This window comes from Coenobita brevimanus, chromosome 21 (genome assembly GCF_032717465.1).
Source record: "Coenobita brevimanus isolate Jiangsu-jjx chromosome 21, ASM3271746v2, whole genome shotgun sequence".
Taxonomy (NCBI): Eukaryota; Metazoa; Arthropoda; class Malacostraca; order Decapoda; family Coenobitidae; genus Coenobita; species Coenobita brevimanus.
The window spans coordinates 5,464,221-5,536,309 of NC_136974.1; positions in this window are offsets into that span (position 1 = coordinate 5,464,221).

The following is a 72,089-nucleotide window of genomic DNA, read 5'->3' on the forward strand; positions in this document are numbered from 1 at the left end:
TCTGGGTTGACTGCTGAAATGTTGAAAGCCTCTGGAGCTATAGATAGGAGTGGGGTTAGTCGGTGACTTGATAAATACAGTTTCATATGAGTGTGTTGTCCCAGATGATTGGCTGATGAGCGTAATTGTAAATGTGTACAAGGGGAAGGGTAATGCTCTGAAAAGAGGAAATTATAGAGGCATAAAGCTTTTGGACTAAATAAGTAAGGTAATGGAGAGAGTCTAGAAGGTTTGATTAGAGAGATGCAGTTTGGGTTTATGCCAGGCAGGGGGACCAGTGATGCCATATTCATTATTTGACAGCTTCAGGAAAAATATCTGGGAATGAAAAGGGAACTGTACTTTGTTTTTGTTGATTTGGAGAAGACAGAGCCCCTAGATAGGTGGGGGAGTGGGGAATGAGAAAGCTTGGGATCGAGAAGTGACTGGTTAGGGTGGTTAGGGCCATGTATGTCTGTGCTCACACCCAGGTAAAGGTGAATAAAGATTTGAGTGCTGAGTTTTGTGAGAATGTTGGTGCACATCAAGGGTCAGTCTTGAGCCCCTTGTTGTTTATCATGGTACTTGAAGCTCTCTCAAGTGACTTCAGAAATGGACTCCCATGGGAAATGTTGTATGCTGATGATTTTGCTTTGATTGCAGAGAATGATGGTAGGGGGAACAAAGGCTTAAGATAAAATGCAGATAGAAGTGAAGGTACCTAGGGCTGGTGACGGCAGTATTATCAAAGAAGAGGAAGAGTGGCCATGTGTGATTTGCCACATGGGCATGTTAAGTAATTCCATCTTGTGCAGTGTTTGTGATAAGAGGGTGCATAGGAGATGTAGTGGTATTAGAGGTAGACTGTGAGATAATGCTGATTTCATGTGTGCAGTATGTCAGGGTGAGCTTGTGGAGATTAACAAGCATGAAAGGATTGAACTGATGAGTCTCTTGAGTGTGAGGAAGAGTTTTGTTATTTGGGAGATGTGTTATGTGCTGGAGATGGGGCTGGAGCTAGCTCTGTGGCAAGATTGAGGAGTGGTTGGAAGAAGTTCAGGGAGCTGTTGCCTCTCCTGACATTGAGAGAGCTCTCCTTCTGTGCTAAGGGATCTTTGTATGCAGTTTTGTTAGGAGTGTAATGCTGTATGGTAGTGAGTCCTGGGCAGTAAAGGAAGAGAATATTCGCAGGCCCAAACATACAGAAATGGCAGTGTTTTGGTGGGTGTGCAGTGCGTCCCTGAGTATGAGGGCCTGTGAGGGCTAGGTTTATGATGGAAGAGTTGAGAGGTAGGGAGGGACTGGAGTGTATTGGTGTGATGAGGAGAGGTAGATGGTTTGGACATGTGGAAAGGATGGGGGATGGTAATCGGGTGCAGAGAGTGAGAAGTATTAACATTAGGGGTAGGGTTGCGAGAGTTAGACCTAAAAAGACCTGGGATGAGATCATTGAGTGTGTCCTCAGGGATAAGGGACTGAATAGGGAAGCTGCCAGAAATAGAGCAGCATGGAGATATGCCATTAGGTGATGAAGACCAATGCATGCAGATGTGTTGGAGCCTTCCAAAATGAAACAAAATGATTGACTTATTGCTTTAGATTCTGTTACTGTTATGATACTCCTACAGTGCAGTAATAAATTTCTTGTCTGTTACCATTACAGAGTATGTAAAACTGTAATATTCTATGCCATACTTCTGTTAGTATATATTTCTTCATCTCTCATTCTTGGACATGATACAGGGATATTTGGCAGATGTGTCCTATGAGAGTGTGAAGGATTTTGTTTTCTGGTTGATGTGATCTGTGCTTGGGAGGTGGGAGTCTGAAGCTAGCTTCATTGTTAGGGTTATGAGTGATTGGAAGAAGGTTTGGGAACTATTTCTTGTCTTGATATTGAGGGAACTATCTCTTCCATTATCCTTCATATTTATGAGAGGAAGATTTTATATTGCTTGTGTGAGAAATATAACCCTTTAAGATAGTGAAACACTAGCAGCACAGGAAGAGGACATGCCGACTTGAGTAAACAGAGCTGAGGATGGCCGAATGGATGTGTAGTGCTTCCCAGAATGACAGAACTGCTAATAGTAGAATTGTGAATGAGCAGCTGAGAGACCTGCTGGAAACTTAATGCATTGGTGATGTGAAGTGTAGTGGGAGATTGAGGAGGTTTACCCATGTGTGAAGAATGGAGGATGAATATTGGGTGAGAAGATATGGGATTTAGGATGTGGAGGTTATAGCACCAAGAGATAGAGCCTTGCCCAGCTGACTTTGTTGTAACCACATCACTGTTTTCATTTTGACGCTGTGCACCTTGGGTGAAGCAGCTGTGACATCTACTGAGGAACTAAACCTCTTCATATTTCCATGTACCTTGCCACTTGGAAGGACTCTGGTCCAACTCTGGTGATGTGCTGTCTACAACAGAGAGGCACTGGATTCCTACACAGTATAAAAACAGCACTGTACATGTAGGATAGTCCCACTGAAGCGGTTGCTCGCTAGTGGTCAATGGGTCTGCTCAGCCAGAAAGTCTGAGGTTATGCAGCAACAACAATGACAACTTAAAATATTTAAATTATGTAGTACAGTACGGTATACATATGGTTATACATTCTCCTGATTTATGTTCCACTTAATTGCAGAGTTTAAGCTGAGGTGTCCAGTGATTCAAATGTATGGAAGAGTATATTTGTGAACCACTGGTATTTGACAGAGTATATTGTACTAAAAGAGAGTACTTGTTACTTAATTATTCATAGTATGCTTTCCAACAGCACAGAATTTTATTACTATCCACAGACCTTATGTGAGAAGATTATAGATGATGAGATGGCTCTGAAGGCTCGCATCATCAATAGGATTGAGCGGAATACACGGGACATCTTACACATGTGTGAGGTATGTTCATATTTGTGCACAGTATACTTGTTAGAAACAAAGTAATAAGGCCATCTCACATGAGAAGTTATATGAGCCATGCAGCCTCATGCATGCACTACATGTCTTTGAATTACAGTTGATTTTATTCAGTGAGGTAACTCACACTAGAAATAGAGTAAAACCTAAATTCATTCATATAAACTTAAGTTTATTCATGCTGGTGACAAGATGTTTATACTACATATTCTTAACCCCTTCAGTACCATGATGTTTCAGGAGCATCATGACAGCCCCGTGCAGCCAGGCCTTGATGAATGGTGATTATTAGATATGTTCTCAAATGAGAGAGGAGGCTGGGAGGGTAGCACTGGCTACCTGATGCTCTGAGCTAATCCAAGATTGCTCATCTAACCATGTTTTAGCTTCTCCCATTCTCGGTCTTCAACCACTTATTGTCTAGACTGACTGTGAGCTGTCAGCTTCCCATCTACCAAGATACTCTGCTTTGTATGGGAGTATGCACATATGACTGTACAGTAGTGGCACAGTTGGGTAACACTTAGGGAAGGTATTTGGTATTGTGGATGGGGCAGTGTCCTTGTATCGCAGGATAGCGGGTAATATTTTTTTTTTCTACTGCAAGGAAGAAGGAACCAAAGGCCAGGAGCCCAGAAACCATTCCTTCCAAGAAAAAAAAAAAAAAAAAAAAATACAGCAGAGAGCCACATTCAAGATCCATTCATTTTGAAATGCCTGGACACACTGCATTTGAAAGGCTGGAGATCATAGGAAGTAGGAAATACAGACAGCGGGAGACAGTTCCAGGGTTGAGCTGTTGCATAAGTGAAGGACTGGGAGTAATGGTTAACTTTTGCATTAAAGACATGGACAGAAAAGGGATGAGAGTTTGTTGCTAGACGGGTGCTACGTGCCCATTGTAGAGCTGGAGGGATGCAAGCAGACGGTTCAGAGGAGCAATGACCATTGAAGCAGCGACAGAAAAGAGGTAAAGATGCAACAGTGCGGCGAAGAGACAGAAGTTGAAGGGAGCCAGTAAGAGTAGAGAAATTAATGAGACAAAAAGCCTTTGGCTGCACCTTGTTGTGAAGAACTGTGTGTCAGGAGCCTTCCCGCACATGAGAGTTGTACTCTACACAGAGGCGAATAAAACCCATTCATAAAGAAAGAGGTGAAAAGATTAGTAAGAGAGAGTAAGAAGAGATTGGATGAGGAATTTGAAACGAATTTGAGTGTAAAGTGGAGGGACTGTAGGAAAATGTTTTGGAAAGAGGTGAAGAGAGTAAGACAGGGTGGAAGTGAGGTTAGCAGGGGAGTGAAAGATAAAAATGGTAGATTACTAGTGGAGAAGGGAGAAAAATTTGTGAATTGTTTTGGCACACAGTATTTCATTCGGTAGTGCATTCCATTGATCAATTGCTCTGTTTGGGAAACTGAATTTCCTTACGTCTTTATCACCTGTCTTCTTATGCAGTTTTATGCAGTGTCCTCTTGCTGATGCTTCTCCATATTTTAAGTAATCACAGATGGAGAGAACACTTTAAGAAATTGTTGAACATAGAGGATGGAAGTAATGCAAGTATAAGTGGCTGGGGAATGGTTGGGAGAAGGAGGGAGGTGAGAAGACAGGAAGAAATCAGTAGGATAGAAGTTGTGGAAGCAATGAAGAAAGTTAAATTGGGAAAAGCCCCAGGAATTGATGGAGTGTGTGGTGAAATGCTGAAGCATGGGGGAGAGATAGTAGTAGAATGGATGTGGAAGATGTGCAGATTGGCCTGGGAGGAAGGTAGAGTCGCGGAGGATTGGAAGTCAGGTATAATTATTCCCTTGTACAAAGGAAAAGAGGAAAAAGAAGTGTGTAGTAATCATAGGGGTATTTGTCTTCTTAGTATAATAGGAAAAGTGTATGGTAGGATACTTACTGACAGAGTTAGAGAAAGAACAGAGGAATTAGTTGGAGAAGAACAGGGAGGCTTTAGGAAGGGAAGAGGTTGTGTAGATCAGATATTCATTCTTAGATCTTTAGTGGAAAAATTTCTAGAGAAGGGAAAGAAGTTGTATGCAGCGTTCATGGATTTGGAGAAAGCATATGACAGGGTGGATAGACATGGATTGTGGAAAGTATTAAGAATATATGGAGTAGATGGAAAGTTGTTGAATGCTGTGAAGAGTGTGTATGATGGTGCTAAGGCTGCAGTGTGTGTGGATGGTGAACTAAGTGAATTTTTCTCTTTGAAGGTTGGGTTGAAACAGGGGTGTGTCATGTTTCCATGGTTGTTCAATTTGTACATGGATGGGGTAATAAAGGAGGTACAAGGTAGGGTAGTGGATGTTGGAATGGCCCTGGTGAGAGAGGGTAGTGTTTGGAAACTCCCTGTACTGTTGTTTGCAGATGATACTGTGTTGTTGAGTGAAGACGAAGGAGAGCTGCAAGGCTTGGTGGATGAGTTTGGGAGAGTGTGTAAGAAACGAAATCTAAAGGTGAATGTAGGGAAGAGTAAAGTGATGGTCTTTGAGAGAGGTGAAGTCAGTGAATGTACAGCGAGGTTGGATGGTGAGGAATTGGAAAATGTGAGTACATTGAAGTACTTGGGTAGTGTGATGAGTAAGGATGGAGGTTTGGAGGGTGAAGTGCTTGAAAGGGTGCAGCAGGGAAGAAAGGTTGCTGGTTCTTTGAAAGCAGTGATAAGAAGCAGGGAAGTGAGCATGGAAGTGAAAAAGTTGCTGCATGACATTATTGTGATACCAACTCTAACGTATGGAAGTGAAGCTTGGACGTTGTTGGAAGGACACAAGTCAAGAGTGAGAGCAGTGGAAATGAGTTATTTAAGAGGAGCCTGTGGAGTCACATGGAGAGACAGGCTGACGAATGAGGATATAAAGGAGCGTTGTGGTGTGGATGTGGATGTGATAGGAAGCATTATGAGGAACACACTGAGGTGGTTTGGCCATGTGGAGAGGATGGAGGGTGAAAGACTGACGAAGAGAGTGTATGTGAGTGAGGTGGAGGGGGGAAGAGGGAGGGGGAGGCCGAGGATGAGATGGAGGGATGGGGTGGAGAGGTATATGAGAGATGGGGGTGTGAATTGGGAGCAGGGCAGTGAAATGGCGGGGGACAGGGCGACGTGGAGGCAATTTGTTTGTGGCCACTCCAAACGGGATTGAGGCGTCTGGCAATAGATAGATAGATAAAGTCAACAACTGTGCAGGAGTAAAGAAGGTATGGTACGAAGTCAGTTTAATACGCCTAACCTCTGGGAAGCAGATTTTACAAGAGATGTAATATGATCTTTCCAAGATAAATCCCGAGAGAATGAAACCCCAGATATGTTTAAGAATGATGCAGGATTGACCTGGATATTATAAAACATTAGTGGGTACTCCTGTGGAAGATTTTGTCAGGTTGATAAGTGTTAGAACAGAGTCTTTGATGCATTAAAAACAACAAGATTTTACCCCAGTCAGAGACATGAGCCAAGTCAGACATTAAAGTGTGCCATAGCATCATTCCTTGTTTGTTGGAGTAACTGCTGAGATGGACATTGCTGGAGCTGAATGGAAAGGTGAAGGGTGGAATCATCAGCATATGAGTGGATAGGGTTGGGTGTACAGCTTAGAGAGTCATTGATGAATAAAAGGAAGACAGTTGGTGATAGGACAGAGCCCTGAGGAACACCACTGTTGGTAGATCTAGGAGTAGAACAGTGGCCGTGTACAACAGCTGCTATAGAATGACCAGAAAGGAAAGTATAGATGAAGGCACAGACAGAAGGATCGAAACTGTAAGAGGGCAGTTTTAAAATTAAGGATTTATGCCAGACTTAACTGAAAGCCTTAGAGATGTGAAGTGCAGTGGCAAAGCTTTCGCCAAAGTCCCGAAAGGAGGATGACCAGGAGTCTGAAAGATAGGTGAGACGGTCACCAGTGGAGCATCCCTGATGGAACCCATACTGATGATCAGAAAGACGGTTGTGATAGGAAGGGTGCTGTAAAATTTTTCTGTTAAGAATACTCTCGAAAACTTTTGAGACACAGGATGTAAAAGCAATTGGACGATAGTTGGAGGGTTGGGAAAGGCCACTCCTCTTTGGTACAGGTTGAATGAGAGCAAACTACCAGCTAGAAGGAAGTACAAGCCTATAGACAAAAGGCAAAAGAGTTTACCTAGGCAGGGTGTAAGCATAAGGCTTGAAGACCAAAGATATGGATATGAGCACCGCATCTAAATGCTTCATGGCTTCTACCCCAAACTCCACCTTATTCAGCTGCAGTAAGAATAAAAAATACAATTATTTTGTGTTGTGTGGCCTGAGGAGAAAATGGTGCACAGCATGCAAATAAGTACCAAAGAGGGTAATAACCAGTAAAGTGCACTTTGTGACCGTGCTATGAACAAGCGAGCACCATGCCATCACAAATTCCCCCTGATGTAAAACCATAGGTGGAATCCCCGATATTTAATTGCTAGAGTTGATGCCAAAAAATGGTGTTACAATGGAAAATCTTTTAAAATTTGATTTCGTAATTGAGACATTCACTGATTATAGATGAACACTTCCTTGGAAAACTCAAGATTTCAGGGGGTTCCTACACCTTTAAGGATGAGTTTTTATTGAATGAAAATATCACATGCAGAAAGAATTTTAGCTCTACTTCACATAGGAGTAAAGGTATTAGCTTCTGCTTAGTGTGATGGTCGGGCCTGGCCGCTCATTTCCAAACTTAACTAAGAGTAAACATCACTTGCTTGTAATAATTTTTAAATGTACAGTACAGCATTATGACATCACTGATGAAGTAGTGAGTTTCTTATAAACTTATGAGGTGTCAGCTGTATGTTGCCATTTCTTATTGATTGCATGGTAGTTTATGTATGCTGTACATAGTTTATTTAAGTATGTACATTTGTTGTGTATGAGCACTCATGTATGACCATAGGTATCATACAGTGCTATTCATTGTATGGATTTCACAAGCTTTCAGGATACATCTGTAATTATATCTTATCTATTTTTTTATTTACATGTCTGACTATAGGCATAGACTTGAAAATCAGTCCATAATCTAAGGTCCAGCAATCCTCATATCTGCCAAACACCTTATGTCACCACTTCAGCACCAACCCAGCATTCATTTTTCGTACATGCAATAGCTGACCCATTTAGAACTGCTGTGATGTTACCACTGGGGGTGTTTTTATAACATGGTGGGTTGTGAGGAAGGCCAAAAAAGTCTGTTTTAACAAAATTAAATTTTTCAGACTGTTCCCAACTTCCCTACCTCAGTCAGGGTCCAAATTTACATAATTTCAGAAAGTAGATCATTTTCTTAACCACTTGACTATACTTCCCCCTTCAGGAGTTACACATAGATCCTGAGGACTCTGTGGAAGGACTGACCTTGCTGGAGCTGGATGAAGTGCTGCAAGAGAGGGTGGAAAAGTTGGAGTGTACCAGAGATGAACGGAGGGAAGCACTCAAGGCCCTACGGGAGAAAGATGAGGTATGGTGTTGATCAGAGAAGATGGGATAGACAGGCAGACTGAGATGAGAATGGGAGAGGGAAGGATTCACACACTGTAGGCAGAGAAGGAGGAGAATACTTAAGAGACAGCAAGTGAGGGCAGTCTAGGAAAGACTGATGAAGAGAAAGAAGGGCTTGGAGGAAAAATGGCAGAAGAGAGACAGAGTGTATCGTACCAGAGATGAACATTTTGAAGCACTAGAGGTAGGGTGTTGAGAGAAAGTGGAAAACAAGACTTAGCAATAAATTACATGTTAAGTTATCTATATAATTGTTCCTTTATACAAAGGAAAAGGGGAGAGAGAAGTATGTGGTAACCATAGGGGTATTTGCCTTCTTAGTGTGACTGGTAAAATATATGGTAGAATACTCATTGATAGGGTTAGGCATATGACAGAGGAGCTAGTTGGAGAAGAACAAGGGGGATTTAGGAAGGGAAAAGGGTGTGTAGATCAGATATTTGTTCTAAGATGTTTCGTGGAGAAGTAGCTAGAGAAGGAAAGGAAAGTGTATGCTGCCTTCATGAACTTGGAGAAAGCTTATGACAGAATAGATAGGCAAGGTATGTGGAAGGTATTAAGAATATATGGAGTGGAGGGGAAATTGTTGAGTGCTGTGAAGAGTATGTACGAGGGAGCTAGGGCTACGGTGCAGGTGGATGGTGAGGTGAGTGAGTTCTTTGATCTCAATGTGGGACTGAAACAGGGTTGTGTGATGTCTCCATGGCTGTTTAATATATACATGGATGGGGTTGTAAAAGAGGTGCAAGGTAGGGCAGTGGATGTGGGGCTGGCCCTAATGAATGAGGGTGAGATCTGGAAGCTTCCGGTGTTGCTGTTTCCTGATGATGCAGTATTGTTGAGTGAAGATGAATGGGAGTTGCAAGGTTTGGTGAATGAATTTGGGACAGTGTGTAGGAGGAGGAATCTGAAAGTTAATATAAACAAGAGTAAAGTTATGTTGTTTGAGAGGAATGAAGTCACAGGGTGTGCAGTGAGGTTGGATGGTGAGGATGTGGATGTGAGTGCATTCAGGTACTTGGGTAGTGTGATGAGTAAGGATGGAACTTTGGGGGATGAAGTGTGTGAAAGGGTACAGCAGTGATGAGAAATAGGGAGGTGAGTATGGAAGTTAAGAAGTCACTGCATGATAGTATTGTGATCCCTACCCTGACGTATGGAAGTGAGGCGTGGACCTTGCAAGAGGGGAACAAGTCAAGAGTGAGAGCAGTGGAAATGAGTTACTTGAGAGGAGCATGTGGAGTGACGTGGAGGGACAGGTTGACGAATGAAGAAGTGATGGAACGTTGTGGGGTAGATGTGGATGTGGTTGAGAAGATTAGGAGAAATACACTGAGGTGGTTTGGACTTGTGGAGAGAATGGAGAATGAAAGACTGACTAGGAGGGTGTATGTAGGTGAGGTGGAGGGAGGGAGAGGGAGGGGTAGACTGAGGATGAGGTGGAGGGATGGAGTTGAGAGGTATATGAGGGAGGGGGGGGGTGAGTTGGGGGGAGGGTAGTCAAATGGTGGGTGACAGAGTGACTTGGAGGCATTTTGTTTGCGGCCACCCTTTGCGGGATTAGGGCATCGGGCTATAGATAGATAGATAGATAGTTATCTGTATAGATATTATTTCCCGCCTCTGTTTCTTTTGTCAGCGTATGCTGATCATACCTTCTCATAAACTGGTTTGCTGAATCTGCATCCACAACATATTGGGGTAGATTGTTCCAGGAGTCAACAGTTTTGTTTGTGAAGGATTATCTGGGGAGATTTAACCATGGTCTTAATTTAGCCAGGCAGAAACTGTGTCCTCTGGTTACATAATGTTTGGATCATATCATTTATAAAGGCTCCAACATGCATGCATGCATGCATCAGCCGTGGTCACCTAATGGTGGCTTTCCATGCTGCTCGATCTCTGGCAGCCACCCTATGTAGTCCCTTATCCCTGAGGCTGTGGCCACACTGAACGCGACGAGTGGGGCGACACGATAAAACAGTCATCATTCAGTCGTGCTGTAATTGCATGTTGGGGAAGTTGGGTTCTGGTAATTATGTCTACTGAACACCTTACACCTTATTGGAGCCGTGTACCACAGGAGAGCTGTGTGGGATCCAATGATCCACTCCAGAAAAATAATGGAGTGTTGAAGAAACAATGGGACGATATCTGTGAATAACTGCATACAGATGGTAAATTATCGAGCATTATTTTGTCACATGATTACGTAAGTAACGTCCATTCCACCGTTGTTATAAAACCTATCAAAGACCATTAATGAATAAAATCCATACTAGTCAGTGCTCTATACCCTTTGTTACACCAGAGGCTTAAAACTAATAAACATATGTGTATACACAATATGTATGTGAATATGTATATATGTAATGAATATCAACAATTTTATTATTTATTAAACATAAAGTGAAAGATAAAAGTAGGGTGAAAGATAAAAATGGTAAATTACTAGTTGAGAAGGGGGAAAAAGTGAGCAGATGGAGAGAACACTTTAATGAATTGCTGAATATAGAGAATGAAAGTAATGTGAGTATAAGTGGCTGGGGAATGGCTGGGAGAAGGAGGGAGGTGAGAAGACAGGAAGAAATCAGTAAGATGGAAGTTGTGGAAGCAATGAAGAAAGTCAAAATGGGGAAAGCCCCAGGAATTGATGGAGTGTGTGGTGAAATGCTGAAGCATGGGGGAGAGATAGCAGTAGAATCGATACGGAAGTTGTGCAGATTGGCCTGGGAGAAAGGTAGAGTCCCGGAGGATTGGAAGTCAGGTATAATTATTCCCTTGTACAAAGGGAAAGGGGAAAAAGAAGTGTGTGATAATCATAGGGGCATCTGTCTTCTTAGTGTAATGGGAAAAGTATTGGGTAGGAAACTTATTGACAGAATCAGAGAAAGAACAGAGGAATTAGTTGGAGAAGAACAGGGAGGCTTTAGGAAGAGAAGAGGTTGTGTAGATCAGATATTCATTCTTAGATCTTTAGTGGAAAAGTGTCTGGAGAAGGGAAAGAAGTTGTATGCAGCCTTCATGGATTTGGAGAAAGCATATGACAGGGTGAATAGACAAGGATTGTGGAAAGTATTAAAAATATATGGAGTAAATGGGAAGTTGTTGAATGCTGTGAGGAGTATGAATGAGGGTGCAAAGGTTGCAGTGCATGTGGATAATGAACTGAGTGAGTTTTTCTCTTTGAAGGTTGGGTTGAAACAGGGATGTGTCATGTCTCCATGGTTGTTCATTGAAGGTTGGGTTGAAACAGGGATGTGTCATGTCTCTATGGTTGTTCATTGAAGGTTGGGTTGAAACAGGGATGTGTCATGTCTCCATGGTTGTTCAGTCTGTATATGGATGGGGTTATAAAAGAGATACAAGGTAGGGCAGTGGATGTTGGAGTGGCCCTGGTGAGAGAGGGTAGTGTTTGGAAACACCCTGTACTGTTGTTTGCAGATGATACTGTGTTGTTAAGTGAAGACAAAGGGGAGCTGCAAGGCTTGGTGGATGAGTTTGGAAGAGTGTGTAAGAAACGGAATTTAAAGGTGAATGTAGGGAAGAGTAAAGTTATGGTCTTCGAGAGAGGTGAAGCCAGTGAATCTACAGTGAGATTGGATGATGATGAAATGGAAAATGTGAGTACGTTTAAGTACTTGGGTAATGTGATGAGCAAGGATGGAAGTTTAGAGTGTGAAGTGCTTGAAAGGGTACAACAAGGAAGAAAGGTTGCTGGTTCCTTGAAGGCAGTGATAAGAAATAGGGAAGTGAGCATGGAAGTGAAAAAGTTATTACATGACAGTACAGTACACCCTCATTATTGACGGGGGTTAGGTACCTAAGATACCCGTCGATGCCTAAAACCGTCGATACCGATTTTCGTCTGGTCAGGTACCCTTTGTTTATATATTTTAGTATCCCTTCAATCACTCGTATGTAATATTCAGTTTAGTTTTAGTGTTTCTTAGAAATAAATTAGTTAGGCAACTGAAAAACTGAATATCATAATAAAACTACTTATATTAAGTAAAGAATCATGGAAAAAATAGCATAATCTCTGATGTTGATGCATAGTGGTGGTACACTGGACCTCAACTTGTAATGGCTGCTGTATCATCACTTCTCTCTCCACTTACACCTCACTCCATCTAAAAATAAAAGGCGAAACCAGCAGTTGTAGCCATCCATACGTTTACATAACCGTGTAAAAAAAAAAAAAAAAAAAAAAAAAAAGAAAGCAGCAGTGGTGGTCATTCATTCATTCTAATAACTGAGAGTGTGAGGCAAGTGTTACGTTAGATCAGCTGTTCGCACCGATCTTCACAACACATGCCGGGGCTGCTAGCTCATACCAGAGAGACCACGCTCTCCTATTTACTTTCATTCTCAAGAGCTTCCTTTCATTCTTGATACTCCATTTCTCCCTGACCTAAATTTTCACGACTGTATGGCAGTTTATGCTATCAAAGATGAATCTTAGCCTAGCTTTCGCTAGGATCTTCTTTTAGGAAAATTCAACTCTCCTTATGATCGTATATTTCATATTTAATCTCTGCTTAACTTTTGCAAGAAATATCCTTTATTGACAAAAAATCCAACTCGTCTTTAACATTATAACAAATGATACAGGATTAAGGGTTTTATCATATGTCCTCCTGCATTACCACACAACAGCACAGACACACGATCTTTTGCTGCTTTAAAGCCTGGCGCACTTTTCTCCTCCTTCGAAATGTACGTTCTTTTAGGCATTTTCTTCCACCACAGGCCTGTTTCGTCCGCATTAAACACTTATTCAGGCCTGTACCCTTTCTCCCTTATAAGTACAGCAAAGTCACATGGGTAGCCTACGATTCTCCTGCTATCTGATCTGCTGAAGCTGCTTCACCAGTCATCCTAATGTTATGTAGGCCATACCTTTTCTTAAAATTCTCGAACCAGCCCTTGCTGGCTGCAAATTTCTTTTGCCTAGAAGCACCAACATTACTAGGCCTACCACCATTGTCATTACTTTCATCACCCTCATCACTATTTTCACCTGCCTCACTTTCATCACCATTATCTTCACCAACACCACTGCTTTCACCAGCAAATCGAGCATAGAGTTGCTTTGCTTTGTTTCTGATGAACTGGGAGTCTAGCGGCACGTGTCGACGGTTTAAGTCCTCAATCCAAATATTCAGTGCCTTTTCCATTTTCACCAAGGCATCATCTCTCACATGCATCGTTACTTTAGCCGATCCTGGTGTGCACGAAGCCACAGCATCTTTAATGTCTTTTTCTCTCCGTTTTATGCCACGAACACTGGACTCATTCATGCCATACTCGCGACCAACCGCTGCATAGCTCATTCCACTTCTAAGTTTTTGTAATATTTCGTTCTTTACTTCCAAGGTAAGTACTTTCCTTGCTCTCTTAGCTGCCTTATTTCCAGTTGGAGTGTTACAAGGGCGCTTCGGAGCCATGATGATCGCGAAAGCACGATAGATGTGGCCGAACACGATATGAGAACAACAGACAAACGTGTACTGATGCTGTTGTTTGTTGGGTCGGCGGGAACATGCCGCGAGCAGCCAGAGACACCTGGCGGGATGGCGCGCAAACTTGCTAGGAGGTGCCAATACAATTCTTTATTTTTTTATTTTTTTAATAATAATAATTTAACTCCCAGGAGAAAATAAAACCGTCGATAATCAAATCCGTCAATAAAAAAAACGTCGATAATGAGGGTGTACTGTATTGTGATACCAACTTTAACGTATGGAAGTGAAGCTTGGACGTTGTTGGAAGGACACAAGTGAAGGGTGAGAGCTGTGGAAATGAGTTATTTGAGGGGAGCCTGTGGAGTATGGAGTCACATGGAGAGACAGACTGGCAAATGAGGATGTGAAGGAGCGTTGTGGTGTGGATGTGGATGTGATAGGAAGTGTTAGGAAAAACACACTGAGGTGGTTTGGCCATGTTGAGAGGATGGAGAGTGAGAGACTGATGAGGAGAATGTATGTGAGTGAGGTGGAGGGGGAGAGAGGGAAGGGGAGGCCAAGGATGAAATGGAGGGATGGAGTGGAGAGGTATATGAGAGAGGGGGATGTGAATTGGGTGCAGGGCAGTGAAATGGCAGAGGACAGGGTGACGTGGAGGTGATTTGTTTGTGGCCACCCCGTAGAAGGGAGCAAGGCATCTGGCAATAGATAGATAGATACTGTAGTTTCCCCCCAATCCGAGCCCAAAACCCAGATGAGCCCAAAATAAAGTTTAAAGCCAATCTAAATGGCCTAACAGCTGTCAGGGAAGCTACTCTTAGCCTAACACTTGTAAATAACTCACCAAAACCAACAAATAAAATCTGATAATCGTCAAATATAAGTTAAAAGAAAAAAAAAAATCAGGAAAAGTAAACTGTACCCCATAATGACAATGTTCACCCCACCTGTGGCTAAAATACATAAATTTAAGTCTAAAAACAGTTTATGAATCAACCTAAACACATAGTTTTAGACTAAAATATCCTCAAAATCGGTTAAAAAAAATCAAAACCCATTGTTAAACCGGGGTTTGGCCATTGTTAGGCAGAGTATGGTGGTATTTCTACCCCCATCGTTAAGCCAGGGTATCACATTTAGGGGTATTGTACAGTATATTGAGGTACTACTGTACCATGGTCAGGCAGACAAGCAATCACGACTGCAGGGCCATACCTTGCAGTGACATGAAAACATGAAAAAAACGGCTACACTGGAAAAATGCAGTGGGCACACAGAACATAATGGTACAGTGGAGTCTTAATTATACGACAATCTTTCACCCAGAAAATGCGATTAACTGAAAGTTTTGCTAATTAATTCTCAATTGTTTACCAAAGAAATCAGGGATTAAGGTGAAGGTTGGGTGGCATTTGGTTTGCTGGTGGTGATTAAGTGCCTGGATTATGTCGCTGGGTCATCACTAGATTATACCAAGGATTATGATTGGTGAGTACGGTACAGTACTGTTCTCTTGTACGTTATGTTATATTATATTGTATGTATGTTACATGATATTACACGTACATCTTCGATGATGATAGGGGTGTATTGTCGTAAGTACTGTACTCTATATTATTGCAGTATATTCATTTATACGTAAGAATCAATTAATCGAAGTTTTGAAAGTCCTGTGAATTTCATATAATCAAGACTTTACTGTAAAATGGAAAAAATCATGGCAAAGTAGAATAAAATCATGATACAGTACAGTAAGACAGAATAAAATCAACAGCAGCACTCATGATTCAACCACTCCACATCAGTCTTACCCAGGATCTCCTGCTTCTAAAGAGTGAGCACCACCCTCTTTCCTTTCCCTGGTGGAGGGTCCATCATCACACACCTTAGGAAGAGGCATGCCCACGAAAACCACTTGGACTAATGTACAGAGTCTGTAACTTCTTCACTGATGAGCAGTTAGCTGTAATTTATGAGTCATGTGCGCTTTCAGCTTGAATATTGCTCACCCTTGTGGAATGGATGTGGAGAGGTTGCATTAACCCCTTAACCGCAGGGTGTCACTTTCGTGACGCTTGGGAGCAAGGGATCATACCGTGGGGCATTACTTTTGCGATTCTGTTATTTTGAATTCCCCCGGGCTTTCAAGTGGTAGCTTGTATCATCTATCAGTACTGCCAATGTCCAACACTAGTCAGCACTCCTAATCTCATCTGTACTCCCATCCATTGTTGACAATTTAGCCATTTCTCCCCGTTCTTGACTCCCCTCCCTACCTTCCCTCCATTACCCTCTCCTCTCGGCTGCCCAGCCTTTCTATGCTAAGTAAATCTTCCCTGGAATTTTCCACTGATTTCATCCATTGAAATAAGCTCTATGCCCTATTCTTATACCAAATAATATACACCAAAAAGAAATAAGGTAAGTGAGAGTGCCATACACCTGGAATTGGCTAATTATCACCTGACAACACCTCACGTGCACCCGTTCGCTAATTTTCGCTGTTTATTTCCCCTTGAAATATGCCGTATAATCTATTCTCGTACTAAAAATATATACTGTATAAGGAGGGAAGGGAGAAGCCTAAGTGATATTTACATTCACCTGGAACTACCTAATTTATAATGTATTGTCTGGATTTCCTGCCAATCATTTCACTGCTATATATTAGAAGCTGTCAAGAGGCTGACGTTTGCAGTAATGCATTTCCCTAGGTAGGCCACCCCGGCCCACCTCTATCAGTTCACTGTCATCTTCCAAGGTGAAGGTACGTCTGTTTGCTCTTGCTAACTTCAGCCACTTTTTAGCCCCATGCAAAGGGCCCTGTGACCTTTACCCCCTACTAAACCTCGTGTGGAAAGAGGTAAAGGGCTGACAATTGAAAGAGAGTGACTATGATCTTTCTGTTGAGTAAAACAGTGCAAGTGGAATTGTAAATAATGTGTAAACAGCAAGTAAAGCAATGAATGGAAATATAAGTGAACAATGGAAAATAGTTTTATAAGTTACTTCAAGTGACAGTGCATAACACAGTGTAAATAAAATAGAAATGTAAATAATGTAAATAAAATAGAGAACGTAAATGTAAATGTAAATGAGTAGTATTATAAGAATACGAGTATATATACTAGGAGTAATGAAAGTGAAAGTTTCACTCTAGCATGTATGAATACTTTGAGTTATGAGAGTGAAGGTGAAAGTGACATTCACTCTCAATGCCAGTATACAGGACGAGAAAGTGGATGCTACGTATTTTACTGAAAGAAATTGAATGCCTACAGTGACAATAAACTACTGTTACTGAGGGAAACTTATGGATAAAGACTGTAGATATATATAAGTGTTATATAGTAATAGAAATATAAACTGTGAGTGTTTTTATGAATAATAAATGACAACACCTGCGAACTAGCGCAAGTGGGAAGGTCATACGCCCTTGTAATTTTCATTGCTTTCACAGAGTTTTTTTTTTTGGAATATGGATTCCAAACTATTTGAGAATCATAGAATAGTGTTTTTAGTGATAATATCAGGCTGTGGTAATCATATTACGGGTTGTCGGGAAGTGTAAAGTGGAGACTTCGTTACCCAACTTCAGAGGTCTCCACAAGTCCTGCGGTACTCGACGAAGGCTCAACAAACACCCCAGGAGAAAGCTGAAGGTATGTGCCATAAGCATGTGTGATTTTAATATTCTAGGACTAATAACTGATTTTTGGCAAATATTTTTAGAGAGTCTGTCGGAGCGTGTATATGCCCGTGGGTGCCGCAAGAAAAAGCAAATCAAGCCCGCAGTTAAAGGGTTAAAACAATTAGACAAAATTCAGAACAAGGCTTTTAGAATTATTAACAACCCTGCCATTACTAATAAACTACCTCTCCTACAAGTAAGAAGGAATGTTGCCTCCCTTGCATTATTTTACAGATACTGTATTTTTATGGCAAATGCTCAGACGAAGTTGCATCCATGGTGCCACCTCTCCATGCCTTCCCTCATGCTGCACGGGCATCTGGTAGCGCTCATGACTGGAATGTCACTCAGCCATATTGCAGAACTTCTGCCTATCAGAATTCTTTCATTCCCCATACTGCATCTCTTTGGAACTCGCCTCCCCGGAGTTGTTTCCCTCCAAACTTCAACCTACAGCTATTCAAGTGTAACTGTTACAGATATTTTGTGAACAGAGGACACCAGTAATCTGGTGTATGGATTATTTTTTTTTTATATACAGTATTACATTATTTTTTATTTTCATTGTAGGAGGAGCCCGTAGCACAGGCTGAACAGGGTAGTACTCCCGAGGGGAATGGGAATGCTGGTGATAGGGAGAGCTGGAGCTCCTGTTTCACTAGATATCTAACCATCCCCCTTTGCTGACCTTTTCAGCGTGACGGTAACATGGAGAGTAGACCAGCATACTCTCCCAAACATTTCCTCTAGCTATCTATACACTACACCACATGCACTTTATATTTCACACAACGTATCCCACTATGTTACAGGGGTTGGCGCCAGCAAGGGCATGCGCCAGAAAACTTTGCCCCCACTACCTAGTGGCGGACTTCTGGGGGGAGGCTTGGTGGGGGTTCCGCTGGCATACATCCTGGATCCAGGGCGAGATGGGGCTCGGATCTGTGCTAGAGGGTACAGGGCATTACGGTTCCCAGGCTGCCGCTTCCGCCCAAAAGAGAGGGGCCTGAACCTAGGAGTAGCGCCCCAGGAGGCTGCCCTATCAGTGGGTGTATAATGGCGGGATAGTTGCAGTGCCAAGGCGCGCTTGGAGGGTGTCCCTGCAGCTGTCTTGGCAGGGTGCCCCGAGGCCACTACCACAGCCACTGGTAAGCTGGTGGGCTAGGGGTCCCAGATCCATTGCCTGGACCTGGAACTGTGCAGTGAGTGGGGCCTGTGCAATGTCTATCCCTCTTTATGAATATTTAATACTGAAGATGACAAAACAAAATAAGTTTCAAGGCAAGCCTGAGGACAGTAAATCACCCAAGGGGATGAGGGTGGGTTCATGGAATGTGGGAAGTTTGAGGGGAAGAGCGGGGGAAGTCGTTGAGGCATTCAGTAGGTGGGTGGATGTGGCCTGTTTGCAGGAAGTCCGGTACAGGGGTGGATCAGCCAGAAAGATTGTTGGGAAGGACTGTTGCTATAAGTTGTTTTGGCAGGGGGGGACAGACGGATATGGAAGTGTTGGTGTGATGGTTGTGGAGAAATGGGTGGAATATGTTATGAATGGTATGAGAGTAAGCGATAGGATTTTGGTAGTGAATATTCTGTTGGGTAGAAAGATAGCTGCGATTATATCGGCATATGCCCCACAGGCAGGATTGGATGAAGCAGAGAAAGATAGATTTTGGGATAATTTAATACATGTAGTGGGTGGTATGCGGGATGATGAGATAGTGATTTTGGGATAGGACTTAAATGGTCATGTAGGTGAAGCAGCACAAGGTTATGAAGGAGTGCTTGGGGGATGTGCGTATGGTATAAGGAATGCAGAAGGGGAAAGGATACTCGAGTTTGGGGAGGCAACGGACATGATTGTGTGCAACACATATTTTGAGAAAAAAGACAGTAGGTTAATTACGTATGAGTCTGGGGGAAATAGCAGTCAGATAGATTATTTTCTGGTTAGGAGGGCCGATAGGAGGTTAGTGAGGGATGTTAAAGTTATAGGAAGTGAGGAGTGTGTGCAGCAGCACAAACTATTGATTTGTGATATGGTGCTTAACCCGAGACGTCCCGACGACATATGGGTACGTTGCAACATTTTGCATTTGCCAGTCCCGATGACGTACTGATACGTCGTGCAATTGCAAGGTCTCTAATTTGCACAATTTTCAATTTTCGCGCGTGATTTTTTGTACGTATACACGGGACACCTTCCTCTATTCCTCTACAAGATGCCAAGCAGGGACAATGCCTTACGCCACATAACCTCCCCCCCTCCTGCTGCATGCCATTGTTTCGGCAATTCAACTGTTACCAGTGACCTGGCCAATAAAGACATTCAGGGCCAGAGTGATTCCCCAATGAATGACAATGTGGAGGACAGTTTACATAGCATTAGAGGAAGAAACAGTCAGAAATGATGATCAGGTAATGTGGCAAAAGAAGGTCAGGTATGGTGATGAGTTAGTGAGTGAAACAGTGCATATAATGCCTATAATACTGTTTGAAAACCAATATACTCTCGTACTGCATATAAATTCGTACCAAGTAAATAAATAAATACCGTTTATGAGTGGTGTGAAATAGTTACCCTCCCATAGAACTCGTTTTCTTTGGTGCCAGCCTGTTAGAAAACCCAGTAAGGTAAGGAGGTACTGCTACCTGGATCGAGTATTTTAAACCTCAGGTGAGCGATTTCTCTATGAAATTTCAATGTTTCTCACCAAAAGCTAAGGTTTTAGCAAAAAAAAAAAAAAAAAAAAAATAAAAAAAAAAAATCGAAAATACCTCGGGATTGGGGGGTCACGGAGGTGCAAAATAGCTCGGGACGTGACGGGTTAAAGAACAAGTGATGAAAAAGAGGACTTATGTACCTAGGAGGAAAATATGGAAGCTGAAAAACCAAGTAGTAAGGGATGCCTTCCATAGCGAGTTGAGGAGAGTGGTGGCTGAACAGGGAGCAGTAGACAGAGGCGTTAATGAACAGTACAGAGCCCTCAAGAACAAGTTCTCGAGAGTTACTGATGTAACATGCGGTTGGACAAGAGGACCACCAAGACATAAAGTAACTTGGTGGTGGGATGAGAGTGTAGAAGCTGCAGTTAAGGAGAAAAGAAGGCTTTTCCGGGAATGGAAGAAGGGTGGTAGCAAAGAGGAATATTTGGCTGCCAAGCTGAGGGCTAGAAGAGAGGTATTCAGGGCAAAGTCTGAGTCACAGAAACTATTACTTGATAACCTAAATCATGGGGAAAGGAAAAATATGATATTTAGGGCGGCAGGTCAGGTGAAGAGGGATAATCGGAATATTATAAGTGAGCAGTGTGTGAAGAATGATGAAGGAAGGGTAGTGATGAACAGTGAGGATATTAAAGATCCATGGAGAGAGCATTATAACCGGTTGTTGAATGAGGAGTTTGACTGGGACAGGGAAGGTTTGGAGCCAGCAGATCCAGTGTCTGGCCAATGGCCTTTGATTGATGCTGCTACTGTGAGTGAGGCAATAGGCAGGATGAGGGTGGGGAAGGCAGCAGGTGTGTCTGGGTTGACTGCCGAAATGTGAAAGCCTCAGGCGATATAGGGGTGAGGTTAGTCACTGACCTGATAAATAGGATTATTTTTGAGTGTGTTGTCCCAGATGATTGGCTGAAGAGTGTAATTGTAAATGTGTATAAAGGGAAGGGCGATGCCTTGGAGAGAGGAAATTATAGAGGTATAAAGCTTTTAGATCAGATAATGAAGGTAATGGAGAGAGTTTTAGAAGGTATGATTAGAGAAAGAGTGAATATTGATGAGATGCAGTTTGGGTTTATGCCAGGTAGGGGGACCATTGATGCTATATTCATTGTTCAACAGCTTCAGGAAAAATATATTGGTAGGAGAAGGGATCTTTATTTTGTTTTTGTTGATTTGGAAAAGACTGACAGAGTCCTTAGAGAGGTGGTGAAGTGGGCAATGAGAAAGCTTGGCTTGGAGGAGTGGCTGGTTAGGGTGGCTATGGCCATGTATGTGGGTGCTCACACCCAGGTAAGAGTGAATGGAGATTTGAGTGATGAGTTTTCCGTGAACATTGGTGTGCATCAGGGGTCAGTCTTGAGTCCCATGTTGTTTATCATGGTACTTGAAGCCCTTTCACGTGACTTTAAAAACGGACTCCCATGGGAGTTGTTGTATGCTGATGATTTGGTGTTGATTGCAGAGAACGAAAGGGAGGCGGAGGAAGGGTTTAGGAAGTGGAGAGATGGTATGGGGCACAAGGGCTTAAGGGTAAATGCAGATAAAACAAAAGTGATGATATCTATAGTCGGTGGTGGTACTGTCAAAGACGAGGGAGAGTGGCCATGTGCAGTTTGCCACAAGGGCGTGGGAAGTAATTCCATCTTGTGCAGTGTTTGTGATAAATGGGTGCATAAGAGATGTAGTGGTATCAGAGGTAGACTGCGAGATAATGCTGATTTTATATGTACGGCATGCTGGTGTGAGCAGGTGGAGATTGTCAGACGTGAAAGGATTGAACTTACTGGTGAATCTCTTGAGTGTGTGGAAGAGTTTTGTTATTTGGGAGACATGTTGTGTGCTGGAAGTGGGCCTGGAGCTAGCTCTGTGGCTAGGGTGAGAAGTGGTTGGAAGAAGTTCAGGGAGCTCTTGCCTCTCCTGACATTGAGAGGACTCTCCCTACGTGCTAAGGGGTCTTTGTATGCAGCATGTGTTAGGAGTGTAATGCTGTATGGTAGTGAGACCTGGGCAGTGAAGGAGGAAGATATTTGCCGGCTCAGACGTACAGAAATGACAATGATTAGGTGGATGTGCAGTGTGTCCCTTCATCCAAGGCCTGGAGGGGCTGGGTTTATGATGGAAGAGTTGAGAGGTAGGATGGGACTGGAGTGTATTGGTGTTGTGATGAGGAGAGGTAGATTGAGGTGGTTTGGACATGTGGAGAGGATGGGAGATGATTATTGGGTGAGGAGGATAAGTGTTAATATTGGGAGTGGGGTTGTGAGGGGTAGACCAAGATAGACATGGGATGAGATCATTAAGTGTGACCTCAGAGTTAAGGGACTGAACAGGGAGGCTGCTATCGATCGTGCAGCATGGAGAGCCGCCATTAGGTGACCAAGGCCGACACATGCAAGCATGTTTGAGCCTTTAAAAACGAAAACGATAAAAACGAAAATTTGTTTTTCCTTCCTGTGTTCTGTTAATTAAAAAAAAAAAAAAGAAAAAAATGTGCACAGCAATAACAACTGTCTGAGAGTAGCTGTTTACTGCACTGTCCTTGGATGTGAACTGGGAATGACCAAGGGGGTCTCTAGTGGAAACCGGGTGAACTACTCAACTAGACAGGACGATGCCACCAGGCTATTCCCACCTGGATGGGCACGAAAATGTTCATGCGGCCATAATTTCCATCAGGACGCATACATTTTGTCCAGATATTGTGAAAAAAATGTACGAATAATGGTTTTGAACAGCCAGATCACAGCGGCCATGTAATGGTTTGTCCAGGCAACTGCTGTCTGGATAATCGAGAGAATACTGTATGATGTATAATTACACACCTAAGATGTGTGTTAATTTACTATATCATAATATGATATCAAAATATATGAAATAAGGTATTTAGCATATATGAAATGAGATATATATGATAAAAAATTGAGCTATGAAAAAAACAAAACAAAATGAAGAGCTGCCTCCCCCAAAATGCTGTGTGCATTTACACATAAAAAAAAAGAAGATATTCAATATTTGATGATACAGTGACAAAACACAACTAATTTCATTCTTCTCATAAAATTTTCTGGTCCCAGTAGTGATACAGTATTTGACCCCCCAAAAGAGAAAAAAAAGTATGTGTAAAAAATATACGGTAATCCCTTGATTATCCAGTGTAATAGAGCCAAAGGCATGTCGAGGTAATGGCTCTGTCCTGATAATGGACTCCTCCCCTGGCCTCCATTCGTACATAAGCTAACTTTGAAAGCCAGTGTAAAAGGCCACTACAGTACATCACATAACACTTGTTCCTGTTGTTTAACACTACTATGTCTGGTGAAGCAGCTCCATAAACCACAGCTCAGCAATTACAGTATCATGGTCAAGCAGACCCATCAACCACAGGCAAGCAATGACCACTGCAGGGTATGGCCCTGCAGTGACATGAAGAGATGAAAAACTGGCTACACAAGAAAAATCCAGTGGGAACACAAAATCATCATCATCATCATTGCCAGAGGCCATGTATCCCAGACGGGGTGGCCAATGGCTTAGAGTTAATTGTTTTACAGGGAGGGGCACTAATCCTCCACCAACCCCACTTGACATGTAGGGATGTCAACAGCATCTGGTGTTCCCAGGCTGTCACCCATCCAAGTACTAACCAGACCCAACGTTGCTTAACTTCGCTGATCGGACGGGAAGCGGATAAGGGTAAAATGGAGTATACTCATGCTAAAATAGAATATAATCATGTTACAGTACAGTAGGCTAGAGTAAAATTAACAGCAACACTCATGATTCAACCATCCCACATCAGTCATGCCCAGGATCTCCCTCTCCTAAAGAGTCGCATCACCCTCTTCTTTTTCCCTGGTGGAGGGGCTGTCATCACACATCCTAAGATGAAGCATGCAAAGAATAGCAAGACCTGAAGCAGGTAGGGAACAACCACAAGAACCACCATGTGCACTGTCATAACAACTGTCAGAGGAGCTGTTCACTACACTGTCACCGGACAGGAACTGGGAAAAACCGAGGGGGTCTCTAGCAGACGCTGGGTGAACTATCCAGCCAGACAGGGCGGTGCCACCGGGCTACTTCTGCCCAGCCGGCCGCGAAAATGTTTGTGCGGCCATAATTTCCACCTGGACACATGCATTTTGTCTGGATATTATGAAAAAATGTGTGAATAATGGTTTCAAATAGCCAGATCACAGCATCAGAGTAATGGATTTCCGCGTAATGGCCGTCTGGATAATCGATAGATTACTGTATGATGTATAATTACACACCCAAGATTTGTTTTTTTTTCTACTGTATATCATAATGTGATATCAAAATATTGGAAGTAAGGTATATATCATGTACTGAATGAGGTATGTGTCATAAAAATTTGAGCAATGAAAAATTGCTAAAATAATGATGATCCGCTGCCCCCACCAAAACGATGTACATTTCTATCTATCTATCTATAGCCCAACGCCTTAATTCCGCAAAGGGTGGCCGCAGACAAAACACCTACAAGTTGCTCTGTCACCCACCATTTGACTACCCTCCCGCTAACTCACTCCTCCCTTCCTCATATCCCTTTCAACTCCATCCCTCCACCTCATCCTCGGTCTACTCCTCCCTCTCCCTCCCTCCACCTAACCTACATACACCCCCTTAGTCAGTCTTTCATTCTCCATTCTCTCCACATATCCAAACCACCTCAGTGTATTTCTCTTTATCCTCTCAACCACATCCACATCCACCCCACAACGTTCCTTCACTTCTTCATTCGTCAGCCTATCCCTCCATGTCACTCCACATGCTCCTCTCAAGTAACTCATTTCCACTGCTCTCACTCTTGACTTGTTCCCCTCTTTTAAGGTCCATGCTTCGCTTCCATACATTAGGGTAGGGATCACAATACTATCATGCAGTGACTTCTTAACTTCCATACTCACCTCCCTATTTCTCATCACTGCTTACAGGGAACCAACAACCTTCCTTCTCTGCTGTACCCTTTTACGCACTTCATCCCCCAATGTTCCATCCTTACTCATCACACAACTCAAGTACTTGAATGCACTCACATTCTCCGTATCCTCACCATCCAACCTCACTGTACATTCTGTGACTTCATTCCTCTCAAACACCATAACTTTACTCTTGTTTACATTAACTTTTAAATTCCTCCTCCTACACACTGTCCCAAATTCCTTCACCAAACCTTGCAACTCCCATTCATCTTCACTCAACAATACTGTATCATCAGCAAACAGCAACACCAGAATCTTTCAAATCTCACCCTCATTCATTAGAGCCACCCCCACATCCACTGCATACCTTGCACCTCCTTTACAACCCCATCCATGTATATATTAGACAGCCATGGAGACATCACACAACCCTGTTTCAGTCCCACATTGAGATCAAAGAACTCACTCAGCTCACCATCCACTCTCACCGTAGCCCTAGCTCCTTCGTACATATTCTTCACAGCACTCAACAATTTCCCATCCACTCCATATATTCTTAATATCTTCCACGTACCTTGCCCATCTATCCTGTCATAAGCTTTCTCCAAGTCCATGAAGGCAGCATACACTTTCTTTCCCTTCTCTAGATATTTCTCCACTAAACATCTTAGAACAAATATCTGATCTACACACCCTTTTCCCTTCCTAAATCCCCCTTGTTCTTCTCCAACTAGCTCTTCTGTCATATGCCTAACCCTATCAGTGAGTATTCTGCCATATATTTTACCAGTCACACTAGGAAGGCAAATACCCCTATGGTTACCACATACTTCGCTCTCCCTTTTTCCTCTGTATAAAGGAAGTGAAGTTTAGAATAAATGAAGTAGGAAAGGTGCTGGGAGGAATGAAAAAAGTGTTTAAATGTTGTTCGCTTAGAATGGATGTAAAGAGAAGGCTGTATGAGGGTGTTGTGGTACCGACTGCATTATATGGGGCTGAAACATGGAATATGGGTGTAGCAGAGAGGAAAAGTTTGAATGTAACGGAGATGAGGTGTCTGAGGAGTATGTGTGGAGTGACGCGTATGGATCGGGTGCGAAATGATGAAGTGTGAAGGAGAACTGGAGTTGTTCGGGAGATGGCTGGTAGAGTTGAGCAGAGGGTGTTGCGATGGTTTGGGCATATGGAGAGAATGGATAATGAGCGATTGGTGAAAAAGATAACTAGATCTGATGTGAGAGGTGTAAGGCTGAGAGGAAGACCACGAATAGGATGGATGGACAGTGTGAAGAGAGCGTTGGATGCGAGAGGGATGTCTGTTGAGCAAGGAAGAGTGGCTGTGCGTGACAGAAATAAATGGAGAGAAATTGTGAATGAATAAGTGATGACGCAGCCCTGAGGGGATATTCTCCCGCATTTGGTCTGATCAGCTAGTCAGGTCAGGTGCGGGTAAGGGGATGGGTCTGTTATGATGTGGCAGGGGTAAACCAGTTCTGCTGTTGGGCCATGCTGCAGATGTCACTGATTTCATTGCGCAGTTGACCCTTGTGCGGTGTGGTGCGGTGAGGATCTGTCCGTTCTTCCCTTTGGGGCTTAGATGCGAATGAATGTGTTTGAATGGTTGAGTAAATAGGGTGTGTGTCGTCCTGTCTCGACTACCTCCCTTTCCTTGGGGGAAGCAGCCTTCACTTCATCCAGTTTTGATTACTCATTATATAAATTAAATTGCCAAAACATTACCAAATAAATCTGTGCAGTTTATCGTTCCCCCAATGCTTCTTCGGAACCCAGTGTATTTGATTCCATATCCACTCAGTTGAGCAACCTTGACCTTGCCCTTGGCAATGAAATTACCATTTTGGGTGATTTTAACATACACAATGTTGAATGGTTATTGCATTCTGCCCGGACTGACGACGCTGGTCTAGAATGTGAGCTGTTTGCGGAATCGTTTAATCTCACCCAGTTGGTAAAGCAACCAACCAGAATACCTGATAATCCTGACCATAATGCCCATCTCTTGGATTTATTCTTGACAAATAATCCAGATCAATTCAGGATAGAGGTACTGTCACCACTTGGATATGTAAGACAAGATATGTAAAATTAGTTAACCCTCCTGCACCTCCCCATTCTGAACCTGTCAGGGTGACCTGATGGCACTTTGACAGGGCAGACTGGGATGGATTTAGAAATTATCTTGCTGATGTTCCATGGCAGTCTTTCTTCTCTAGTGATCCCAATTCTACCCAGTCCCACATTTGCGACTTAATACTAGCTGGTATGGATTTATTCATACCAAGTCAACAATTCACTAAAAGATCAAACTCTCCAAAATGGTTTGATGGCAATTGTGCCAGAGCAACAGCCCAAAAGTCATTAGCATATAACTCTTACTTAAAATCAAAAACATCTGAATCACTCTCCCAATTTAAAATTGCTAGAAGTCATGCAAAAGCTGTATTAAATCTATCTAAATCAAACTTTCTTCAAAAGCAAGCATCAAAACTACTTAACAACCCTAATGACAATAGAATATTCTGGTCAACTCTTAATTCTTTCAATAATAACTTTAACAAGTCATCTTCCGTTCCCCCACTAAAATCTTCAGATGGCAATATTACAAATGACCCACGTGGGAAAGCAGATATCTTTGCTAGTACCTTTGCCAGAAACTCTACCATAGATGATACCAGCCAGAATGTCTCAGTACTGGAACTTGATTCTCCCGAAATTGCCCCACTTAAAATACAGACAAGATATGTAAAATCCATCCTAGACAATTTACCTACCAACAAAGCTCCAGGCCCAGATGGAATTCCGCCAATTGTTTTGTAAAAGTGTTCCCCTGAACTTGCCTCTGTCCTAGCTAAATTATTCAGACTATGCATACGTACTTCTTTATTCCCAAATTCATGGAAAGAAGCCAATATCCACCCAGTTCTGAAGAAAGGAAGTTCATCTGACCCCTCCAATTACAGACCAATAGCTGTCACATCTTCTCTTGGTAAGGTATTTGAAACTTTAATTAATAAGCATATTGTTAAACATCTTGAATCCAACAACTTAATTAGTGATAGACAATACGGTTTTCGCCACGAAAGATCCGCCATTGATATACTCAATCTCTTAACTCATACCATCCATCAATCAATTGATCTTTTTGGAGAAACTCATGCAGTAGCTCTTGATATCTCTAAAGCTTTCGACAGAGTATGGCACCGTTCCCTGCTGTCCAAACTCCCTTGCTATGGACTAACGTCTTTTGTTCCTTTGATTTCTTCTTATCTTAGTGACAGGAAAATAAGAGTAAAAGTAGATGATGTATATTCTAATTTCCACTCAATTAACGCCGGCGTGCCGCAGGGATCAGTTCTAGCGCCAACCCTATTTCTGGTTCATATTAATGATCTCTTATCTGTCACTCACAATCCCATTCACTCATATGCAGATGACTCAACACTACATAGTTCATTCACAGTCAGACACCCATTTACAAAGTCTAATATCTGTACCTCTCAACTCAGTACAGCCATCTCCATAAATCAAGATCTATCTACAATCAGTGAATAGGGACAAAACAACCTTGTCTCTTTTAATGCTAGTAAAACTAAATATATACAGTTTACTAATAGACAGATATTGCCAGATTCGTACATTACCTTCAGTGCTACTAATATTCCCATCTCCAAAAGTATTGAAATTCTTGGTGTCTCACTTAACAGTGCCCTCAGCTGGACCTCTCATGTCAGATCACTTGCTAAAACCGCCTCAAAGAAACTTGGATTATTGTACAGAGTCCGTAACTTCTTCGCCGATGAGCAGTTAGCTATAATTTATAAGAGTCATGTGCGCTCTCAGCTTGAATATTGCTCACCCTTGTGGAATGGTTGTGGAGAGGTTGCATTAAGACAACTAGACAAAGTTCAGAATAAAGCTGTTAGAATCATTAACAACCCTGCCATTACATATAAACTACCTCCCCTGCAAGTAAGACGGAATGTTGCCTCCCTTGCATTATTTTATAGATATTTTTTGGCAAATGCTCAGACGAAGTTGCGTCCATGGTGCCACCTCTCCATGCATTCCCTCGTGCTACACGGGCATCTGGTAGCGCCCCCAGAGTTGTTTTACTCCAAATTTCAACCCACAACTGTTCAAGTCTAACTGTTACAGATATTTTATGAACAGAGGACACCAGTAATCTGGTGTATGGATTTTTTTTTTTTTACCCATTTGTTTTTCCCTCCTCCGTTCTGTTATTTATAAAAAAAAAAAAAAAAAAAAAAAAAAAAGGTATATAGATAGATAGATAGATAAAGGAACAATTACACCTGATTTCCAGTCCTCTGGAACCCTTCCCTCTTCCCAAGCCAATCTACACAACTTCCATATCCACTCCACAACAGTCTCACCCCCATACCTCAGCATTTCACCACACACTTCATCAATTCCTGGGCCCTTTCCCATTTTGATCTTCTTCATTGCTTTCACTGCTTCCACCCTACTGATCTCTTCCTCCCTCCTCTCATCTCTTCTTCTCCCAGCCATTCCCCAACCACTTATACTCGCACTTCTGTCACTCTCTACATTCAACAAATCCTCAAAGTGCTCCTTCCATCTCCTCAATTTCTCTCTCTTCTCCACCAACAATCTATTATTCCTCTTTCACTCCCCTACTGTTTCCCCTTTCACACTGCCTTACTTTCTTTACCTCCTTCCAAAACAATTTCTTACTCTCCCTCCATTTCACACTCAGATTCCTCCCAAATTCTTCATCCACTTTCTTCTTACTCTCCTTCACCAGTCTCTTCACCTCCCTTCTCCTGCTCACATATACCTCTCTCTTCTCTCTCTCATCTTCTCCCCTACCTCTACTCACTAGCCATTCACTATATGCCTTTTTCTTTTGTTCCACAGCTCGTTTCACCTCATCATTCCACCATGTTGTCCCTTGCACACCCCTGCATCTCCCCCTCACTCCACAAATCACCTCACGCGCTGTGGCTATCTCTTCCGTGAATATCTTACATATGTCTTCCACCCCTTCCAACTGCTCTAACTCATACCTTCCCAATCTTTCTTCCATTATGCTCTTATACTCTACCATTTTCTCACTAGCTTGCAGATTCTCCACTCTTCTCACAGGAGCCGTTTCCTCCTGTCTTCCCCTTCGTCTCTTCAACCATTTTCTTTGCAGCTTTACCTTGGCCATCACTAAATAATGGTCCAAGACTCCATTCCTCCACCCTCTCCACATTCTTGCATCCAACACTTGTCTCCTCATTCGCTTATCCACACACACGTAGTCTATCATTGCCTTTCGTTCAACAAATTCACCATCCATCCTCCTCATTACTCTCCATGTATACTGGTGGATCATCTTATGCCAAAAGTAGGTGTTAGCTATTGCCAACCCCTTACCAGCACAGATGTCCACCAAAGCACTACCATTCCCATCTACTTCAACTGACACACCCCACTGACCAACCACTTCATCCACTCATACATTTCCAACTTTGCCATTCATGTCTCCAATCAGAAGCACTCTCTCGCTCCTCTCAGATTTGTCCATACATGCTTCTACACTTGCCCAAAACTCACCTTTCAATCTTGCCACTCGGTCTCTGTCGGCGCATGCGCACATACAATCGCCCACGCTTGTATACCTACTTTCATCCTCACCCATACAATCCATGCAACCACTGTTCCATACTCTCTTATATTCTCTTTCCACTTCTTGCTTGTCATCAGACATACTCCCTCGTTTGCCCTCTCTTTCTCATTAACTACCACACATATACCTAAACCATATTCCCATTCTCTCACCCTTTCACCTTTCCATTTAGTTTCAGTCAGTCCACTTATATCCATTCTTGCATCCTGAAGCACCTGAACAATCTCTCTCTCTTTCACTTCATCATTCACTCCTCTCACATTCCATGTCCCCACCCTCAGAATGTCCTTTGTCTGTTCCTTAGTCGTCAACGTTTGGTCCGTCCTGGTCCAAGGCGCTTTATTTGCTTGTTTAGTTAGTTCTTTTTACGGGGTGGGGCACTAACCCACCACCAACCCTTTCAGTTGCCTCGTACGACAAGCAGGGATACTGGGGGAGTATTCTTGAAACCCCCCTACCGCCAGGGGGTATATATATCATTCAATATCTGATGATACAGTGACAAAACACAGTTGATTTCACACTTCCCATAAAATTTTCAGGTTTTTGTAATGATGTTTGACAAAAAAAAGAAGAAAAAAAAAAAAACACCGTATACATAGAACATATAAGATGTATAATTACACACCCATGATTTGGGTGTATTTACTATATCATAAAATTATATCAAAATATATGATATAAGGTATATACCATAAAAATTTCAGTTCTGGATTGGAAAATGATTAAATTAATCCCCTTAAGACGAGTGTCCGCATGTTGTGACAGACGCTGAGGACAGGCATAATTGGCCAAATATAAATAAACTTGTAAACCTTTGTAAAAATATAATGAGTGATGCGAGAGTAAAAAATGAGGTACCATTGGAAAGTACGTACCTGCAGGTCTTCCATGAGGTGGCATTGCGGACTGTGTGAGCTTTCACTGGACAGGCAGTGATTTTAGGTGTACTAAAATCATGTTTCTTTACTCCCATGACTACTACCCGGAGCTTAACACACACTGATTTTCGCATTATGATTACTGTTCAGCATTGCACATACTGTACTATAAACATTCACTTTGTGATCACTGCGGTAATCATATTTCACTGCTTTGGCACTGCAATACTCATACCACACACAGTGAAATACATTTTCAAAACCTTTTTATAACTATCTTTCAATAAACTGTACACTCCATATTATAATAATAATGATGATAGTATCATACATCACGTCTCTGTCGCGTTACAGTTACCGTAATGTACTTATTACATGGAGGCTGTTTGCTGATGATACAGTATTGTTGAGTGAAGATGAATGGGAGTTGCAAGGTTTGGTGAATGAATTTGGGACAGTGTGTAGGAGGAGGAAGCTGAAAGTTAATGTAAACAAAAGTAAAGTTATGGTGTTTGAGAGGAATGAAGTCACAGAGTGTGCAGTGAGGTTGGATGGTGAGGATATGGAGAATGTGAGTGCATTCAAGTACTTGGGTAGTGTGATGAGTAAGGATGGAACTTTGGGGAATGAAGTACGTGAAAGGGTACAGCAGGGAAGGAAGGTTGTTGGTACACAGAAAGCAGTGATGAGAAATAGGGAGGTCAGTATGGAAGTTTAGAAGTCACTGCATGATGGTATTGTGATCCCTACCCTGACGTATGGAAGCGAGGCGTGGACCTTGCAAGAGGGGAACAAGTCAAGAGTGAGAGCAGTGGAAATGAGTTACTTGAGAGGAGCATGTGGAGTGACGTGGAGGGACAGGTTGATGAATGAAGAAGTGAAGGAACGTTGTGGGGTAGATGTGGATGTGGTTGAGAAGATTAGGAGAAATACACTGAGGTGGTTTGGACATGTGGAGAGAATGGAGAATGAAAGACTGACTAAGAGGGTGTATGTAGGTGAGGTGGAGGGAGGGAGAGGGAGGGGTAGACCGAGGATGAGGTGGAGGGATGGAGTTGAGAGGTATATGAGGGAGGGGGGGGTGAGTTGGGGGGAGGGTAGTCAAATGGTGGGTGACAGAATGACTTGGAGACGTTTTGTCTGCGGCCACCCTTTGCGGGATTGGGGCGTCAGGCTATAGATAGATAGATAGATAGACTTATGGAAAATATTATGTTTCCAGTATATATATTTACAGAAGAAGTGCGTGCAGCATGTGATGTGATGTGTGGGATGAAGAGAAGACAGAGGGGTGTGCAAGGAACAGCATGGTGGAATGAAGAGGTGAGACAGGCTGTGGCACAAAAGAAGAAAGCATACAATGAATGGATGAGAAATAGGGGTGTGGAAGAAGTTGAGAGGTGGAAGAGAGAGTTATATGTAGAAAGAAAGAGAGAGGTGAAAAGATTAGAAGAGAGTGGATGAGGAATTTGGAAGGAACTTGAGTGCAAAGTGGAGGGACTATAAGAAAATGTTCTGGAAAGAGGTGAAGAGAGTAAGACAGGGTGGAAGTGAAGTTAGCAGAGGAGTGAAAGATAAAAATGGTAGATTACCAGTGGAGAAAGGAGAAAAAGTGAGCAGATGGAGAGAACACTAAGGAATTGCTGAACATAGAGGATGGAAGTAATGCGAGTATAAGTGGCTGGGGAGTGGCTGGGAGGAGGAGGGAGGTGAGAAGACAAAGAAATCAGTAGGATAGAAGTCGTGGAAGCAATGAAGAAAGTTAAATTGGGGAAAGCCCCAGGAATTGATGGACTGTGTGGTGAAATGCTGAAGTATGGGGGAGAGATAGTAGTAGAATGGATGTGGAAAATGTGCAGATTGGCCTGGGAGGAAGGTAGAGTCCCGGAGGATTGGAAGTCAGGTATAATTATTCCCTTGTACAAAGGAAAAGGGCAAAAAGAAGTGTGTGGTAATCATTGGGGCATCTGTCTTCTTAGTATAATAGGAAAAGTGTATGGTAGGATACTTATTGACAGAGTTAGAGAAAGAACAGAGGAATTAGTTGGAGAAAAACAGGGAGGCTTTAGGAAGGGAAGAGGCTGTGTAGATCAGATATTCATTCTTAGATCTTTAATGGAAAAGTTTCTAGAGAAGGGAAAGAAGTTGTATGCGGCTTTCATGGATTTGGAGAAAGCATATGACAGGGTGGATAGACAAGGATTGTGGAGAGTTTTAAGAATATATGGAGTAGATGGGAAGTTGTTGAATGCTGTGAAGAATATGTATGATGGTGCTAATGCTTAAGTGCGTGTGGATGGTGAACTGAGTGAATTTTTCTCTTTGAAAGTTGGGTTGAAACAGGGATGTGTCAAGTCTCCATGGTTGTTCAATCTGTACATGGATGGGGTAATAAAAGAGGTACAAGGTAGGGTAGTGGATGTTGGAGTGGCCCTGGTGAGAGAGGGTGGTGTTTGGAAACTCCCTGTACTGTTGTTTGCAGATGATACTGTTTGTTGAGTGGAGATGAAGTAGAGCTGCAAGGCTTGGTGGATGAGTTTGGGAGAGTGTGTAAAGAAACGGAATCTAAAAGTGAATGTAGGGAAGAGTAAAGTGATGGTCTTTGAGAGGTGAAGTCAGTGAATGTACAGCGAGGTTGGATGGTGAGGACTTTGAAAATGTGAGTACGTTTAAGTACTGTACTTGGGTAGTGTGATGAGTAAGGATGGAGGTTTGGAGGGTGAAGTGCTTGAAAGGGTACAGCAGAGAAGAAAGGTTGCTGGTTCCTTGCAAGCAGTGATAAGAAGCAGGGAAGTGAGCATGGAAGTGAAAAAGTTACTACATGACAGTATTGTGATACCAACTCTAACGTATGGAAGTGAAGCTTGGACGTTGCTGGAAGGACACAAGTCAAGAGTGAGAGCAGTGGAAATGAGTTAATTAAGAGGAGCCTGTGGAGTCACATGGAGAGACAGGCTGACAAAAGAGAATATAAAGGAGCGTTGTGGTGTGGATGTGGATGTGATGGGAAGCGTTAGGAGGAATATACTGAGGTGGTTTGGCCATGTGGAGAGGATGGAGGGTGAAAGACTGACGAAGAGAGTGTATGTGAGTGAGAGGGAGGGGGAGGCCGAGGATGAGATGGAGGGATGGGGTGGAGAGGTATATGAGAAAGTGGGGGGAGGGTGAGTTGGGAGCGAGGCAGTGAAATGGCGTGGGACAGGGCGACGTGGAGGCGATTTGTTTGTGGCCACCCCGAACGGGATTGAGGCATCTGGCAGCAGATAGATAGATAGATAGATATATGTATATCCATCCATCCAGCACCCAATCCTATGTTGCCTCATGAGGAGCTTAGTAACCCTGGGCTAGGCAAGTTGGTTTTGACATTTAAGATGAGAGTGACCCTCACTCATCCCTGAGTGGCTTTATATGAGCAGTAAACCCCAACCATCCCTTGGATATAAACCTACACAGGCCCAGTCTTATTTGGAGCACCTTAATTACCCACTAAATCACCAGGCACCATAATTTGGTTATATGGTTACCACCCAACATAGTACAGTATATGGTTTCCTGGTATACAGGAAACTGTTTGGCTTGTCACTCAGTGTAGTCGTCCATAGGCAAAAGGAAGAGGAAAGAATGAAGGAAAGAAAGACAGAAGAGGAAGGAAGGAAAAGAGGAAAGGGCAGACACCCAAAGCAGCGATACATCGTGTGAGTGGATGGTGAGCGTCCCCACCTGCCACCATATATATGTATATACTGTATTGTACTGTAATAGTATTACTATGGTGGGGGGGTGTTGGGGAGGGTTTGTTATTGCTGTACTACTCCTCCATAGAGCATGAGAAGTTGCCCAATGCCTGTGCAACTTTGAAAAATGGCGGGAGTGCATATGCAGACACCCGTCTCTTAAGGGTTAATAAAATGATGTCACTGTGTCAACGGTGTGGAATCAGTTGGCCAACAGATGACGCATCGGCACATCATCGGCCTGGAATTGTGTTATTTACATGTATTGCATTCCATTAAAATGTGTACCGGTATTTTTTGTTATCAAGGCTAGAAAGGATTTCTTTAAAACAAATTAGCTGCAGTTTACTGAAAGGATTAATAAATATGTCCATTTACATATTCTGATGTACCATAAATATGTTTTTGGTTAGAACATTTAATTAAAGTTTTCAGTTCACCTTACTGTTTTTAATAATGGTAGTTGGACTATGACTGTACATAATTAAAAACCACAAGTAATTGATAAAAAATAATAATTATTATATACAAACCAAGAGGAAATGAAAGTGGTAATTTTTTTTTTTTTTTTTTGCATGGTTTAAACCATGGTTGAAGCCATTGGTTGTATTTGGCCAACCCTGCTGGAAACCATGCAAAAGCAGTAATAAATCTTGCTAAATCAAATTTTCTTCACAACTAGGCATCCAGACTATTAGATAATCCTAATGGCAATAGAATATTCTGGTCAACTCTCAGTTCTTTCAATAATAACTTTAACAAGTCATCACCCATTCTCCCACTAAAATCTTTAGATGGTAACACTATAAGTGATCTGTGTGGAAAAACCATCCTTGCTAGTACATTTGCCAGAAATTCTACCATACAGGAAGTTGGTCTCCAATCTTTCAAGTGCAGTGTGTCCAAACATCTTGAAATGAATGGATCTTGAATTCTACTCTCTGTTGTTTTGTTTTTGTTTCTTTCTTGGAGGGAACAATTTGTGGGCTCCTCGCCTTTAGTTCCTTCTTCCATCCATCCATCCATCATCTAATCTATTGTTGCCCCACAAGGAGCGCAGGAGCCCAGGGCTAGGCAAGTTGGCCCTGACATTTAAGATGAGAGTGACCAGCCTCACTAATCGCTGAGTGGCATTACTTGATCAATAAGCCTTAACCATCCCTTGTATAAACCTGCATAGGCTCAATCCAGTTGGAGTGCCTTAATTGCCCACTAAACCACCAGGTGCCATAATTTAGGTAAATGGTTACCACCCAGCATAATACAGTTAATGGTTTGCTGTTGTACAGGAAACCATTTGGCCTGTTACTCAGTGTAGAGTCACCTGTTGACAGAAGAAAGAGGAAAGAATGAAGGAGAGAAGCACAGAAGAAGAATCATGGAAAGATAGGAGGAAGAGAGGAAAGGGCAGGCACCCAAGAGCAACACTACATTGAGTGAGTGGATGGTGAGCACCCCCACCAATCCTTCCTTGTGTTAAAGGAGGGGGTGGGGGGCAGAATGTCCCTGTACTAGAAATCTGGCTCTCTTGAAAATGCTTCACATCAGATACAGACCAGATACTGTATATAAAATCCATCCTAGACAATTTACCAAGCATCAAAGCTCCAGGTCAAGATAAAATTCTTCCAATTGTTTTGAAAAAGTTTTCCCCAGAACTTGTTCTTGTTCTAGCAGAATTATTAAGACTATGCATACATACTTCTTCATTCCTTAATTCTTGGAAAGAAACCAATATCCACCCAGCTCTGAAGATAGGAAGTCCTCTAACCCCTCAGATTACAGACCAATAACTATCACATCTTCTCTTGTTAAAGTATTTGAGATTGTAATTAATAAGCACATTGTTAATAACATCTTGAATCCAACAGATTAATTAATGACAGACAGTATGATTTTTGCCATGAAAGATCCACTTTTGATATACAGAATCTCTTGACTCATACTATTCATGACAGTAGGTCTTGATATTTCTAAAGCTTTTGACAGAGTTTGGCAGTGTTCCCTGCTATCCAAACTCTCTTTGCTATGGCCTGTCATCTTTTGTTTCACTGATATTCTTACAGTATATCTCAGCGGCAGAGAGATAAAAGTGGATAATGTATATTCCAATTTCCACTTGATTAATGCCGGTGTGCCACAAGAATCAGTCCTGGCTCCAACCCTTTTCCTAATTCTTATTAATGATCTCTTGTCTGTCACCTATAATCCCATTCACTCATATACTGATGACACAACTCTTAACAGTTCATTCACATTTGAACACCCTTTCACAAAGTTTAATATCTTTAACTCACAACTTAGTACAGCAATCTCCTAAATCAAGGCTTAATTAAGATTACCTAATGAGAGCTAAGTAACATTTTCTAATTTAATGTAAGGAAAACCAATTATATATAGTTTACCAGTAGACAGATATTGCCTGATCCCTATATAACCTTCAGTTCAACTGATATTCCTATTTCTAAAAGTATTGAAATTCTTGATGTTTCTCTTAACAATGCCCTCAGCTGGACCTATCATTTTTTTCATTTGCTAAAACTGCTTCAGAGAAACTTGGTTTATTGTACAGAATCCATAACATTTTCACTGATGAGCAGTGACCTATAATTTACAAGAGTCATGTGCACTCTCAGATGGAATGTTGTGGAGTGGATGTGGAAAGGTTGCACTAAAACAACTAGACAAAATTCTGAACAAAGCTATTAGACTTATTAACCCCTAAAAGATGGGTGTCTGCGTACGTTGTCCAAGGGTACTAGGGCCAAAAAGACGAGTGTCCACATATGTGGTCATGCCCCCCACCCTCAACCCCCCCCATCAATTGCACCGTCCGATTATGCCTGTCCTGAGCATATGTCATGCTGTTCTGATGCCCGTCTTTTAGGGGTTAATAATCCTGTTATTACAAATGAACTACCTCGCCTGCGAGGAAGAAAGAATGTTGCTTCCCTTGCATTATTTTACAGATACTTTTATGGCAAATGCTCTGATGAAGTTGCATCTGTTGTGTCAACTCTCCACGCCTCCCCCCGTGCTACACAAGCATCAAGTAGCACTTGTGACTGAACTGTCATACTGCCATATTGTGAAACATCTGCCTATTAGAATTCTTTTATTCTCTAAACTGCATCTCTGAAACTTGCTTCCCCAGTGTGGCTTCCCCCCAAGACTTCAACCAACAGCTGTTCAAGTCCAACTGTTACAGATTTTTTCTGACTGGAGGACACCTGTAATCTGGTGTATGCATTTTTTTTCTATTCATTTTTTTCCTTCCTCGGTTTTTTTTCTGTATAAAGAAAAATTGGATACCACAAAGGCCACCGAACAATCCGTCGGCTATACAGTACCAAGTAATGTCCATTAAGTGGGACACATCACGTGGCCCTTCTGGATGCCTCTGACCCCGCTGAACAGTTTTTCTGCTGTAACAAACAATATTTGCTACCGCAGGGGATGCTTTATGCGGCCCTTACAGACTGCTCCCCACGCGTGGGGTGATGTAGAACTGTTACCAAGGTTGGGCTGTGGTTTTTCCCACCCACTTGGGCTAGGTTGGAGATCTATAAGCAGGAATAGGTGATGAGCTGGGTTAGTTTAGGGCTGCATCTGGTAGGCCTGGGTGGGACTGGAGTCTATGGACACACTGGATCTCGTGTGGTTGGCTTCAGTCTTTCTACGTCTTTTGTTGTGTTTAGACAACTATTTGCGCATCTCACGTTTCTCGACTGTGCCAAGTGTTTTCCCATTGTGATTGTGAAAAATGGCTTCTAATAAGGAATCTTCCAGCACCTTCTCTTCTGAAAAAGCTAAGAGGAGGATTATGACCAGAAGATGGAGGTGACTAGGGCCCACGAGAAGACACAAGCAGGGGCGACCTCATGCGCAAGAGATTGACCCTTCATGATATTCTGTATTTCCTACTGCCTATGATCTCCAGTCTTTCAAATGCAGTGTTTCCAGGCATCTCAAAATGAATGGGTCTTGAACTTGGCACTTTGCTATTTTGTTTTTGTATTTTCATGGAGGGAACTATTTCCTGGCTTCTGGCCTTTGGTTCCTTCTTCCTTGCTTTAAAATAAAAGAAGAAAAAAAAAGAGTAAAATGGGAAGTGGCAGGAAGGAGAAGGATGTGTCCAGGCCAGGAAGCTGCCCAACAAGAAGCTAAATGAAGCTGTGTTTAAGTGGTACATGAAGGAGCAAGCTGAGGGTGTCCTTGTGTATGGCCTGGACATCCAACACACAACACAGAGACTTGCTACACATCCTGGAATTGAAGGTTTCAGGTGTAGTGTTGGCTGGCTGTGTAGGCTCAAGAGGGATCATGACATTGTTAACAATGCCATAGCTAGAGAGATGCTCAGTGCCAGTGTTAATACTATGGAGCTGATTGTCCAGCATCTTTGGAAGCTGATTGAGGAGGAGGGCCTGCACGAGCTCCAAATTTACATTGCTAATGAAACTGGGCTTTTCTGGAGTGCTCTCCCTCAAAGTACCCAAGCTTTGAAGGATATTGGCAGCACTCAGGGCATAAAACAATGAAGGAGCATCTCTCCATTCTGGCGTGTGCCAATGCTGATTACACTCTTCGCCTACAGGCAGTCATAGTAGGTAAGAGCGTGCAACCCAGGTCACACAGGGACATCATAGCCAAGCTTCCTGTGGAGTACCATTGGAACAAGTCTGCCTGGTTTACTCAGGATATCATTAAAGGCTGGTTCCACCACAGCTTTGACCCTTCTGTAAGGCAGCACCAAAAAAGGTGTGGCATCAGTCCTGACAAAATGAAGACAGTGCTGCTGTTGGACAATGCACCAACCCATCCTTCCTCCACCAAACTCCGCAGCAAGGATGGATGAATCAAGCCTTGTTCCTGTCAGCCAACACCTCTGCTCTTATCCAGCCGATGGACCAGGGGTTATAGAGAGTGCCAAGAGGCACTACAGAAATCTCTACCTGCAACAGTGCCTCATTGTGACCCAGGTTAGATTAGACCAGGATGACTGTGAAGACACCAGTCAAGAAAACCTTGCAGAATTTCAAGAAATATACCATAAAGGATGCCATCTTCAGCTGGACAGAGGCATGGAAGAAAGTGCCACATGCAACACTCAAGAATGGGTGGTGCAAATTCCTCAGAACCTTGAAGACTCCAACACTGAAGCATGTTTTGAGGGGTTTGAGCCACAGAGGATAGTAGAAATGTTGGCAGCTGCAGGGCAGGGGAACCTGGCTGAGGAAGAGCTGCAAGAGTGGTTGGTTGAGGATGTTTGTGTGCCTGAGTGCCATTGCCAGACGGAGGAGAAGATTGTGGCAGAACTACAACAAGACAAGACACAAACAAAGGAGAAAAACGAAGAGGAGGAGGAGACACCTGGACCATCTCTAGCTGCAGTCATTGATGCTGCAGATGCAGTCCTGACCATGATAGACAAAGCTGGATGACCCCTGGCTCAGCATGATGAGATCTTGCAGCTCATGAGGCTGGAGTTAATGCTGCAGCAGCAGCCAAGGAACCCAGGCTAAGATCTCCCAGTTTTTCAAGCCTGTACACTCTGCTGCCAAGAGTCTCTGCACAGAGTCAGAGACCTCCACTATGTCTGTTGCATCAGCATCCTCACCTAGCCTCAATATAACCTCATGATCCGGCACTACAACCTCCAGGACCCTAATCCCGAGCACCTCAGGACTCTTTGTACCAGATGTGACACCAGAGCCGCCAGAAGCTATCTTTGCTGACAGTGATGATGAATGACAGTTAACTCAGTGTACAGCCTACAAGAGGAGTGGCTGTGTAAGCAGTGTGCATCCATCTACACAGGCGCAGTGACAATGCATGTTTCCCACTCCTTTTACTCCAACTTGGCGTGAAACTGCCCTCTCCTAGTCTTGATTTTGAGTTGTAATAACAGACCATAATAATAATGTACATATCATGAAGAAATGCTATGACAAGAATGTGAAATAAGTTGCAAAAGGGTGAAGTCATGAGTTACCTTAATGTAAACTGGGTATCTTTTACAGCAATTATCCGTCGTCGCAATATCCGGCCCAATGAATGTCCGGTGCTGCTAGCTCGGCTCTACTGAAGCAATGTCTGACAAAATTATGCAATATCCATTACAGAAATGGGACGTGACCGGTGGTTCTGTTCAATGACTGGCATTGAGGTGTATCAACCAGCTTGTAAATGGTAGCCAACTGGCACTTTATTACCTGTTCCTGTCCTAGAGGGGCTCGGGGACAGGTATTGTCTGTTAACAACTTTATGTGAAAACTACTGGTGTGATTTTGACTAAAATTACAGGGATGATGGGCTATGACCTTGTGATCACCTGATTAAATTTTGGGCCAAATTGGGCCAGGGCCTAGGCTGTAGGGCCAAAAAATGAATAAAAAAGGGAGTGGGGAACGGGTAAAAATTGTTTTTTCGCCATAACTACTTTCAAGTGTGTCATATGGACATGAAACCTAAACCTAAAGGTGCACCTTTAAAATCTGCATCCTATAACATGCCTCATTACATCAGGGGAGTCACCCCTCAGTTAGTGGTAGGGGGTCAGTGTGAGGTGGGTCTGGCCTAAAATTTCAAATGGGCATAAAATTGTCAATTTTCACCCGATTTACTTCAGATTTGATATGTGTCATCTTTGACTAGACATCCTGTTGTCCCTGTATGTTAGCACGAAAATGACTGCTGGGGATGGGTTTGCTGTGCCTTGGCACTGCTGCTTGTTACTGTACTGTATAATTGTTTTATTGTATTTTATGCATGATCTTCATATTTTACTGATGGGAAAGTTGTTAGAACATAGATTGAGACAGATAGTAATGCAATATCCAACTCAGTGCTGAATATTGAGCCAATATCTGGCTTTTTGCTTTAACCGGCATTGGGGTTGGCTGAATTATAATGGATAATTGAGAGTTTACTGTACCATACTCATTTATTTTCAAACATGCCTGAAAGCCCACCATGGAGAGAGGGAGGACCTTCAGATATAACAGAATATCAGCTTTAATAGATCTGGCTTTCCTTTAGTTAGTCGGTCTTAAGGAGAGTCTGTTGCATTTGACAGTAAAGTATATAATTTAGTAAATGTTGATATGAAATACTGGCTTGAGGGAGGAAAGAGGATGATTTGCAAAGTGCAGTATAAGAGAGAGGTGAGGTGCATGAAGAGGTGATGTGGTAGTTATAAATATTTTGAAAGTAATGGATAGAAATTTAGTAGTTATAAATATTTTGCAAGGAGTGGAGAGAACCTTAGGGAGCTGTTGCTTGTCTTGACATTATGGTGATTCTCTTGACACTGAAGGAAAATTGTATAATTAATGCAGATATCAAAAGCACAATGCTTTTTGGTAGTGAAAGTTGGCCTGTGAAGTGGTAGGACATGAGTAGTTTTGAGTGTACTGGGAGGAGGATAGCCAGATGGATGTGTAGTGCCTTCCTGAATAACAGAACTACAAATGGTAAAATTGTGAATAAGCAGCTGAGAGATCAACTGGGAATTGAAGGCTATGGTGATATGGTGCTATGAGGGAGATTTGGGTGGTTTGGACATATGGAGGATGAAAATTTAGTGACAGTATGTATGAGTGTGAATGTGGAGAGTAGAATGTACCATGAAGAGCTCTCAGCTGAACAAGGATGGCACATGCAAGCATGTGAAGTGAAAAATGAAATGAACTGTGTTGTGTAAATATGGTAAGATGGACTGTATGGATTAAGATCTATCTATCTATCTATTGCCAGACGCCTCAATCCCGTTTGGGGTGGCCACAAACAAATAGCCTCCAAGTCGCCCTGTCCCCCGCCATTTCACTGCCCTGCTCCCAACTCACACCCCCCTCTCTCATATACCTCTCCACTCCATCCCTCCATCTCATCCTCGGCCTCCCCCTCCCTCTTCCCCCCTCCACCTCACTCACATACACTCTCTTCGTCAGTCTTTCACCCTCCATCCTCTCCACGTGGCCAAACCACCTCAGTGTGTTCCTCATAACACTTTCTATCACATCCACATCCACACCACAACGCTCCTTTATATCCTCATTCGTCAGGCTGTCTCTCCTCGTGACTCCACAGGCTCCTCTTAAATAACTCATTTCCACTGCTCTCACTCTTGACTTGTGTCCTTCCAACAATGTCCAAGCTTCACTTCCGTACGTTAAGAGTTGGTATCACAATACTGTCATGTAGTAACTTTTTCACTTCCATGCTCACTTCCCTGTTTCTTATCACTGCTTTCAAGGAACCAGCAACCTTTCTTCCCTGCTGTACTCTTTCAAGCACTTCACCCTCCAAACCTCCATCCTTACTCATCACACTACCCAAATACTTAAACGTACTCACATTTTCCAATTCCTCACCATCTAACCTCGCTGTACATTCACTAACTTCACCTCTCTCAAAGACCATCACTTTACTCTTCCCTACATTCACCTTTAGGTTCCGTTTCTTACACACTCTCCCAAACTCATCCACCAAGCCTTGCAGCTCCCCTTCGTCTTCACTCAACAACACGGTATCATCTGCAAACAACAGTACAGGGAGTTTCCAAACACTATCCTCTCTCACCAGGGCCACTCCAACATCCACTACCCTACCTTGTACCTCTTTTATTACCCCATCCATGTACAGATTGAACAACCATGGAGACATGACACATCCCTGTTTCAAACCAACTTTCAAAGAGAAAAATTCACTTAGTTCACCATCCACACGCACTGCAGCCTTCGCACCATCGTACATACTCTTCACAGCATTCAACAACTTCCCATCTATTCCATATATTCTTAACACTTTCCACAATCCTTGTCTATCCACCCTGTCATATGCTTTCTCCAAATCCATGAAAGCCCATACAACTTCTTTCCCTTCTCTAGAAACTTTTCCACTAAAGATCTAAGAATGAATATCTGATCTACACAACCTCTTCCCTTCCTAAAGCCTCCCTGTTCTTCTCCAACTAATTTCTCTGTTGTTTCTCTAACTCTGTCAATAAGTATCCTACCATACACTTTTCCTATTATACTAAGAAGATAGATGCCCCTATGATTACCACACACTTCTTTTTCCCCCTTTTCCTTTGTACAAGGGAATAATTATACCTGACTTCCAATCCTCCGGGACTCTACCTTCCTCCCAGGCCAATCTGCACATCTTCCACATCCATTCTACTACTATCTCTCCCCCATGCTTCAGCATTTCACCACACACTCCATCAATTCCTGGGGCTTTCCCCGATTTAACTTTCTTCATTGCTTCCACAACTTCTATCCTACTGATTTCTTCCTGTCTTCTCACCTCCCTCCTTCTCCCAGCCATTCCCCAGCCACTTATACTCGCATTACTTCCATCCTCTACGTTCAACAATTCCTTAAAGTGTTCTCTCCATCTGCTCACTTTTTCTCCCTTCTCCACTAGTAATCTACCATTTTTATCTTTCACTCCCCTGCTAACTTCACTTCCACCCTGTCTTACTCTTTTCACTTCTCTCCAGAACATTTTCTTACAGTCCCTCCACTTTACACTCAAATTCGTTCCAAATTCCTCATCCACTCTCTTCTTACTCTCTCTTACTAATCTTTTCACCTCTCTCTTCCTTTCCACATATAACTCTCTCTTCCGCCTCTCAATTTCTTCCACGCCCCTATTTCTCATCCATTCATTGTATGCTTTCTTCTTTTGTGCCACAGCCTGTTTCACCTCTTCAGTCCACCACGCTGTTCCTTGCACCCCCCTCCGTCTTCTCTTCCTTCCACACATAGATACCTATACAATATATGGCTTTAGGGAAGAAAAGCATTTGGAGAACTTAACAGTGTCTTGAAAGGTAGGATTGTTAGTTTGAAAGTGAAGAGAACTTCGTGAAGTGTGCTGCCTCCTTCTCTCTTGTCTGGGAGGGAAACCTTGACATTGAGCAAAAAGACTTTCTAAGTTACTTTTTTTTTTTTGTCTTTTTTATTAATATTATTATTATTAGTGAATCACTTGTCAGATGGCAAAAGCAACAGAGAAATTTAAGAGAATTATAGAATGGTAGCAATGGCTCTAGGACTGAACTGTGACATTGGTGAGATGGTTGTATATTATATTGGTATCACATGGATATATTAAAAGATGCACAGAAAGCAGATAGGGTATGTACAAAATTGAAAGTCTCGGAAAATAAGATCTGGGTGCTGTTGGAGAAGGAAAACTGTATGGAGAATAGCGAGAAAATGTAGCCTTAAGTCAGCCATACACACATACTGGTCTCTCATGTCTCCAGCTATGCAATTTAAAAACTTGTGCCATTTCCCAGTCGCCCAAATTATCCATCCTCTGTGATCGCATTTCAAAGTAACATGAACATCGCTGGCATAAAAAGGAAAATTATACTCCCTCCTTGCCCAACTCTTGATGCAATAAATATTGTATGACAAACAGCAGATAACCTTGGTATAGATTTCTACTGCGTAATAGTATGACCATCAGTAATCTCTGTCTCCTTCCTTACTTTTGGTGATGGGATCAGTGACTGTAGAATATTAAGCTAAGTAAATACTTGATCGTGGGCAATAAATATTCAGTTTTTCAACATAACCTCCTTGAATTTTATCTGCTTATATAAAAGGAAGTTGGTAATTGTCAGTTAATGGCACAATTAGACAGCTTGAAGCTCATGTTTTGTTCGCATAGGTGTTTCCTCATTTCTGAATATCTAGCCGGCTGATCAGATGTAAACACTGCAGACTACTGTACCGTATTGCACACAGATTTTTGGAGGGTAGACAGTTGTACCATTGCCATTTTTAATGAATTTGTTTGCTTTTCAGTTTGAAATTTATCCAGTATGTTGGTGTACAGTATTGTAATTTTGGTCTGAAAAATCTAGGTGGAAGTTGAGTTTTGAATTGGTATTTATGTCGAGTCCTGAAGAAATCCAGTTCAAATTAATTTTCGCATAAGTTATAAGCATTTCCTTGTATGATTTCATCTACATATATGTTATTCAGGTTACCCAAACTGTGTAAGTGGAGGTCCTCCCGCATCTGTAATTTTGTCCTCACCCACTCACCACTCCCTGTTGCACTAAGCTTATGCATGTTGACCAGGGTTTATGTGAACTGCTTGGGGAGACTCCATACTACATTTACCCTGGCCTGGTGCCTTCGCCTGCAGATCTTAAGGCTGTTCAGGATCACATTGATGCAATGGAGGACCAGAAGGTGAGAGGAGAGAACAGTATTTGTGTCTTCACTAAGAAAGTGTATCATGTCTCAGCCAGTATGATGTGAGCTTACAAACAAGACAGTACAGTACATCTTTATTACATTGTATCTTTTAGTTGTTGAAGGTCCTGGATGGATATAATTGGATCCAAGTGACCCTGAGAGGCCTTGAACTGGGCTAATTGAGGATGAAAGGTCCTGTACTGTAACAAATGATGAATTTTGAATTACTTTGAACCCAGATACCCCTGAAAGAGCTTGAACTGGCCTGACTGAGTCTAGAAAGATCTGAATGGCCCTGAACAAACCTAAAAGATATGAATGGGCTTTATTGGACATGAACTGACTTGATAGGGCCTAAATGGATGTGGTTGACTGGAGTGAACTTAATTGGACCTAAACCAACCTGACTTTGAATGAATGTGAATAACCTGTCTTGACCAGAGTAGATCTGACCGGTTGTAATTTGACCTGACAGCCTAAATGGGTATAAGCATCCTGAATGGATGTAAATAACATGACTGAGTCTAATTGGACCTGAATGGACCTAACTTGCCTGAACTGATCTGACTGGACCTGAATGGCAAAATCTGGTTGAACATGATTGACTCCAGATGACCTGAATGGACATATCTGGACTTAAGCAGATTTTATATTTATTGATTTATTTTTAATTGTAGTAATAATAGTAGTAGGTGGGGGTGCCTATCATCCACCCACTTAGTGTAGCGGTACTCTATTTTAGGATAGCTCTATGTGGAGTGGCAAGCCAAATGGTTTCCTGTAAACCAGGAAACCATTTACAGCGTTGGGTGGCAATCTTATGACCAACCATCTCGTGTTCCCTAAGTGACAGCAGGTGAGTTGATAGAGGGTTAGTGCCCCTCCCCAGAAAACAACTAACTAAAAATACGAACAAGAAGCCTCGGACCAGGACCGACCAACAGGTGACGACTAAGGACCAAAAAAGGGACATGGTACAGATTGCGACATGGAACGTAAGGGGTGTGAATGATGAGGTGAATGAGGGAGAAATTGTCCAGGTGCATGGGGATGCAAAAGTGGATGTACTGTATGTGGAATAACCATGACCAAATGGAGAGGTGAGACTGTGAGAGAATGGGAATATAGATGGGGTATATGTGCAGGAGTAGGTGAAAATGAGAGGGAAAAAGAAGGAGTTTGTATTGGTGTGTGCAAGAGACAAGGAGAACATAAGAGATTATGGATCCTTCGGCTCAAGGATTGTGTGGGTAAGATCGAAAGTTAGACTAAAAATGTGGGCGATTGTGTGTGTGTGTGCGTCAGTGCGAGATCGTTCATGTAGTAAAGAAGAGGTCTGGACAAATGTCGAAGTGTGTATGGAAAAGTTTGAAAGGAATTAGAGAGTGTTGTTGATTGCAGAGATGAATAGAAAAGTAGAGAATGTGAAGGTGGATGGAGTAGTTTGTGAGTGGGGTGTACCTGCAGAAGTGGATGAGAATGGTAATGCTCTAGAGGACATTTGTGCAGGGAGGGGATTGGTGATAGCCAGTACCCTCTTCAGACACAAAATGATGTACAGGTATACGTGGCGAGTTATGAGAAGGGTGGGTGGTAAACTGAATGAACGGAAGGCACTAATTGCTTATGCTTGTGTGGAAGATAGAAGGTGTGAAGTGGATGCAAGAGTATACAGAGGTTGGGGGAGTGGACTTTCTGACCACCACTTGGTGGTAGAGAAAGTCAAGATTCAAATGAAGTATAGGAGTAGGAGAAGGGAAGGACAGGAGGATGTAGTCGATATGAGGAGGGTAGAAAGATGAGTGGAACGCAGTGAAAGATCAGGAAAATGGCAGTGTGGAGGAGGAATGGCAGTTGTTTAAGAGCGCTGTGGTGGGGCATGCAGAAGAGGTGTGTGGTGTGAGACGTGTGGGTGGTGGTGTAAGAAAAGGAAGTGAATGGTGGTGCGAGGAAGTAAGTATGGCTGTGGCAGAGAAGAGACGTGCATATGAAGTGTGGCTGCAGAGGAAGGATGAGGTGTCATATGAGAGGTATAAGGAAAGGAGGAATAGGGCGAGAAGAGCTGTGCGTGATGCTAAAGTGGCAGCAGATGAGGGGTGGGGTAGGCGGTTGACTGAGAATATTCAACAGAATAAGAAAATGTTTTCGAAGGAAGTGAAAAGGGTGCGAAAGGGAGAGTCGGGGAAGGAAGAGCGAATAAAAGCAGAGGATGGAAGGATGTTAATTGAGGCTGATGCAGTAAGAGAGGGATGGGCAGAGTATTTTGAAAGATTGTTAAATGTAGAGGAGGAAAGGGTAGCTGAGATTGTGGCAGATGGAAGGGTGCAAGGAATAAATGCGTTGGGAGAGTTGAATGATTCTTTGATCACAAAGGAGGAAGTGGAGAAGGCAGTAAAGGAGATGAAAACAGGGAAAGCTGCAGGTATGGATGGGTGTGCTGTTGAATGCCTGAAGAGTGGTGGAGTGACTATTGTTGACTGGTTAGTAAGATTGTTGAATGTATGCTTTGTGAAAGGTATGGTGCCAATTGACTGGGCAAGTGCTCGTGTGGTCCCGTTGTATAAAGGCAAGGGTGATAAGTATGAATGTACTAGCTTTAGGGGTATAAGTCTGTTGAGTGTTGTAGGTAAGGTGTATGGTAGAGTGTTAATTATGAGAGTTAGAGAGGGTACAGAAGGAGTACTTGGTGATGAGCAGTGTGGCTTTAGGAGAGGGATGGGATGCGTGGATCAGGTGTTTGCTGTGAGACAAGTGTGTGAAAAGTATTTAGCGAAAGGCAAGGATGTGTTTTGGGCATTCATGGATTTAGAGAAAGCGTATGACAGAATTGATAGGGAGGCTTTGTGGACTGTTTTAAGATTGTATGGACTTGATGGTAGGTTACTAAAAGGGTTGAATAGTTTTTATCTAATTAGTAGAGCGTGTGTAAGAGTGGGAAATGCTGTGAGTGATTGGTTTCCCGTGAGAGTGGGGCTGCAACAGGGATGTGTGATGTCGCCTTGGTTGTTTAATATTTATATGGATGGTGTTGTAAGAGAGGTGAATGCAAGTGTTTTAGGTGGAGGTCTGAGTCTGGTCAATGTCGATGGTGGAGAGTGGAATCTTAAGCAGCTGCTGTTTGCAGATGATACTGCACTGGTGGCTGATTCAGAGGAGAGATTGAGACAGTTGGTAGAGGAATTTGGAAGGGTGTGAGAAAGGAGGAAATTGAAAGTAAATGAGAATAAGAGTAAAGTGATGAAGTGTACGAGGTTGGTAGATGGTAGGGGAATGAATATAGTTTTGAATGGTGAGTTGCTTGAGGAGGTGGAGTGTTTTAAATATTTAGGGTCGCATGTTGCTATGGATGGAAGAATAGATGCAGAAGTGAAGTTTAGAATAAATGAAGTAGGAAAGGTGCTGGGAGGAATGAAAAAAGTGTTTAGATGTTGTTCGCTTAGAATGGATGTAAAGGCTGTATGAGGGTGTTGTGGTACCGACTGCGTTGTATGGGGCTGAAACATGGAATATGGGTGTAGCAGAGAGGAAAAGTTTAATGTAATGGAGATGAGGTGTCTGAGGAGTATGTGTGGAGTGACGCGTATGGATCGAGTGCGAAATGATGAAGTGCGAAGGAGAACTGGAGTTGTTCGGGAGATGGCTGGTAGATTTGAGCAGAGGGTGTTGCGATGGTTTGGGCATATGGAGAGAATGGATAATGAGCGATTGGTGAAAAAGATAACTAGATCTGATGTGAGAGGTGTAAGGCTGAGAGGGAGACCACGAATAGGATGGATGGACAGTGTGAAGAGAGCGCTGGATGCGAGAGGGATGTCTGTTGAGCAAGGAAGAGTGGCTGTGCGTGACAGAAATAAATGGAGAGAAATTGTGAATGAATAAATGATGACGCAGCCCTGAGGGGATATTCTCCCGCATTTGGTCTGATTAGCTAGTCAGGTCAGGTGCGAGTAAGGGGATGGGTCTATTATGATGTGGCAGGGGTAAACCAGCTCTGCTGTCGGACCCTTTTGCGGATGTCACTGATTGCACTGCGCAGTTGACCCTTGTGCGGTGTGGTGCGGTGAGGATCTGTCCCTTCTCCCCTTTGGGGCTAAGATGCGATTGACTGTGTTTGAATGGATGAGTAAATGGGGAGTATGTCGTCCTGTCTCAGCTACCTCCCTTTCCATGGGGGAAGCAGCCTAGGTATATAGATAGATAGATAGAAATGTTGTAAGAGGATTGGAAAAAGGTGGAATATAAGAGAGAAGTGGAGGAGCAATTGGGTAAATATGATGTAGAGCAAATGGGGGAGGTGGAAGATGTGTGCAAGATATTCACAGAAGAAATCTGTGCAGCGTGTGTGGTGCTGTGTGGGGTGAAGAGAAGACGAAAGGGGATGCAAGGAACAGCATGGTGGAATGAAGAGGTGAGACAGGCTGTGGTGCAAAAGAAGAAAGCATTTAGTGAGTGGATGAGAAACAGGGGTATGGAGGAAGTTGAGAGACAGAAGAGAAAGTTATATGTAGAGAGGAACAGAGAGGTGAAAAGAGAGACAGAAGAGAAAGTTATATGTAGAGAGGAAGAGAGAGGTGAAAAGATTAGTAAGAGAGAATAAGAAGAAAGTGGATGAGGAATTTGGAAGGAATTTGAGTGTAAAGTGGAGGGAATGTAAGAAAATGTTCTGGAAAGAGGTAAAGAGAGTTAGACAGGGTGATAAAGAAGTATGTCGGGGAGTGAAAAATTAAAATGGTAGGTTGCTAGTGGAGAAAAGAGAAAAAGTGAACAGATGAATAGAACATTTTAAGGAATTGTTGAACATAGAGAATGAAAGTAATGCGAGTATAAGTGGCTGGGGAATGGCTGAGAGAAGGAGGGAGGTGAGAACAGGAGAAGAAATCAGTATGATAGAAGTGGTGGAAGCAATGAAGAAAGTCAAAATGGGGAAAGCCCCAGGAACTGATAGAGTGTGTGGTGATATGCTGAAGCATGGAAGAGAGATATCAGTAGAATGGATATGGAAGATGTGCAGATTGGCCAGGGAGGAAGGTTGAGTCCCGGAAGATTGGAAGTCAGGTATAATTATTCCCCCGTACAAAGGAAAAGGGGAAAAAGAAGTGTATGGTAATCATGGGGGCATTTGTCTTCTTAGTGTAATAGGAAAGTACTGTATATGATAGGATACTTATTGGCAGATTTAGGGAAACAACAGAGGAAATAGTTGGAGAAGAACATGGAGGTTTTAGGAAGGGAAGAGGTTGTGTAGATCAGATATTCTTATCAGGTTTTTAGTAGAAAAGTTTCTAGAGAAGGGAAAGAAGTTGTATGCAGCTTTCTCAAAGTTAAAGAAAGCATAAGACAGAATGGATAGACAGTAAATGAAGAAAGTATTAAGAATATGTGGAGTAAATGGTAAGTTGTTGGATGTTGTGAAGAGCATGTATAAGGGTGCTAAGGCTGCAGTGCATGTGGATAATGAACTGAGTGAATTTTTCTGTTTGAATGTTGCATTGAAACAGGGATGTATTATGTCCCCATGGTTGTTCAGTCTATATATGGATGGCGTTATAAAAGAGATACGAGGTAGGGCAGTGGATGTTCAAGCGACCCTAATGAGAGAGGGCAGTGTTTGGAAACTCCCTGTACTGTTATTTACAGATGATACTGTATTGTTAAGTGAAAACAAAGGGGAAAGGCAGTGCTTGGTGAATGAGTTTGGGAGAAAGTGTAAGAAATGGAGTCTAAAAGTGAATGTAGGGAAGAGTAAAGGTATGGTCTTTGAGAGAAATGAACCCACTGAATATACAGTGAGGCTGGATGACAAGGAAATGGAGAATGTGAGTGCATTTAAGTACTTGGGTAGTGTGATGAGTAAGGATGGAAGTTTAGAGAGTGAAGTGCTTGAAAAGGTACAATGGGGAAGACAGGTTGCTGGTACTTTGAAAGCAGTGACAGGGAACAGGGAAGTGAGCATGGATGTAAAAAGTCTATACTTGACAGTATTATGATACCGACTCTAACATATGGAAGTGAAGCTGGGACCTTGTTAGAAGGACACAAGTCAAGAATGAGAGCAGGGGAAATGAGTTATTTGAGAGGAGCATGTGGAGTTATGTGGAGGGACAGGCTGACAAATGGGGAAAGGAAAGGGCATTGTGGTGTGGATGTTGATGTGATAGAAAGCATTAGGAGAAATACATTGAGGTGGTTTGGCCATGTGGAGAAGATGGAGAGTGAGAGACTAATGAAGAGATTGTATGTGAATGAGGTGCAGCAGTAGGCCAAGGATGAGATGGAGGGATGGAGTGGAGAGGTACAGTATATGAGAGGGGGCTGTGAGGTGGGAACAAGGTAGTCAAATGGCGTTGGACAGGGCAACACGGAGGCGATTTGTTTGTGGCCACCCCTTACGGGATTGAGGCGTCTGGCAATAGACAGATAAATAGCAGCAGAAGTAATAGCAGTAGTAGTAGAGGAAATACTATTATTATTATTATTATTGTTATTGTTATTATCTATCTATCTATCTTGCCAGACGCCTCAATCCCGTTTGGGGTGGCCACAAACAAATCGCCTCCAAGTCGCCCTGTCCCCAGCCATTTCACTCCCCTGCTTCCAACTCACACCCCCCTCTCATATACCCTCTCCACCCCATCTCTCCATCTCATCCCCTCGGCCTCCCCCTCCCTCTTTCCCCTCCACCTCACTCACATACACTCTCTTCGTCAGTCTTTCACCCTCCATCCTCTCCACATGGCCAAACCACCTCAGTGTGTTCCTCATAACGCTTCCTATCACATCCACATCAACACCACAACGCTCCTTTATATCCTCATTCGTCAGCCTGTCTCTCCATGTGACTCCACAGGCTCCTCTTAAATAACTCATTTCCACGGCTCTCACTTGACTTGTGTCCTTCCAACAACGTCCAAGCTTCACTTCCGTACGTTAGAGTTGGTATCACAATACTGTCATGTAGTAACTTTTTCACTTCCATGCTCACTTCCCTGTTTCTTATCACTGCTTTCAAAGAACTAGCAACCTTTCTTCCCTGCTGTACTCTTTCAAGCACTTCACCCTCCAAACCTCCATCCTTACTCATCACACTACCCAAGTACTTAAACGTACTCACATTTTCCAATTCCTCACCATCCAACCTCGCTGTACATTCACTGACTTCACCTCTCTCAAAGACCATCACTTTACTCTTCCCTACATTCACCTTTAGATTCCGTTTCTTGCACACTCTCTCAAACTCATCCACCAAGCCTTGCAGCTCCCCTTCGTCTTCACTCAACAACACGGTATCATCTGCAAACAATAGTACAGGGAGTTTCCAAACACTATCCTCTCTCACCAGGGCCACTCCAACATCCACTACCCTACCTTGTACCTCTTTTATTACCCCATCCATGTACAGATTGAACAAACATGGAGACATGACACATCCCTGTTTCAACCCAACTTTCAAAGAGAAAAATTCACTTAGTTCACCATCCACATGCACTGCAGCCTTCGCACCATCGTACATACTCTTCACAGCATTCAACAACTTCCCATCTATTCCATATATTCTTAACACTTTCCACAATCCTAGTCTATCCACCCTGTCATATGCTTTCTCCAAATCCATGAAAGCCGCATACAACTTCTTTCCCTTCTCTAGAAACTTTTCCACTAAAGATCTGAGAATGAATATCTGATCTACACAACCTCTTCCCTTCCTAAAGCCTCCTGTTCTTCTCCAACTAATTTCTCTGTTCTTTCTCTAACTCTGTCAATAAGTATCCTACCATACACTTTTCCTATTATACTAAGAAGACAAATACCCCTATGATTACCACACTTCTTTTTCCCCTTTTCCTTTGTACAAGGGAATAATTATACCTGACTTCCAATCCTCCGGGACTCTACCTTCCTCCCAGGCCAATCTGCACATCTTCCACATCCATTCTACTACTATCTCTCCCCCATGCTTCAGCATTTCACCACACACTCCATCAATTCCTGGGGCTTTCTCTGATTTAACTTTCTTCATTGCTTCCACAACTTCTATCCTACTGATTTCTTCCTGTCTTCTCACCTCCCTCCTTCTCCCAGCCATTCCCCAGCCACTTATACTTGCATTACTTCCATCCTTCACGTTCAACAATTCCTTAAAGTGTTCTCTCCATCTGCTCACTTTTTCTCCCTTCTCCACTAGTAATCTACCATTTTTATCTTTCACTCCCCTGCTAACTTTACTTCCACCCTGTCTTACTCTTTTCACCTCTTTCCAGAACATTTTCTTACAGTCCCTCCACTTTACACTCAAATTCCCTCCAAATTCCTCATCCACTCTCTTCTTACTGTCTCTTACTAATCTTTTCACCTCTCTCTTTCTTTCTACATATAACTCTCTCTTACGCATATCACCTTCTTCCACGTCCCTATTTCTCATCCATTCATTGTATGCTTTCTTTTTTTTGTGCCACAGCCCGTTTCACCTCTTCAGTCCACCACGCTGTTCCTTGCACCCCCCTCCGTCTTCTCTTCCTTCCACACACCACATCACATGCTGCACATATTTCTTCTGTAAATATTCTACACACACCTTCCACGTCCCCCATCTGCTCCAACTCATATTTGCCCAATCGTTCCTCCACTTCTCTCTTATACTCTGCCTTTTTCTCATCCTCTTGTAACCTTTCCACTCTCCTTGCAACTACTCCTTCCTCTCGTCTTTCCCTTCTTCTATTCCTCCATCTTACTTGAACTTTAACTCTGGCCACCACCAAGTAGTGGTCAGAAAGTCCACTCCCCCAACCTCTATAAACTCTTGCATCCAATATACATCTTCGCATCCTTTCATCCACACACACATAATCAATCGTTGCCTTCCTTTCACTCAATTCACCACCCACCCAAGGATGAGATGGAGGGATGGAATGGAGAGGTACAGTATATGAGAGGGGGCTGTGAGGTGTTATTATTATTATTATTATTATTATTAGTTCAATCTGTACATGGATGGGGTAACAAAATAGATACAAGTTAGGGCAGTGGATGTTGGAGTGGCCCTAATGAGAGAGGGTAGTGTTTGGAAACTCCCTGTACTGTTGTTTGCAGATGATACTCTGTCGTTAAGTGAAGACGAAGGGGAGATGCAAGGCTTGGTGGATGAGTTTGGGAGTGTGTGTAAGAAACAGAATCTAAAGGTGAATGTAGAGAAGAGTAAAGTGATGGTCTTTAAGAGAGGGGAGGTCCATGAATATCTGTGAGGTTGGATGGTGAGGAAATGGAAAATGTGAGTACGTTTAAGTACTTGGGTAGTGTGATGAGTAAGGATGGAAATTTGGAGGGTGAAGTGCTTGAAAGGGTATAACAAGGAAGAAAGGTTGCTGGTTCCTTGAAAGCAGTGATAAGAAACAGGTAAGTGAGCATGGAAGTGAAAAAGTTACTACATAACAGTATTGTGATACCAACTCTAATGTATGGCAGTTAAGCTTGGACATTGTTGAAAGGACACAAGTCAAGAGTGAGAGCAGTGGAAATGAGTTATTTAAGAGGAGCCTGTGGAGTCACATGGAGAGGATATAAAGGAGCATTGTGGCATGGATGTGGATGTGATAGAAAGCGTTAGGAGGAATACACTGAGGTGGTTTGGCCATGTGGAGAGGATGGAGGGTGAGAGACTGATGAGGAGAATGTACTGTATGTGAGTGAGGTGGAGGGGAGGAGAGGGAGGGGAAGGCCGAGGATGAGATGGAGGGATGGAGTGGAGAGGTATATGAAAGATGGGGATGTGAGTTGGGAGCAAGGCAGTGAAATGGCGGGGGACAGGATGACGTGGAGGCGATTTGTTTGTGGCCACCCCGTATGTTTTTAAGGTGTCTGGCAATAGATAGCTAGATAGATTATTATTAGTTAAACCAGACCACTGACCATCAAATACCCATGCTGTCATAGGGCTGATTGACTGAACAGATCTAATTAGATCTGAATGGACTTGCTATGACCTGACTAAGCCTGAATGGATGTAATGACCCAAGTGAACCAACGTGAAATGATTTGGCTATTGATCTGACTGAACCTGAATGGCCATGAGTTGATGTGAACTGAACTGGGTGGGCCTGAATGAACCCAGATGACCCTAATGAGGCTCGCTGGATCTGGAAATGAACAAGTCTTGAATTTGTCTTTATGTTGTAATGGTTTTGTTTTTACTTGGAGGGACCAGTTTGTGGGTTCCTGGCCTTTGATTCCTTCTTCCTTGGGGGGGAGGGGGGGAGCAGAAAGCGGACTTAAACTGACCAAATCAGGTGTATCCTGTGGCATGTGGAATATCCCATTAGTCAACTCCAGGGGCAAGCGACTTACCTCATATGAGTGAAATTTTTATCAACGCACCATGAAGTTTTTTGTAGGAGCAGCATACTTCAGCTTTCATAAGATATTAGGCTTTCTATCATCTCTCTTCTCCATCCTGGTTGAACTCAGAAACAAAGTAACAGTAGCTACTTTGAATGAAATTCATGCACATTCTGATCCATTTACCCTGTGTTTAGCACCCAAGGAAAGCTCAGTCCTGTCTTGAGAAAACCGTTTTTGATGATAAAATCGAATGCAAGGCCAACAATGGCTAAGGGAAGAGAGGGAAAGATGAAGTAAATGATCAAAAGTAGCACGTGATAAGGTTTTGGTTTATTGGACTAATTGGTAACTCACTGAGGCTAGGACAAGAGTGAGTCTCACTTATGTAGTTGCTGGTTTCCCCCCAGCTGGGTAATTTCTAATCATAATAACTCTGTAACTGTGGTGATTTAGGCAAAATTATTTTGGGTAGGTGTGTTGTATTATTTCCAAGACAGTGATGTTCATTTGAGGTCAGTTTGGAGTGGTTGCTATTTGGCCATATTGCTGCACCAGAGCTTGTTTTGTAACCCCACTTCCACAGCCCATGGGTGAACTCCTTAAGACCGCAATTATTTCAGGCAGGGTACCTCCCACAACCGCAATTTGGGGGTGTTTTGGCAACTTTCACCAAGGGCAAATTGACTGCATTCTGGCTAAAGAAGAAGAATTTACACACCTGACAATGCAATCCGCACCCCCATAGACCTAATGGTTACCACACAATCGTGCGTCAAAGGTCAAAAAAAAAGTTTATGATAGTTACCCCTCAAAACAATTGGAAACATGAAAATTTTGATAACTACCTATTTTTCTTATTGAAACAGGTCATTTCAAAGTGTTTGGTCACACCAACCATAAATACAGGTGTATGTAGGTGTGGGGAGATTACTAGACTGTGGGGAGATAAAGTAGGCTGTGGAGAGTAGGCCTACAGGTACGGGAGTTGGAAATAATCAGGTTTTCACATGAAAAGAAAACACTTCATTGTGTTCTGTAACATCTACCATGAAAACAGGTGTGTATGCAGGTGTGGGGAGATAACTGGTGTGGGGAGTAGGCCTACAAGGCCATGGTGGTACTTGGGGAGAAAAATATTTGGCAACAACCAAATTCTCTTGTGGAAACCCTCCATTTCAGTGGGATTTGTCATTCCAGCCATAGAAACAGGTGTATATGTAGGTGTGGGGAGATAAAACAGGTGTGGGGAGTAGCCCTACAAGGCCTCATAGTCATTCCAGAACTAACACAGACACATATATATACAGTAAAATCTCAAATTTCGATGGACATACGTACCTAAAAACCGCATCTAAATTCAAAACATCGAAATTTAGACTGAACTTCTTATGGGAAAAATTAGTTTGGGTCCGGGGCCTCCAAACCTAACTACCTATAATATTGATTTTTTTCCCACACCCCCTGTAAACTTTATGAACTATAATTGTGGTTAAGTAACTGTAGTTCTGCATTGTATTGCCATACTGTCAGCAAGTGTATACTTAGTGTATTTCTGCCCTTTCCTGTACTGCCATTTCTCCTTTGGCTGCAAAGATTTAGAGGTGCCAGGCTGCTCTCGTACATCACCACTGCTACCCAAAGAACCAGTCTTGCTTGTCATTTTGAAACAGGTAAGTTGCAACGAAAATACGAAGAAAATACGTACAACTAAATTGCATTGAAATGCATGTCCACATATGGTTAGGCTCATACTTTTTCTTATAATTTTCCTTCACTTCTAGCATTTTGGTTCGCATAAAAAATATTATCTTTATTTTTTGGTTGGAGTCTGGCCCTGAGAGCACATGTTACATATAATATTAGGTTAGGTTCATACTTTTTCTTATAATTTTCCTTCACTTCTAGCATTTTGGTTCTCATCAAACATATTATCTTTGCTTGTTTTGGTTGGAGTCTGGCCCTGAGAGGATCGAGATTCGCGAATTTGCATAGAAAAGTACGGTAGGCAGACCACTCCAAAATGCATCGAAATTTGATTCATCGAATTCTAAACTGTCAAAATTTGAGGTTTTACTGTATGTTTATAACCATTAAGGATATTAAAATAAAGTTGAATAATGCTATAGATGCGTCCATAAGAAAGGAAAAAAAAAGCAATAATTTGTTTCTGATTTCTCTTTTTACGTCCCAACTTCCTGTTACACATGTATCACACCTTTACAGTTATCACATTATCATTACACTTCATCACACTTATCATTACAGTTTCGGCAACAACCAAATTCTCTTGCGGAAACTCTCCATTTCATTGGAATTTATCACACAAGCCATGAAAACAGGTGTGTTTGTATGTGTGGGGAGATGAAACAGGTGCGGGGAGCAGCCCTACAAAGCCTCATAGTCTTTCGAAAACTAACACAGATGGACACTACTCAGAGGTGCTAATCTGGGCTGGTAGGGAGAATGAAAAAAATGATAATAAGATGCGTTGTATGTAGTACAACATACAGCATTCTTCAGCTACATACGTACAGAAACTGGTAGGTACGAAGTGAGAAATGAACAGAGTGAGGTGTAAACATTTGGGAAGAAGTAGAAATAATATGAAACAGGTACGTACATCAGGCCTGACACTCGGGGGCCTGTTAGGGGTTGGAAGGGTAGTGAGGGCCAAGGAAGGAGAGATGGGTGGGGTTTGGGGTGGGGGGACGAGGTTAGCAGGGAGGGAGGAGGGGCAAGAGAGGGTGGGAAGGGATGCAGGTTGTTGTGAGAGGAGACATGCAGTTGCTTGGAGGAGTGGGAGAGTGATAGGGGACAAGGAGGGTGTGAGGGAGTGGAGTAGAGGGTGGCATGGAGGCGGCCGAGAGGGGGATGCCCCCCCACCGCCCGGGTTGGTCCGATCCCCCCTCATGCCACATCAGGGGTGAGTTCTCATTGGCCTCAAGCCATGTACGTCATAATTGGGGTAGAGCAAGCACTCTGCAGTTTTTTACAGGCTGCGTTCAATTGATGCGATTGGGCATTGTGGCATAAAACTCAAATTGCATCAATTGATGCGATTAGGACTTAAGAGGTTAATAGACCTAATTGGACTTCGGCTGACCTGATCAGATTTAATAGATCTATTCATTTCATTTTTAAAGGTTCCAACATGCTTGCATGCATCGGCCTTGGTCACCTAATGAGGGCTTTCCACGCTGCACGATCCATTGCAGCCTCCCTGTTCAGTCCCTTAACCCTGAGGTCACGCTTTCTTGGCCTACCCCTCATAACCCCACCCCTAATATTAACACTTCTCAACTTCCTCACCCAGTTATCATCCCCCATCCTCTCCATATGTCCAAACCATCTCAATCTACCTCTCCTCATCACAACACCAATTCACTCCAGTCCCATCCTACCTCTCAACTCTTCCATTGTAAACCCAGCCACCCCGGACCTTGCACGCAGGGACGCACTACACATCCACCTAATCATTGTCATTTCTGTATATCTGAGCCGGCAAATATCCTCCTCCTTTACTGCCCAGGTCTCACTACCATACAGCATTACACTCCTAACACATGCTGCATACAAAGACCCCTTAGCACATAGGGAGAGCCCTCTCGGTGTCAGAAGAGGCAACAGCTTCCTGAACTTCTTCCAACCACATCTTACCCTAGCCACAGAGCTAGCTCCAGCCCTACTTCCAGCACACAACATGTCTCCCAAATAACAAAACTCTTCCACACACTCAAGAGATTCACCAGCATGTTCAGTCCTTTCATGCCTGACAATCTCCACCTGCTCTCCCCGACACGCCGTACACATAAAATCAGCATTATCTCGCAGTCTACCTCTGATACCACTACATCTCTTGTGCACCCATTTATCACAAACACCGCACAAGATAGAATTACTTCCCAAGCCCTTGTGGCAAACTGCACATGACCACTGTCCCTCGTCTTTGACAGTACCGCCACCGACTCTAGATATCATCACTTTTGTTTTATCTGCATTTACCCTTAAGCCCTTGTGCCCCATACCATCTCTCCACTTCCTAAACCTTTCCTCTGCCTCCCTTTCATTCTCTGCAATCAACACCAAATCATCAGCATACAACATCTCCCACGGGAGTCCATTTCTAAAGTCACTTGAGAAGGCTTCAGGTACCATGATAAACAACATGGGATTCAAAACTGACCCCTGATGCACACCAACATTCACGGAAAACTCATCACTCAAATCTCCATTCACTCTTACCTGGGTATGAGCACCCACATACATGGCCATAGTCACCCTAACCAGCCACTCCTCCAAGCCAAGCTTTCTCATTGCCCACTTCACCACCTCTCTAGGGACTCTGTCAAAGGCATTTTCCAAATCAGCAAAAACAAAATCAGATCCCTTCTCCTACCAATATATTTTTCCTGAATCGGTTGAACAATGAATATGGCATCAGTGGTCCCCCTACCTGGCATAAACCCAAACTGCATCTCATCAACATTCACTCTTTCTCTAATCATACCTTCTAAAACTCCCTCCATTACCCTCATTATCTGGTCTAAAAGCTTTATACCTCTATAATTTCCTCTTTCCAGGGCATCACCCTTCCCTTTATACACATTTACAATTACACTCTTTAGCCAATCATCTGGGACAACACACTCATAAATAATCCTATTTATCAGGTCAGTGACTAACCTCACCCCTATATCGCCTGAGGCCTTCAACATTTCGGCAGTCAACCCAGACACACCTGCTGCCTTCCCCACCTTCATCCTGCCTATTTCCTCACTCACAGTAGCAGCATCAATCAAAGGCCAAACACTGGATCTGCTGGCTCCAAACCTTCTCTGTCCCAGTCAAACTCCTCATTCAACAACTGGCTATAATGCTCTCTCCATGCATCTTTAATATCCCAACTGTTCACCACTACCCCTCCTTCATCATTCTTCACACACTGCTCACCAAAAATATCCCGATTATCCCTCTTCATCTGATTTGTCACCTTAAATATTATAGTCTTCCTTTCCCCATGATTTAGGTTATCTAGTAAAAGCCTCTGTGACTCGGACCTCGCCCTGTATACCTCTCTTCTAGCCCTCAGCTTGGCAGCCAAGTATTCCTCCTTGCTACCACGTTTCTTCCATTCCCGGAAAAGCCTTCTTTTCTCCTTAACTGCAGCTTCTACACCCTCATGCCACCACCAAGTTACTTTATGTCTTGGTGGTCCTCTTGTCCAGCTGCATGTTACATCAGCAACTCTCAAGAGATTGTTCTTGAGGGCTCTGTACTGTTTATTAACGCCTCTGTCTACAGCTCCCTGTTCTAATTGGATTTAAACTGACAGTCAGATTTGATTGGACCTAAATGAATCACAGGATATTTTGACTGCGCGCCTTTGATAGTTATGCCATCATGACACAACTACACAGTTAATGCACTTGTGTTTTAGGTACTAGGTATATTGTTAGAACAGAAGTGGAGAGATGGTATGAGGCACAAAGGCTTAAGGGTAAATGCAGATAAAAGTGATGATATCTCGGGTTGGTGGCAGTATAGTCAAAGAAGATGGAGAGTGGCCATGTGCAGTTTGCCACAAGGGCGTGGAAATAATCCCATCTTGTGCAGTGTTTGTGATAAATGGGTGCACAAGAGATGTAGTGGTACTAGAGGTAGACTGTGAGATAATGCTGATTTTATATGTGTGGTGTGACGGGTAGAGCAGGTGGAGATTGTCAGGCATGAAAGGATTGAACTTGCTGGTGAGTTGCTTGAGTGTGTAGAAGTTTTGTTATTTGAGAGACATGTTATGTGCTGGAGGTGGGGCTGGGGCTAGCTCTGTGGCAAGGGTGAGAAGTGGTTGGAAGAAGTTCAGGGAGCTGTTGCCTCTCCTGACATTGAGAGGGCTCTCCCTATGTGCTAAGGGATCTTTGTATGCAGCATGTGTTAGGCATGTGATGCTGTATGGTAGTGAGACCTGGGTAGTAAAGAAGGAGGATATTCACAGGCTCAAACGTGCAGAAATGACAATGATTAGGTGGATGTGCAGTGCATCCCTGCGTGGAAGGTCTGGGGGGGCTGGGTTTACGATGGAAGAGTTGAGAGGTAGAGTGGGACTGGAGTGTATTGGTGTTGTGATGAGGAGAGGTAGATTGAGATGGTTTGGGCATGTCGAGTGGAAGGGGGATGATAACTGGGTGAGGAAGGTGAGAAGTGTTAATATTGGGGATGGGGTTGCAAGGGGTAGACCGAGAAAGACGTGGAACGAGGTCATTAAGTGTGACCTAAGGGTTAAGGGATTGAACAGGGAAGCTGCCATAGATCATGCAGCATGAAGAGCCACAACTAGGTGACCAAGGCCAACACTTGCAAGCATGTTGGAGCCTACAAAAATGAAAACGAAAATGAAAATGCTTGGGATTTGCTTCAGTTTTATATAGCCATATATGTACAGTAATCCCTGTAATATCCGGATGCGCAATAACGAGACACCTCAGTATCCGGATATATTGGTTCCAGGCCTTAGGAACCCCAAAATGGCCCCCCTCCCCCCAAAAATGTAAAAAAAGAAAAAATCAGACATTTTTTTTCACCCGTACTTTGAACTTGGCGTGCGGCGCCGACCAGCTGTGTTTTCATGCGTTGTATAGTGGCCCCCTGCTTCCTCCCCTCCTCAGTTACCGCCTAACTACTGTCCCGACTAGACGCTCGTCGCAATAGCTGCCGCATGTGCTCGTTTTTGTGAATAAACAGTGAATAAACTGCAATACCTTGCCAAAAGACCACATAGGAATTTACAGTGTTGTGCAGTGTTAAGAAATTAGAATTCAGAGTGCAAAGTATTAAGTGCAGAGTGCAAACTGGCAGTTGCAACTGGTGTAGCTTAAGTAAGAACAGAATGTGCAATGTTAAAAAATTATAATTCACAGTGCACAAGATTAAGTGCAGCACAACACTGGATTACTGTACATGCTTCGAGAGCATTTCACCACTGCCAGAGCCTTAGAGGAGGCGAGTTAATCTTTGTAACAGCCATGGACGTGTTGTAAGTACCCTGTACACTGCTAAATATTTTCCATACTTACTTCTGATTCCTCATTCTCTGGTTCCTTTTCATTTATTTCATGCATTCTGTCCCTTATTTGTGTGAATAGGGTCTTATATAGGTGCTATGCATGTCCGGCAGGGCATTATGTAGGTGGTTTTCTGAGTTAGGCTGGGTTAGGGTCCATAAGTACCTGTCCAGGAGGCATTTCCCAGTATCCAGACAAACCCACTTTCCGGACATTCCTTTGGCTCTATTACATCAGATATCGGAGGGATTGCTGTATATAAAAAATCTGCCGTTTAAGAGGTTCATATAATAGAATATCATTACCATACTGTGTATTAGTGTTTATTTAACTACTGTATGGTGTCAGGTGGGGGCACTTACCATCCACTCACTCAATGTAGTGCTGCTGCTGGGTGTCTGCCCTTTCCTCTCCTCCATCCTTGTTTCCCTCCATCCTCTTCTGTCTTCCTTTCCTTCATTCTTTCCTTGTCCTTCAGCCTGTGGGTGACTCTACACTGAGTGACAAGCCAAATGGTTTCCTGTACACGAGGAAACCATTTATTATGCTGGGTGGTAACCAAATAACTAAATTTTGGCACCTAGTGGTTTAGTGGGTAATTATTGCAATCCAATCGGATTGAGCAAGTGAAGGTTTATATTGAAGGGGTGGTTGAGGTTGATTGCTCATGTAATGCCACTCAGGGAAGAGTGAGGCTGGTCACTCTCATCTTAAATGTTGGGACCAACTGCCTAGCCCCGGGCTCTTACGCTCCTCATGGGGCAATGTAGGATTGAATGATGGATGGATGGATTAACTACTGTACTTGATTCAGGGCAATGTAATATTTTATTTATTTTTGCTGCACCAGATGATTTTATTCAGCTCTCATATTCTAAGGGGTTTGTGAAGGTTTATCCCAACCCCTCCAGTTTAAGTCAATTGTAAGATGAATAAAATTGTAAAGAGGTAGCAAGAACAAAATAGAATGTCATCCCTTGGGTGAACAAGTTTATGACAGGCACAGATGGTTGTACTGTGCTGATGTTTTATAAAATATGTGTGGAAAACACACACTACACTAACTCGCTGGACTGTTTGATTGTATTGATAACCTTTGTCCAAATTTACTCCATTACAGTATTGATTTTTTATTGTATTTCTCCATAGAATCCTATGATTCTCACACATCCTTTGTTCCAGATTGAGAGAGAGAGCATGTATTACAAGCTGAAGACTCGATTTACTGGTTTACAATATTGAGGCTATTGTATTTCTCCATAGAATCTTTGTTTATTTTCATACATCCTTTGGCACAGATTAAGAGCGAGGCCACTTATCACAAGTTAAAGAATGGACTTAATCATTTACAATATTGAGGATTTATTGTATTTCTCCATAGAAGCCCTTGTTTATTCTTACACACTCTTTGATACAGATTGAGAGAGAGGCCACATATCACAAGTTAAAGAATGGAGTGTTGGAGTTCCTGGCCACCCTAGAGCACACCCCAGATGACTCTTTCACCCAAGAACTTATTTGCGTCTCCAGCCAAGATGGTATTCCACTTGCCAAGAACTACCTACATCAGCTGAGGGTAATTATGAATAAGGGTAACAACTGTGAATTGTAAAGAGTGATGGTGGTGGTCATGGTGGCAGTGGTGATGACAGTACGAGTGGCTGTGACTGTGCAGTTTTTAAATCATACACTCCCTTCATGAGGAACTAAGGCACTACCCCTGTCTTAGAGGACTTTTTTCTTTAGAGTATGTAGCATCTTGAGATAGAAGATGGTTATTGGGAAGGTGTTGTGGTTATTGGAAAAGTGGATAGGCATTTACCTGCTACTATATGTTATTTTTATTGCGCTGGATCTGGCTGTACTGTATATTGGACTATATAATGTGCGCTGCTTTAATGTGAAGCCTAAGAATCTAGAATAGGACAAGGTGTTTATATCTATCCCTCAATCAATCTGTGATACATAAGGATTTTTTTTTTTTTAATCACTGAACCAACTAAAAATCCAGTGAGAATTGCAGACCAGTGATTATTCTGATTGTTCTGTTTCTGGATTTTATTCCTCTGAAACATGCCGGTTCCTTGGCTTTTGGGGTTTGGGTTTTTGGTTGAATCTGTTCCGTATTGCTGCTGCTTAGTATAAAATGGGTTCAGCAGTCAATGCATTGAAATTGTTTCATATCATTCATTCATTCATTGCCAGACGTCATGTATCCCAAACGGGGTGGTCAAGGGCTCAGAGTTAATTGTTTTACAAGGAGGGGCACTAATCTTCCACCAACCCCACATGACACGTAGGGAGAACGTAATATATATATATATATATATATATATATATATATATTTATATTTATATTTATATTTTGCCAGACGCCATAATCCCATAAAGGGTGGCCATTTGACTTTGAGTTATGAGTTTCAAATGATGATGATTAATAGGCATCTTTTGTCTGCAGAGTGTTCACAGTGATCTTGAATTCCGTGTACGTGAAAATGAGACTCGCTCACTGACGCTGCGAGAAGAGGTTGCCAGCCTCTGGGTGTTGCTGGACATCCCACATGACCACCAGCAGGCCTTCCTAGCAACTGCACCAAACCACACACCCTCACACATTGCCAAAGTAAGTGCAGTGGGTAATAGGTAAAGTGATGGTGTCTTCACAGATAACACATTTGTTCACCACTACCGACTATGTGCACTAACTAATTGGTAAGAAGAGAAAGGTCTGTAATCAGGAAGTAATTAATCAAGTTAATGACAATACACCTACCACACCAGTCACACGTCCGCAGAGGAATTCCGTTATCCATTCTTTAAATGTCTCTCCCTTCCTGGAACTCCCCTGTCTCTGTAGAGGGTCATGACAGAGCCTTTATGCCACTCCCTTCTTACATATACAGTAATCCCTCTAATATCCGAACGCCCAATATCCGAACATCCCCACTAACCGGACATAATTCTCCTGGGATCCAATATTCCCAAAATGGGCCAAAAACTGCAAAAAATTCGAAAAAAATCTGACTTTTTTCCCTCCCATAATTTGAAATTCCTGCCTGGCGCCAAACAGCTGTTACACCATGGTCCCTTCACCCCTTCCTTCCTCCCCCTCCCCCCTCCTCTGTCAGGTTGCCATTTGGTATTTTTCATTACCAAGTGTGGGCCAATTTGGTAATGAAAAATTCGTTTGGTAATGAATTAGAATAATGCATTACCAAATGGATTTTTCACATGTATGAGGATACACAGGATGGAGATGGTGGATTGTTTGCTCTCTCTGATTAATCTGCTACCCTACATAGTGTGAAAATAATCAACATGGTGTTAGTTATAAGGAGAGTGATTACATGTATTTCCACTTGTATATATAATTAGTGAAGAATATATGCTAGCTTTACGAATTTGGTAATGAAAAGTTATATTTGACAATGAAAGTTGAGGAGATTGGTAATGTGGCTGTTGCGATCTGGCAACTCTGTTACCCCACCAACATCAACAGTCACAGCTTAACTCCAATGGAGAGCAGATACTCATAACAGTGCAAGCCACAGGTGCTTGTTTTTTGTGAATAAACAGTGAATAAACTGCAATACCTTGCCACTAGAACACACAGGAATTTACAGTGTTGTGCAGTGTTAAGAAATTAGAATTTAGAGTGCAGAGGAGTAACTGTGGACTGCAAACTGGCGGTTCAAACCAGTCCAAGACCAAGGGACTTGTAAGTACCCAGAATGTTTAATATTGTATAAACTCACCTCTAAAACCTCATTTTATGGTTCTTTTGCATTTATTTCAGTCTTTTATGTCCCTTGTTGGTGTGATTTGGGTCTTAAATAGGTGCAATGCATGTCCAGAGGGAGTTGTATAGGTGTTTTTCAGAGTTAGGGTCCATAAGTACTAGTCCATAAGCTGGGGCCCAATATCCGGACAGGACCACTATCCGGACCTGCCTATGGCTCTATTGATCCGGATATTGGAGGGGTTACTGTATATATTTCTTGCTGTTTCATCCATTCTTCTTACCATTCAAACCCTGTCATTTACAAATTGCCCACATACTTTTGCCCATGTAGGTATAGGTTTTTTCCATGGTACATTACCAGTTACTGCACTTTCTTACACCTCTTCAGTCTGTCGTCCTGCATTCCATCCACATTTTCATACTGCTTAAGTACACTTCTTTTCCCGTACTTTACCAGACGACATGCTCTCTGCTTTTTCCTCCATATCAAAACTTTCTTACACATATCATTCTATTGCTTACTTAATTCATATTTCATACTCCAGGTACTGCTCTCAAAAAAAAAAATTCCTCAGGGGCATGCATAGCTTCTTATTATCTCTCAATGAAGAGTGGAAGTGGATGAAGAATATGAGAGACTGGTGGTGCTGGCAGTGGTTGTTACTTTTGCTGATGTTGCTTTTCTCTTGCATCTCAAAAACACTAGTTCTAATGAATTTGGTATGCTCAAAATCTCAGAATAACAACATGGCCATCAGTTTATAAGTAGCTGGTACTGCATCAGAGCAGTAGGTTTATTACAGAAAAGCATATTACAAGGCAGTGAAGGAAACCAAATTACAAAATGTGAAGGGAGAGGTGGGGAGTAAATTTTGGAGCTCAGACAGTTGTGTGCAAGAGGATGAGGATGTTGTCAGTGAAAGATGGAGGAAATATTTTTGCTCTCTGGCAGAGGCAGTTAAAAAGCAGTAGTACAGGGTATTGTTAAAGTTAATGGTAAATCACTGATACAGAAATCAATCAGTATAGGGCCTATAATAATTCTTGAAGTTTGATTGGTGATTGAATGAAAGTGTAGACCATTTAACTGAGCAAGCTGTGGTTAGTTCTGTCAGTTTTTTTTTTTTCTTTCTGGACCCTACCTTATCTTATCTGTAGGTGGGAAAAAGAGGTCTGGATGATGATAATAATGAAATAAAGATAGCAGGAAATAAAATAAAATTTCATAAAGCAACAGGAGTGGAAGACATTAGTGTGGACGTGTTAGTATGGTGGTGGGAAAGCAGTTAACATGATGCACTATGTGCAGACTGTAATGGGATACAGGGAAAGTACCAGAATATTAGAGATATGTAATCATACAGTATATTTATTGGTATTGTGTCCCCAGGTTCATCAGGATGTTAACCTGGTGGACTTCAGGCTGAAGCTACCCTTCTCCTGCAGTTCACTGTTCTCCTCTTGGGTGAAAAAGAGGGAGTTAAGGGATGGTTGTAAGCTGCCTAGTTGAAAGAGATTGGATGAGGATGTTTGATGAAAAAACTTACTTGTACCTCCACTGGTTACCTCCTCCACAGTAATATTGAAGTTCTGTCTCCTCGAGGCATATAACACTTATTTCAAGCTCTTTTCATGAAAGGACCATACACACACAATTGTGATTTATTAAAGAGAGTAAAGAGTACTGAGAAACCAAAACCAGTTCTGAACTTTTTGGTTATGCTATTCAAAAATTATGTTGATTTACAGTTATACTGTAATATACTTTATATTTGGCCACATTGGGACCGAGTCTGTGTTAAGTTTTATAATGGAAGGATAATGTTCTGGCACCTATTCTTACAGTCCCCCAGCACTGCCTCCAACACCTGTACCTCCCAGAGTTTTGTATTAAACTAAAGATTGCTTTCTCATGATGAGATGCAGTGCTTAGCCAAGCCTGCTATGTCAGAAGGGAAGAAATATGCCTATTGTGAATTCTTCCATTTGTATCACCTAGGAGGGGTAAGTGATTTGGGTTTTGTGTTCCATTTTGGCACTCATGGATTTGGAAAAAAACCTACGACAAAGTAAACACAGAAGGATTGTGGAAAGGTTTTATGCATGTATGGTGTTGAACGTAAGCTGGTAGGTGCTGTTAAAAGTTTTTATGATGGTAGTGAGGCATGTGTAAGGGTAAATGGGCATCTAAGTGAATGGTTCACGATCATTGTGGGCATTCGACAAGGTTGTGTGATGTCCCCATGGTTGTTCTATATATATATGGATGGGTTGGTGAGAGAAGTAAAAACACGAGTAATGGAGAGAGGGAAGACATTCATAATGGATGGTGATGGATGGAATATCTCAAATTTGTTGTATGCTGATGATGCAGTGCTACTTGCAAATACCGGACAAGAGCTTGGTAGACTAATGCAGAGTTTTGTAGATGTGTGTGAGCGTCGTGCCTTGAGAGTAAATGTAGAGAAGAGTAAAGTGATGGTTATTGAGAGAAAAGGTGACTGCCAGTATGATGTTACAGTGAATGGAGAGAGACTGGAATTGGTGGGAGAGTTAAAAAACCTGGGTACAGTGATAGAAAAGAGAGGAAACCGTGCAAAAGAAGTCGAAAGTAGAGTGACACAAGGAAGGAAAGTAGCTGGTGCTATGAAGGCCTTGATAAAAAACAGAGGCTTGAGGAGTCCCTCCTGTTGTTCTCAAGAACTGTGCTCCTGTGCTTACACCCTGCCTAGGCAAGCTCTTTCGCCTTTGTCTATCAACTTGTAACTTTCCTTCTTGCAGGAAGTTTGCTCTCATTCAGCCAGTCCCAAAGAAGGGTGATCATTCCCAACCCTCTAACTATCGTCCAATTGGTTTAACATCCTGTATCTCAAAAGTTTTCGAGTCAATTCTTAACCCTTTAAGTCCGGGTCGGGTCTTAAAACGGGTTCTCTTGATGGATACCGGGTTGGTGCTTATGAGTAAAAGAGCCTCAGGGAACGGGTGACTTCTTATGATACCCACCACCTTCCATGTTGCACTCAGAGTGGTCTGGGCTCTGACGTCAAATGTAAACAACCTGCTGGTACAAATGTACCGGGTTTTGGGGTGGATTTTTTTTTTTTTTTGCATTTTATGCTCAAATAATTACCTAAAAATGACTCATAAATCATAAAATAATTTTCTACAAACAAATATATGCCTAAAATCCTTCAAAAATATGCTATAATAACAGTACATGTGGCCGATTTTTTTTCACGTCTGCAACACGCAGGGTTTAGGCAGCACGATTGTGTCTATCATGGAGTTAGAGGGAAGTCTTCATTTTTCGCCCTCAGCACAGTCTTCAGATGAGATGGCAGAACTGGACAGCAATTTGGAGAACTCTGAAGTGCCTAGTAGACTCGGTGAAGAGAGGGAAATGCATGACATCACCGATTTTGAAGGATTTTCAGCCAGTGATACACAAACTCCATCAACCTCTGGGGTATCAGTGAGTAGTATTGGCGTGAAACGTAAGTTATCGCCAGGTTTGGAGTACGATGGTGATGACCAGGAGAGTGGTAGTGACAGTGAGGGGATGGCAGACGGTGACAGTGATGGATTTATTCCCGTGAGTGACGAGAGTGATGATGATTCAGACCTAAGTGATGATGAAGATGATGATAATGACCCCAGGGTGTGTGACCCTCCCTGTAGGCCTGGTGGTACTGGTAGTGCTGATGGATCTGGGTTTATGTGGGCAAATGGTGATAGATTCATACCAAATTGCTATAGATTTGATGCAACTCACAGTGGAGTGACAAGGGCTGCTGGTGTAGACAAAAACAGTTCTGAAATGGAGTATTTTCTCCTGTTTTTTGATGGTGAAATTCTTGATTATTTGGTACAAGAAACCAATAGATACTATCAGTTCATGAAGGACAAACATCCTTTTTCTCCACACAATAAAATGAAACGTTGGTATGATACCAGTGTACCTGAAATGTACACATTTCTTGCACTCACTCTTCTGATGCCACAAGTAAAGAAGCAAAATGTTCGTGACTACTGGAACCGAGATCCACTGATTTATACCCCAATATTTCCCAAGTACATGCCGAGGGACAGGTACCAGCTACTCATGCGATTTATTCATTTCACAGACAACGACCATCTCAGTACTGATGACCGCCTTTGGAAGGTTCGTCCAGTAATAGAAAA